At 38.1% G+C, this 72,089-nt stretch overlaps 2 protein-coding genes across 2 annotated transcripts; both read left to right on the top strand.

Moving 5' to 3' along the window:
• Positions 1 to 23,390: 23,390 nt before the first annotated feature.
• Positions 23,391 to 30,263, top strand: spata4 (spermatogenesis associated 4). The gene is made up of 6 exons (XM_053506430.1): positions 23,391 to 23,559; positions 24,731 to 24,860; positions 25,264 to 25,382; positions 26,336 to 26,556; positions 28,243 to 28,328; positions 29,968 to 30,263. The coding sequence occupies exons 1-5, from the start codon at positions 23,459 to 23,461 to the stop codon at positions 28,311 to 28,313; spliced, it is 642 nt and encodes a 213-aa protein (XP_053362405.1). The 5' UTR covers positions 23,391 to 23,458; the 3' UTR covers positions 28,314 to 28,328; positions 29,968 to 30,263.
• A 5,789-nt stretch (positions 30,264 to 36,052) lies between these two features.
• Positions 36,053 to 54,712, top strand: gpm6aa (glycoprotein M6Aa). The gene is made up of 7 exons (XM_053506428.1): positions 36,053 to 36,204; positions 46,956 to 47,148; positions 47,765 to 47,921; positions 48,679 to 48,835; positions 49,586 to 49,662; positions 49,751 to 49,816; positions 53,876 to 54,712. The coding sequence occupies exons 1-7, from the start codon at positions 36,168 to 36,170 to the stop codon at positions 54,026 to 54,028; spliced, it is 840 nt and encodes a 279-aa protein (XP_053362403.1). The 5' UTR covers positions 36,053 to 36,167; the 3' UTR covers positions 54,029 to 54,712.
• The last annotated feature ends 17,377 nt before the right edge of the window (positions 54,713 to 72,089 follow it).

The following is a 72,089-nucleotide window of genomic DNA, read 5'->3' as shown; positions in this document are numbered from 1 at the left end:
GAGAGAGAGAGAGAGTGGGGTTGATTACGATGATTACAGGTGTGTGACCAGCAGGAGTGGGTTAAATCCCCCAGAGCTCGGGTAAGAGAGGGCACTTTGGCTTGGTTTGCTATTTAATTGTAATTTGTTTTCATGGTGCAAAATAATTAAACCAACCACAAAGCAGAAATGAATTAATTAACTAATTTAGATAATTAAAGGCATGTGGGAAGAAATGGTGATGAAAACACTCCAAAACGCCTGAAACAAACAAACAAAAAGAAACAAACAAACAAACAGTTAAAATACAGGGGATGAATTTTTTGATTGAAAAAATTAACTTGTTTTATATGCAGTGTCAAAGAAAAATATATATACACACTCATTTTATTACACACATTCAGGAAAGGAAAAAAATAATACTACATTATTATGTATATATGTTTTATATTAATATATATGATATTATGATAATAATAATAATAATAATAATAATAATAATAATAATTATTATTATTATTATTATTATTATATAATTGGATAAATAAATAAATAAATAGGAGAAGGATAGTAAATAATTTTTAATTATTGTATTTGTTGGATTAATTAAAACGTAATAGATCATAACCCACATAAATACCTTTACAGTATTCAGTGTATAAAAAGGTATATAGTGTACACACTAATAACCACCTTTATTATCACACAGTATATTAAAGTTTATATAAGTGGAGCCTCCATGGATCAGACGCGTCATCTCCATCAATCGTATTGAGATCTGGAGAATTTGGAGGCGGAGTCAACACCCTCAAACCCTCAACACATGTTCCTCAAACTGTTCCTGGACAGTGTGTGTGTGTGTGTGTGTGTGTGCGTTGTGTCAGGCCTCATTATCCTGCTGAAAGGGGAAACTGATATGAGGGAACAGCGTCTCCATGAAGGGGTGTAACCCGGTCTCTACCAGGGTTTAGGCAGGTGGTGTGTGTCGAGGTTTCCCAGAAGAACATCACCCAGGTTTAATGATCAGCGTATTTATAGAAATGTACATACTGTACTGTATATAAAGGTAGATAGTGTGTGTACTGTGTATAAGTGTGTGTGTGTCGTGTGTGTCAGTCTAAGATGTTATTTCTGGGAAACTGTACCCGAGAGAATGAATAACTCTGACTGTACATTTGTCTAAAAGTGAGTTTTCTGTTGTTTATACTGTATTATTAATCCTTAATTCGGTATCATCTTTAAATAACTCGCCAGCGATCAGGCTGTCCTCGCTCCTTCAGGAGTCTGTGAGCAAGCCTGAATGAGACGCTATTGTGAACAGAGGCGGTGGGGGATAAAATAGCACGGAGGATGTGTCGTCATGGAAACAGCATCAGCGATGCGCGGGGGAACAGCACGGAACTCGGAAAAAGTACGACTTGGCAAAGATGTTCTGTGTCATTTTATCATTCACACGCCGCGCTCGCAGACCGTCAGCACATTTTCGGTTTGCACGGTCGTGTAATAAAGCTGTTAGATGAAGAGAAAGGGGAAAAAAAAACAGTGAAGAAGTGATCATTAAATGAGAAGTTCAAGTCAGCAGCGCAGCATCACACAGAGCGTTGCCATGGCAACCACGTCTCCCGTTAGTCAGCGCGTGCATAAGAGGTTTCACAACCATGTGACCGCCTGTAAGTCCATGTGGTTACAACTGATAAAGCCATGAATTTGACCTGCTTCAGATTTATTTAGGATGATAAAGTCACATGGTAACGTTGAACGTAAACACCGATATTTGCTAATGTTAAAGTGAGCTGGTGTAGTGGTTAGCACCGTCGCCTTGCACCTCCAGGGTCCGGGTTCGATACCCGTCTCTGTGTGCATGGAGGTTGCATGTTCTCCCAGTGCTTGGTGGGTTTCCTCCGGGTACTCCGGTTTCCCCCCACAGTCCAAAGACATGTAGGTGAGGCTAATTGCTGATCTGTGTTAGACGAAATAAACTGAGGTTAAAGGTTAAGGTGAGGTTTACGCTTGAGAAAAAAAAACCTTTAGAGTTTGCTTTAAATTACAAAGATTAGTCTTTAGTAATATTTGGCTCTGAAAACAATAAAAAAATCAGGAAGTAAAAAAAATCCTTGACAATCGCGCAAACATCCGCGCTGAGTTTATCTTCCAGCCGAAGTGTGTGTGAAAAGTGTGAGTGATTTCTACACCAACACCTCCTGAGAACACACAGCACATTAAAACATCAGAGTGTCGAAGTGGGCGAAGTGTAGTGCAGCTGTATTCGTGTTCTCACACACACACACACACACACACACACACACAGAGCGTTAAGTGGCAGGCCTCAGTGTGATTCGTGCCTGTCTCAAGTTTTAAGTGCAGCATTTTGTTCTCGTCAGAAAAATGTGAAAGCACCGAGTAAAGAAGTGACATTCTACATTCTATTAAATCCTTTTGCACAGCGTTAAAAGGTCCAGTGTGTGTGAGTGTGTGTGTGTGTGTGTGAGAGAGAGAGAGGTAGAGAGAGAAGGAGAAAAGGAAGCCAGGCATAGAGGTGGTCTTTCACTCTCCACCCCATCCTCTGATTAAAAATACCAGGAGGTATAAATATGCAAAAATATGCAAATCAATAAGGCTTCCAATATCCATAATGTGCATTACGTCATTTCTTAAAGTGGTGTCACTAACAATTGATTTGTTCCGTCAAAATGCTGTCCACACCTTCTTCATTATTTTTGGTGATACACAGGCCACGCCTCCTTTTTTGGTTTTAATATTTCACAGGCCACACCTTATTTATTGTGATAGGTGTCACATAAACCACGCCTCCTTCACTATGATGGGTGACACACTGGCCACACCTCCTTCACTGTGATTGGTAACCTACAAGCCACGCCCCTTCACTGTGATCAGTGACACACAAACCACACAGACTTTACTGTGATTGGTCATGCAAAGGCCACGCCTCCTTCACTGTGATTGGTTACACACAAACCACACCTCCTTCACTGTGATTGATTACACACAAACCACACATCCTTCACTGTGATTGGTGATGCAAAGGCCACGCCTCCTTCACTGTGATTAGTTACACAAGCCACGCCTTCTTTACAATGATGTGTATGGCAAAGGCCACGCCTCATGTATTGCTACAATTTCATAGAATCTAAAAGGCCACACCTTTTTTTGATGGATTTAAAGGCCACACCTACTTTAGGGGATCTGATGAATACAAGGCTCACACCTACTCCACACCAGTGTAAATGACACGTTCAGAAACGCAACTCTCCTTTACTGAAACTAACAAGGAAAGAAAACACGTTACTGGAGCTCATCAATACAACGGCCCTGTCTGTTTTATTGTAATTTATAGTAACAGGGAGGCCACGCCTTCTTTAATGTGATTGACAGATTCAAAGTTCATGCTTCTATTTAAATCAGCACTGATTTGCACCCGTAATAAAATAAAATATGAATAGTATTAGCTAAGGAACATAAACTACCGCTACTATTCAAACAAGCTAAGCGTTAAACACTCGTTGAATCTTCGGAAATCATTAACAAATCTGTACTGATTAAACTATTGATTGTTTTTCCCAGTCATAGTGAGCTCACTTTTGTTTTGGCTGAAGGACTTTTGGCTAAATTAATCTCTGCTAACAAGACGTCCCTGCTAGCAATCAGAACATGATGAAAGATCTTAAAGTACCCAATGACACACACACACACAAACACACAAACACAGATGTGCAACATATCTCTAAAACAAGCTCCAGGATAAAAGTGTGTGTGTGTGTGTGTGTGTGTGTGTGTGTGTGTGTGTGTGAAAGAACCCACATTCTCCTCAGGCTGAGAGAATAATGGAACAGGTGTTCCACACTGGGTCGCACTATCGCGTAGCAGCCGGCTGCCAAACAGCGCCTTACACACCCCGTGCTACACAAGCGGACGCACAAAAATGCACAAAGAGAGCCAGGGGATCTGCATAAATGAAGCAGTTTATTTCACACAACTCCTACACAATTATTCTTCACTCTCAGTGTGAATCCAGGAGATCTCCTGCAGCTCGGAGATAATGACGCTAAGCAGTTTAGCGGTTCCTCACTAATACACAAAGAACACAATATTAGCACATTTACACAGGTGTATCACTTCGGCTCCGTCCCAAACTCTCCATATCATGTCAGAGATTATTTTAAGCACTCTAATAGTGTTAGTCTTGTTATTTAAGGGATTGGGTGTATTACCCACAATGCATTAAGAGGGTAATTTTGTTAATGCTAGTCAATTTGCTAGTAACTGTACAGGGAAATTATGTGAAAAATAGGTCCAAAGCAACGATAATTAGTGTGATTATAGAGTCCAGTCTCTCATTTGAAGCTCATGTAGATAATATTACCAGGATAGCATTCTTTCATCTCAGAAATATTGCCAGGATAAGAAATATATTGTCGCTAAACAATGCAAAAAAACTAGTTCATGCTTTTATCACCTCTAGGTTGGACTATTGTAATGCCTTACTGTCTGGTTGTTCAACTAGGTGCATAAACAAGCTTCAGCTAGTCCAGAATGCAGCAGCGAGAGTCCTCACTAGAACCAGAAGATATGAGCACATCACCCCTATCTTATCTTCACTCCATTGGCTCCCTGTGAAATTCCACATTGATTTTAAAATACTACTCTTGACATATAAAGCATTAAATGGTCTTGCGCCGCACTACCTGAGCGAACTGCTAGTGTCTTACGATCCGCCACGCCTACTTCGATCAAAGGATGCAGGCTACTTATCAGTACCGCGTATTATGAAAACTACAGAAGGGGCGGAGCTTTTTCTTACAAAGCCCCAAAGTTATGTCTTCTAATTAGTGTTCGGGACTCAGACACAGTCTCAGTGTTTAAGTCCAGGCTAAAAACCTATTTATTTAGCCAAGCATTTTTATAAATAGAATTGCCTTAGGTAAAGGAGCAGATCTGGGGGACTCATGGACGTAGAGTATTATGGTGAACTGGTATGTTTGAATGCTGTCTTCCTCACTCTCATTGATCACTCAGGTTTGTTGACGGTGAAGTGATTGGTTACTTAACATCCCAGGTCCCCCTGAGCTGATTTTCATGACTTTTTGAGCCCAAAAAGCCCCAAAATTCTTAAAAACACAGTTGGGCCCTTCACACACAGTGAAGTCATAGGGCTGTTGTTTTACTGCTTGGGCCCTAAAAATGAAACATTAATCTGTAGCATATGGCGAAATGTCACGTTTGGTCATGTCTCCTTTGTAAAAGACGAAGCAGTAAATATATGTTTTAAAAACCGCTGATCTCCGGCCGGATACAGATGAGTTTGGTCACATGACCGTTCAATTTCGTCCCGTGTCTGCTGTATGTGTAAAAGAAAATTGGTTTTTCAGTGTCAAGGCTAAAGCGAGATTAAAGCTCTCATCTGTAATGGAAAGATTTTATTTATGGATGAAGACCTCTGGGATTTTTGCACAAACACGCACACACAGACAGACACACACACACACACACACACCCTTTAGACAGGACTGATGTGGCTATTGTTTACACTGAATTAAAACACTTGAATATTTGCTTATATGAATGATTCACTTTATTTGAACAAATCACTAAGGTAAAGCAAACACTCGACGTAAATCATTTAGTCATGAACAATTATTAATTAATGAGTCGTTCAATCATAAATGAGATTCACTCTTATGTCATTCAGATGTTTAATGTCTGAATTAGTGAATCATTTAGTCATGACCAACATTCACTTTTCTTGCATTTAAATAAGTTAGTATTTAAATGATCAAATATTTTGGCCATGACTCTCACCGTGAGGACACCAGTGCCAGTGACTGAATCAGTGAGTCATTTGTTCCTGACTCAGATTCACTCCTCTGCTCTTTAGTGGGTCCGTGTTCTGGGTCAATGAATCACTTGTTCATTACAGACATTCGCTCCTTTTACATTCAGGAGTCACTCTTTGAATTAGTGAAACTTTTCTTTATGATTAAGATTCACTTTTGATTTCTTTAGCGAAATGCACACGTTTATAATTAATATTTTGTGTGCACTTTATAACTGTGCTGCTGTTTTGAATCTTCGGACCACGGCGTATTCCAGTGTGTATGTAGCTGCACTGGTCTAATAAAATGATAGCCACGCTTCATACTGATGTCATTTTGCTGTTTATTTAACTCTGACTCTATCTCCCTCTCTTCAGCGGACACCGTGAAAACTACAAAAAGCAAACATAAGCATATTTAAACATGCATCTCTTTTCACAGTCTCTCAATTTGAATGTCCACTGACATACAAGTACACGTGTGTCCAAAAACTTGATTCAATGTACACAATTTTCAAACACTGTTACATAAATAGATATGAACACAAAATTAAACACACAATGTAACAGAGTTAAACATAAATTACTGTGTGCGCCCTTAGACCATGCAGATAAAACGTCTCTCTTTTCAGGCTGTAGAGCATGTGCGTTTCTGCCTTCATATATGTACTACCCATAATGCCATGGTTTCCATGCACAACATGTAACCTGTTACTTCAAGTATGGATTTTCTTAAAAAAAAAACATCAATCCTTTTTATGACAATAAATATCATATTAATGAATCAAGCATTTTACAAACAAATGAACTCAAATATAAATGAATTTTTGCATAAATATGAACACACACATCTCTGACATTTACACTCCCACCAAATTACTAATTTATGATGAACGTTGTCAATGTTTAAATAAATTTAGTAATTTCACAAACCAAAATTTGAACCATACAGTATAACTCTTGGTTCAAAAACTTCTAGTTTAACTTGTGACACTTAACACTCTAAAGAACAGCCTTTTCAATCAGATTGACTCTAGGTTTTCTCTACAAGTACCACTAGTTTATGAACAGGACGTTCCAGAATTGATGGATTGGTCAGTCGTTGACCTTTTTTCCCTAACTTCCTACTTCCCATTTGAATTTTGGCCTTTCGCACCAGTCCGTCTTCATCTGCACAAACAGCAATCACTCGTCCAAGTCTCCATTCATTGCGGGGAACCTCTTCCTCCTTGAGAATCACAACATCTCCAACCTTGACATTTCGTCTTGGAGAGTGCCATCGTTGTCTGAGAGTGATGTTTGTCAGGTATTCCTTCTTCCATCTACTCCAAAATTGCTGTGTCAGATATTGTACCCTTCGCCACCTTTTCCTCACATACAGGTCTTCTGGCACAAATTTCCCAGGTGGAGGTAGAGGGACAGAGGATTTCATGGTGAGTAAATGGTTTGGTGTAAGTGGCTCTAGCCCCTTGGGATCATTGATGGTATCTGTGGTGAGTGGGCGACTGTTTATGATTGACATGGCTTCGTAGAAGAAAGTTCTCAAGGATGCATCATCCAATCTTCCAGTGCTCTGAGAAAGGGCCCAACTTAAAACGTTTCTAATTGTTCTGATCTGCCTTTCCCAAACCCCTCCCATGTGACTGGCATCAGGTACATTCAAAATGAAGTCACATTGTTTCTGGGATAGGTAAGCGGTCAATCTCTCATGGTCTAATTCTTCCAAAGCCTTTGTCAGCTCATTTTTCGCCCCAACAAAATTTGTCCCTTGATCCGATCTTATTTCTCTTACAGCTCCACGGATAGCTATAAAGCATCGCAAGGCATTTATGAAGGCATCAGTTGTTAGATCTTCCAGCATCTCTATGTGGATTGCTCTTGAGAAGAAACAGGTGAATATAAGCCCATATCTCTTATGCTCCTTCCGCCCTTGCTTACAGAGAAATGGCCCAAAGCAATCCATCCCGCAGTATGAGAACGGTGGAGAGGGGTCAACACGGTTAGCAGGAAGATCTGCCATCTTCTGTGTCTCTAATGGCCTACGAGCTCTCCTGCATGTCACACATTGCTTAAGGTGGTTTGCCACAACTTTACTGCCTCCGATAACCCAGTAACCACTTGCTCTCAATTCATTAAGCGTCTGTCCTCTGCCTTGGTGTTGAGTCTTTTCATGGCAGTAATCAACAATGAGAAAAGTAATCACACTATCTCTTGGGAGGATTGCTGGGTGCTTCAAGTCAAGAGGTAAGGAAGCTTTCTTCAAACGTCCTCCCACCCTGAGAACACCATCTTGCAGTACTGGGTCTAGTTGGAACAACGGATTACCATGTGGTAATTTGCCATGTCTCAGTATTTGTATCTCATCCTTGAAGGCGTCTGCCATGAATTTGACATAATCATCCTTAAATTTTTGGTCTTTCTCAAATTTTCCTTTCAAGCGCTTCAAACGCACCAGAGCCAGCTGCTTATTTTCAGGTAACTGTGGCCGTGTCTTAAAGGGGAGGGGCATCTCAAGGTGTCCCTCCGAGTTCTTGTGAATTTTGTCATTCAAAAGTTGTGTGAATTGTATGTCATCTTGTGAAATGCTTCTATCCCTTGGACTTGTTTCTCTAAAGTCTGACTCAAGAGCTCTGATGATGGAAGCTGGTGTCAGTATTGGGACTTCCTTGACACATACACGATGACACAGGCCTGTGACTTCAGTTGACTTTGCAATGTGGTGCGAAGAGCCAACTATGCTCCAACCCAAATCTGTCCTGATGGCATACGGTTCGTCATTGCCTCCTGTGATGACTTGACGTGGTGCCAAGGCTCTTGAGCAATCGTAACCTATCAGGAGTCCTACTTTACAATCCAGCAGCATTGGGATTTCCTGAGCAATTTCTTTCAGATGATTCCACCTTCTAGCGGTTTCTGAGGTAGGGATATGAGAGCGTTCAAGTGGAATGAAGTCTCTGGTATAGACAGGTGGCAAACTTATTAAGCCATGGGAGGTAAACCCTCTAACTCTGAGCCCACTTACTCTTTTACTTTGAACTATAGAATCCCTTCCCATCATTGTGGTAAGTTTTAACTTGACTGGCTCTGAAATTGCACCCATCCTCTCACATAATTCTTGATCCACGAAGGTGTTGCTGCTCTGTGTATCCAGAAGGGCATAAACTAAGGTCTCCCTTTCAGGAGTGGAAGTTGAAGAAATCCATACAGGCACTATCATCGATGTACTCCCACCATCACCACTCTCAACGCTACAAGAAAGAGAAGACGTGTTCTGTTCTACTTGCATAGCATGCTGAAATGTGACAGCTGCAGGAGATGGGCGGTCTTCGTGAAGTATTGTAGGATGACGTTTCTTGCATATACTACAAGTTGCTTTGCTCCTGCAATCCTTTGAGTTGTGTCCTCTCCTAAGACAGCCAAAGCACAGGTTATTGTCTAATATGAACTTTCTTTTGTCTTCCACAGACTTGCTGTCAAACGTTTGACATTTGTGAATGGAGTGACTTTCCCCACAGCACCTGCAAGTGACTGGGTTTGAAACTGAAGGGACAGTGTTGATTTTATTGGCACTGTTTGATTCCACTGAGTTTCTTACTCCTACATTGTATGTCTTTGTCACTATTTTTGATTTGTCTGATGCCTTCACATTAGTGAAGAATGCATTAGCCTTTGAGCGCTTAAGTTCTCTAGATGACTTGTCTTCAGTGAGCTTAAGGGCATTAAAAGATGTTACAGGATTACATGCTATTTCCGCTTCTTGTGCCACGAAATCAGCAAACTCCTTGAAAGTAGGGTATTCCTCTAATTGTCGCAGCTGTACTGTGACATGCCGATTCCAACGAGATGTCAGCCAATCGGGGAGTTTTTGTAGCATTTTCTGATTTTCTTCACAGTCGTTTAACACCTGAAGGCCTTTGATATGTGGTATGGCATTACTGCAGGCTGTTAGAAAATCACTGAATTGTCTCAGTTTGACAGACTCTCTCGAACCAATCTTTGGCCAGTTGTTTAGTTTTTCTCTAAACGCACGCTGGATTACGAATGAATGGCCATATCGGGAATTCAGTGCTTCCCACGCTTGATCATACGCTTCATCATCCTTTCTGTAGAAGCTTCCTTCCAAAACAGATTGTGCCTCACCACTAACATATTTCTGTAGGTAGAACAACTTATCAGCTGGATTTGTGCATCGCCGCTCTATTAATGCCTTGAAACTTGTTCTCCACTCTAAGAACTTGAGTGGGTCCCCTGAGAAAACTGAGGGCTCTGGTGCAGGCAGTCTACTGAGAACCATTGTGTCATGTAAGGCTTGTACTACTGATGCTTCACTGCTAGCATGGTTTGTCTGTCTCTCATTGTCTGTCTTACATGCTTGTTCTTTTTTTATTTCCTTAGAAGCTGCTAAAGGACAATTTGGTACCTCGCGGCTTGCTGCTACACTATCCTTACTGGACTCAGCTGAATCAACTTCAGAGTACACTTTGAGTTTTGCAGCTATTACTTGAAGATCTCTCTGATTCTCCAGTCTTTTAAGTTCTAGCCTTTGATTTGCGATAGCCTCCTCCATCTCTATTTCTGCCTGCTTTGCAGCCAACTGGGCGGCACACTCTGCTCTTTTTGCAGTGATGCTTTGCTGGTCTACTGAGCTGTTTGAACGGTGACTACGAATAGACCTAGGGCCCGTGGATGAGTACACTGACTGAGCATATTCTTTGTCAAGCACCATACGAATTCTTGCATCTTCTGCATCAGCATCAAATTCGTCTAGGCCCACTTCACTCATTCGCACCTTCATTAAACCCATTATATCTGATGTTACTGCTGTACAAGAATCCATTTTTCTTCGTATCTCAGTAGAAGGAACTGATTGAGATCTTATAAGCTCATACATATCTTTAACTTGAGTTTCCATTCCTTCTACACTATCCATCAGGTCACTTAAGTCTTGGTCAGAGCACTCACACTTAATTTTGGCGCGTGCAGCTTTAATTTGTTCTTTCCAGCTCATATACAACTTGATAAATTTGTTCTCCTTTTGAGAAACATCTTGCTGTTTAAGCTCCTGCATTTTTGGAGTCAACTTTCTCTCTCGTGAAGACTTCCTGGGTTCATCTCTTCCTGAAGTAGCAGCAGTAGATTCGATCATTACTGTTTTAAGTGACTGTATCTTAGAGTGCATATTACCTATGAGGGACTCTAATCTTTTCCTTTCTATGTCATTAGTTTGAGATTCTAATAATTCAGTTAGTCTAATCAACTCTGCTTGAATATTCGCAGTTTGCTCTTTTGATTCACCACACTGTGATTTTCTACCATGGAATGACATTGTAAACGCTTACCAAAGCACTTTAAAGTAATTACTCATAGATCAAAAGTACTCTTAGCACATTTCACAATAATATTACTGCTAAAGTATAAACATTAGAAAGGTTGTAATAGTAAACCAATTAAAGCAGTAAACAGTCTTCTCTTTTTTTTTTTAAGAAAAGGTGTAGATGTGAAGATGGTACAGTCCAACCTGGAGTTGATTGCGGAGTTGATCTCTTCCAAACTCTAAGATGGAATAAACACTGTTCTCTGAAGCTTTTGGAAAAGGATACCTGAAAGGCTGTAATCTCCGCGGAAGAATGTCGCCCTCTACTGGTTGCGATGCAGTACTTTTGACCTTAGCTGTAAAATGGCCTCTTCTCCGACGTGATGCGTCTGCTCGTGTCTCCGTCTTTCTCCGACGTCTTTTTCAACGTGATGCACCCGCGATCTTGCCGTGCCTTCTCCGACGCGATGCCGTTCAATACCTCAAGCCGTGGACTGTGATGGCGTTACGTTTTCACTGTAGCTGCACTGGTCTAATAAAATGATAGCCACGCTTCATACTGATGTCATTTTGCTGTTTATTTAACTCTGACTCTATCTCCCTCTCTTCAGCGGACACCGTGAAAACTACAAAAAGCAAACATAAGCATATTTAAACATGCATCTCTTTTCACAGTCTCTCAATTTGAATGTCCACTGACATACAAGTACACGTGTGTCCAAAAACTTGATTCAATGTACACAATTTTCAAACACTGTTACATAAATAGATATGAACACAAAATTAAACACACAATGTAACAGAGTTAAACATAAATTACTGTGTGCGCCCTTAGACCATGCAGATAAAACGTCTCTCTTTTCAGGCTGTAGAGCATGTGCGTTTCTGCCTTCATATATGTACTACCCATAATGCCATGGTTTCCATGCACAACATGTAACCTGTTACTTCAAGTATGGATTTTCTTAAAAAAAAAACATCAATCCTTTTTATGACAATAAATATCATATTAATGAATCAAGCATTTTACAAACAAATGAACTCAAATATAAATGAATTTTTGCATAAATATGAACACACACATCTCTGACATTTACAGTGTACTTCTCTATTTACAGCAACACACTTTTCTCCCAGCATTCCTTTCCCATCTGTAAACCTTCGGGGTAGGACACACTGCTGTTCACTCATTACAGTAAGGATGTAAAACATTCTGACGTAAACTGATTACTGTGAAACCTGAAAACAACAACAACAAAAAAGGAAAAGAAGAAGGGGAAAGAAAAGGAAGCTCTTCCTCCATCATGTGTGGAAACCCAGGATAACACTGGGGCATATGGAGGGTCTGGATCGAGAACTGTGCCAGGATTGAACAGGAGGTGTGTGTGTGTGTGTGTGTGTGTGCGTGTGTGTGTGTGTGTGTGTGTGTGTGTGTGTGAGAGCGAGAGAGCACCTGGCCTGACCATCTATAAATCTTGATAATTAAGCTTCATGGCTGAATTAATCCTCATTCTAACACAAGTCTGGGTAATCATTCATTAAAAAAAGAAAAATAGATAGATAGATAGATAGATAGATAGATAGATAGATAGATAGATAGATAGATAGATAGATAGATAGACATTTTTAGAATAGCACAATATAGCACTCACAGATTCAAAATAATTATAAAAATAATAATAATAATGAAGTACAAATATGCAACAACATAGCAAACAGAGCACAGATTAAGTCACACATATTAATATTTATGATTTATTTATTTGATCCTTGCTTGCAAAAAATCTAATATGTTTACCCAGTAAAAAAAAATCCAGTTATTTAATATATTAAATAAATAAATAAATAAATAAATAAATATTTTTATATAGAATATAATTTTTTATTTTTTACAAATCACAATGGGATCATGACAATAATAATTTATTAGTTATAACTATTGTACATTAATACTTATTAATTTCACTTTTATATTTAAAATAAAACATTAAAAAATTTCATTGCATTTTTAAGGACGTAATGCAGCGTCAGCCTCCGACATCAGTGTTACAGAAACTCTTCTGTTAAACAGGTGATTAGGTTCAACCTTCAAACTACACCACACAGTGAGAGCTCTAAAGTGTGTGTGTGTGTGTTTGTGCACTCATTAAAATCACATGATGATCTGAATACCTGCAGGGCAGAGTGTGGAACGGCCTCGCTCCAATTTCAATCTGTGTGTGCAGATTAAAAATAAATTTCATGTGAAATATTCAGTGTCTCGTGGTTTAATGTAAGAGAACCATGTGGACTCACCCACGTTGGATCCAACATGGAGGGAGAGGGTGGAGTTGGTGTCTGTGAAGCTGACACGAGGACACGGTGTGGTATGATGTGGTGCGATGTGATACATTCATGTCCAAAGCAGGAAACCCAGTATGATGTCACTGTCCACCTCAAATTGAAAAAAAAAAATGGACACCTCCATCTCCATCTTTTTTTTTAGCAAGACTTCATTTAGCTAAGCATTATGTGTGCTCTATATATATTTTCTCAGAACTGTACGGTGAACTATTCCTTCAGGATACATTAAACATACAATAAAGTCTGAAGCTTTGGAAGCAAAGTACAGTGGAAACCTCAGCTGTGAGTGTTTTGCAAGACGAGCAAAATCTTTAATTAAATTTGAACTCACTAAACGAGCAAAGTCTTAAAATATAAGCAGCATTGTGGTAATCGTCTCCCAGGCTCGGTCTCACTGTGAGTGCGTCACTCGTTTAGTCAACACCATGTGGTGTGCATGGTGCTGTTTATTTTGTGTTTTTATGTGTGTGTGTGTCCTACACAGACATCCTACAGTACAGAGTAGCCCAACCTTCCTCATCAGAGTTTTCGTTACTTATTATGTTATTATGTGTTTTGATATACAAGCATTATATATATTTGATATACAAGAATTATGCTCACAATCCAAGGTTCCACTGATGAAATAACAGGTTTCAAGCCTTTTACGCAGTAGTGTTTATACGGTGTATATATATATATATACATATATATATATATATATATATATATACGTATATATATATAGGAACTCCTACATTGGTTTGGAGTGAGGTCAGGACTGTGTGTAACTCCTAGTTGAGTTCCTGTAATGTGGTGTTGGTGAACGATCATGCGTACGATTCACACAGACAGATGTGTCTCTTCTGCAAAAAGTTATCCATCAATTTGTACTTGATTCAGCAGGAATTTCATTATAAGCAGTTGAAATTGTTTTCAGTACTGGGCGTGATGTACTTTAGTGTGACTAAAGTGACTAAAGAATTAAGTCTTGTTTTCAGTGCAAGAAATTTTTGATAAAAAACCTACGAATACGTCAGCTGTGAGGATGGAGGAACATGAACTAAACACACAGTTAGTGCCTTAAATTGAGTTTGTGTGTGTGTGTGTGTGTGTGTGTGTGTGAGAGGCTGCTTTCTGAACGAAGTCATTTTGATATTGTGTTCATTTATTGAAAATTATGATAATAAAAGGTATAATAATACATAACTGTCCACAATGTCCACAAAGAACAAGAAGAAATGAAACGAGACATATTCAAAAGTGGTTGCAGCTCTTGTGTTTTTGTTGTTTTTTTCTCTTTAATTTATCAGCAGGAATATAAACGGACTCTATCACGGCATCTCATGGGGACAAAACTGAGTAAATTTCAAGGAATTATCGAGGAACTGCCTCTCAGGGCGGTGTAAATAAATCTGTGCTGCTACATTATCTATACTTTTTCTCCCTGATGTCTACGTAAAATCAATCCACGCTCGGGTGCGCTTCCTCTTCCACACTGAAGCATTTGTTTTTGTTAAATCTGTGTCTAACTGAGGAACGATAAACTAAAGGTTTAAGGAAATCGATGCTGAGCTTCTGAGGGAACGATCTCAGGAGGAAATGCATCAGAAATGCCAGAATATTCAGTTCAATATAAAAACGACACTGAAAAGGTCACACGCTCGTCCTGTTGTCGCTCTGAGGAGTGTGTAAAATCTCATTTCAGACCTGTGATTGATTAATCCGTCTCTCGTCGCTGTAAACCATTAAACCTATAGAGACTCGTGGCGAAGATGCTCATCTGCTGCCTGACATTTCATCGACGGCGATGTCTGATGAGGCCACAGCGCTGTGATTAAAAGCAGATGGCTCGGTGGGTTTCTGTCTGTTTCTGCAAAAACATCGTTAAAGGGGCCATGTGGAATTTTTAAAGTGTCCATATGCATGTAAGGATCACAGAATTTCAAAGACAAAAAAAAAATCTATGATGAATCTTAAAATCTGTGATAAACTATAACAAAGTGCAAGTGGTTATGACAGTTATATATATATATGTATATATATATATATATATATATATATATATATAGTGGTGTGAAAAACTATTTGCCCCCTTCCTGATTTCTTATTCTTTTGCATGTTTGTCACACAAAATGTTTTTGATCATCAAACACATTTAACTATTAGTCAAAGATAACACAAGTAAACACAAAATGCAGTTTTTAAATGATGGTTTTTATTATTTAGGGAGAAAAAAAAATCCAAACCTACATGGCCCTGTGAGAAAAAGTAATTGCCCCCTGAACCTAATAACTGGTTGGGCCACCCTTAGCAGCAATAACTGCAATCAAGCGTTTGCGATAACTTGCAACGAGTCTTTTACAGCACTCTGGAGGAATTTTGGCCCACTCATCTTTGCAGAATTGTTGTAATTCAGCTTTATTTGAGGGTTTTCTAGCATGAACTGCCTTTTTAAGGTCATGCCACAACATCTCAATAGGATTCAGGTCAGGACTTTGACTAGGCCACTCCAAAGTCTTCATTTTGTTTTTCTTCAGCCATTCAGAGGTGGATTTGCTGGTGTGTTTTGGGTCATTGTCCTGCTGCAGCACCCAATATCGCTTCAGCTTGAGTTGACGAACAGATGGCCGGACATTCTCCTTCAGGATTTTTTGGTAGACAGTAGAATTCATGGTTCCATCTGTCACAGCAAACCTTCCAGGTCTTGAAGCAGCAAAACAACCCCAGACCATCACACTACCACCACCATATTTTACTGTTGCTATGATGTTCTTTTTCTGAAATGCTGTGTTACTTTTACGCCAGATGTAACGGGACACACACCTTCCAAAAAGTTCAACTTTTGTCTCGTCGGTCCACAAGGTATTTTCCCAAAAGTCTTGGCAATCATTGAGATGTTTTTTAGCAAAATTGAGACGAGCCTTAATGTTCTTTTTGCTTAAGTGGTTTGCGCCTTGGAAATCTGCCATGCAGGCCGTTTTTGCCCAGTCTCTTTCTTATGGTGGAGTCATGAACACTGACCTTAATTAAGGCAAGTGAGGCCTGCAGTTCTTTAGATGTTGTCCTGGGGTCTTTTGTGGCCTCAGGGATGAGTTGTCTCTGCGCTCTTGGGGTAATTTTGGTCGGCTGGCCACTTCTGAAAAGGTTCACCACTGTTCTATCTTTTTGCCATTTGTGGATAAAAGCTTTAGAAACCTTTATAACCTTTACCAGACTGATAGAACTCAATTACTTTTGTTCTCATTTGTTCCTGAATTTCGTTGGATCTTGGCATGATGTCTAGCTTTTGAGGTGCTTTTGGTCTACTTCTCTGTGTCAGGTAGCTCCTATTTAAGTGATTTCTTGATTGAAACAGGTGTGGCAGTAATCAGGCCTGGGGGTGACTACAGAAATTGAACTCAGGTGTGATAAACCACAGTTAAGTTATTTTTTAACAAGGGGGGCAATCACTTTTTCACACAGGGCCATGTAGGTTTGGATTTTTTTTCTCCCTAAATAATAAAAAACATCATTTAAAAACTGCATTTTTTTGTTCAATTATATTATCTTTGACTAATAGTTAAATGTGTTTGATGATCAGAAACATTTTGTGTGACAAACATGCAAAAGAATAAGAAATCAGAAAGGGGGCAAATAGTTTTTCACACCACTGTGTATATATATATATATATATATATTTCAGGCCTTTGTTTATTTATCAATTTATTTACAGCCCTGAAATGAGCTTCATTATAACAGAATATTAATCTGTGGCTTTAATAGAGGGGGTCTGATTGTTTTTTTGTGGACAACAAACTGAAACTCACCTCACAGTCAGCAAGGGAGGGCTAAAATGGATTTCAGCATCGAATTTAGATCACTTACTGTACGCTATATGGCTGAAAGTATGTGCACCCTGATCATGTATGTTGAACGGTAGATTGTGGATGTTCAGTAGTCTCTGCTAGCGATGTCGCCTTGCACCTCCAGGGACCAGGCTTGATTGTTTGGAAGTTTGCCATGTTCTCAGTGTGATTGGCGGGTTTTCTCCTAGTACTCCGGGTTCCTCCCACAGTCCAAACACATGCAGGTTAGGCTAATCAGCGTTCCCAAATTGCCCGTAGTGTGTGAATGAATATGTGAGTGTTGACCAGAGGTTCTACCACGGTTGTAAGAACCATTGGCCTCCACGGTTCCTAGCTGGACTACAGAGGTTCCAAGATGGATGGATAGAGTGGTCTCTGTTACAATACATTTCATTCTTATCTTCTGGGAAGACTTTCCACTAGATTTTGGACTGAGGTTTCAGCTACGGTCTCATTAGTGGACTCTGGTGAAGCTCCAAGTTCTCCTAAAGGTCTGGTTATGATCCTCATCAATTTGTCCCTGTTTTTTCTGTCTTTGGCTGTTGTGTTCTGTCAAGACTCTAATGTTAAACCCTGTCCCAGACTCCATTTCCCAGCATGCATGACACCACAGTAACATTGTCTAACTTGTCCTCATATGCTCCTCGTTAAGGTTGTTTCATTAATTACAATGTCGTCTTAGTTATATCTTAGTCAGAGTTGTTGTTAATATTAGCATTAGCCTTGGCCTTAGCCTAATTTTTTTTTTTATTATATTAAAACTCCACTTGAATAAACAACCGTCTACACCTTCTACTCCAACACACCATGTCTTCATGGAGCATTGTCATGCTGAATAAAAGTTTAAGTTCCAGTAAAAGGGAACTGTAGCACTACAGCATACAGAGACATTCTGTACAAGTGTGTGCTGCAGACTCCGTTGTAACAGTTTGAGATGGTTGGGGGTGCACATTCTTTTGGGCATATAGTGTAAATATAATTTAGTTACACACAAATTTCATAAACGTTCTGTGAAATGCCAAATTTCGTTCCATGTTTTGAATTTTTTATGAAAATATCGAAAATTAATCCATAAATTAAGACAAAAAAGGTCAGCCTTTCAAAGTAATGGCACCCTACAAAAGGAGGAGGAGTTAGTGTGTGCCTAATGTAGCTGCATTATTAGAAGATTCCGCGCACACAACGCCGAGGAGTCGCTCTTCTGCCATGTCTCCAGCACTCTTTGGCTTTTATGGAGTTTTGTGGGTGTGGCTAAATTAAAATATGAAAATAAGATACACCTTAAATATGTTTGTTAATAACAGACTTCTGGTTTGTATCATACTGTATGCACGTGAGTTTAGAGAAAATCAGATACCCCTCGGTAAATATAAGGGATTTTTATTTTGTTTTGGCTACTGAAATATTTATGCACAACTTTATCCTAAATGTTTCATAAAAAAATTAAAAATTATATGCCCTTCAGTTTTTATCACAGTTCCTTAATTAGTCTGGCACTTACACTGTACGCGTGGTGCAGTCCACAGAAAATAGACAATCTTTTAAACATCTCCGGAGGAAAGTTTAGCTTTTTAACACGTTTCCTCCAGACTGATGTCCAAAACCACTGTTGTGTGAAAGCAGCTCTGATTTTACAGCATTACATCATAAACTCTCCTCATGTGGTCCTGTTGATGAGTTGAAGTGAGTGATGATGCCTTACAGCCTGACAGTTTTATGAACATAGAGATGAGAAGAAAAAAAAAAACCAATCAGGTGCTGAACGCTGGTGAGAACTGTAAAACGGTTACGCGTATGATGCAATGAGGTTTAAGGAATGAAATTTGACGTACAGCTCGGAAACACGTCAAGTAAAATCAAGTAATGAATTTAGATTCTGTATAATAAATCACAGTTTCTGACTGTATTTACTGCAGTGACAACAACAAAATATTGTTTTTTGTAAACAGAATTATGAACAAAATTTACAAAAGGGGAAAATTATTCAATCAAACATCAGACCTATATTCATTTTTTTTGGGGGGGGCGGGGTGATGGGGTTTTTTTCCCGATTTTCTCCCTAATTTAGTTGTGGCCAATTCCTCCCCGTCCCACATTAAGGCTACTACTACCATTCACCTGGGAGGGCCGAAACCTATCACTTGTTTCCTCCGAACCACGTGACGTCAGCCGACCGCATCTTTTCGAACTGCTTGCTCACGCACCGTTAGGGGCGGAGTCACACACATTTGAGGGAAAGCACTAGCCACTTTTTTCGCGTGCACAAGCTCGGCCAATCAGCTCTCTCTAGACCCCCGGCTGTGAGAGGTAATAGCATCACCCGGGGATCGAACCAGCGATTATAAAGCGAGAACTTTACCACTGCGCCACTCAGAGTTTTTTTTAACGTGCATTAATTTCTTAACACAGCTGTTGAGTTCTGCACTCTGATTAGTCAGAAAAGAAGGTGTTGATTATCCTATATACAGTATAAAAAAGATAATTTCAATGATATCTTAATGATGTATGTCTGTCTGTCTGTATGTCTGTCCAGGCAGATTTTGTCACAGCATCATGCAAAACTGGCTGAACAGAATTGAATAAAACTTTCTCAGTCATCTTTGTTTCTGCCTGAAGTTAAATCTGTGCCATAAACTCAATCAAAATGTTGAGTAGAAGTGAAGTTATAAGAAGTTATGTGACAGATTAGAAACTGTAAGTTCTGGCAGCGTACTGCGTATGCGTCAAACTGTGGGCGTGTCTTAAATCGCTTGCTGGACAGAATTACTTATAGAACTTAGATATATTTAATAGAACTTATTCAGAACTTATTCTTCTACTGTCCACACGTAGCCGGATATTTTTGAAAACAGAGATCTTTCTGTGCGATTTTCGCCTTTCGTCCACACTCAAACGCAGTTTTGGTCGATGAAAACTGAACTTTTGGAACCTTGTGCCGATAGTGTAATGGTCTGTGTGCTCGTCTCCTTGATTTGATGTCAGCTTTGTTTATGAGGATATTGTGTGCAATAGTGGACGTACGTACAGTAAACCAGTGACTGTGTTAACGTTGCGTACATGCGTGTACAAACATACACAAGCAGTTATTTACACATTACGTTAATGAATAGAGGGGCCTGAATGTACTACTGCTGCTACATACTGTACAAAACTCACAGACCCCGCAGACAGCGACGGCGGTTTCAGACGAGACCCGTCAGACTTCTACAAAGCGCAACAGGTAATGACGTTTTGTCTAGGCTTCTGATTGGCCCCCTGTTGATTAAGGAGGCTCTTAACAGGGCGTTTTGTCTTTTCATGGGGATAAAGATATTTTTTAAACGCAAGTCGTGTGGACGAAATTATTTTTCTACACAAAGAAGGAAAATCTTGTTTTCTAAAGATACCCGGCTACGTGTGGACATGGCCTTACAGATATCCTGATCAGATATGATGTCTGAAGATCTTTGTTTATTCTCCGCAAAGAGAGCACATTTAAAGCGTGCTGTGTCTGGACATCAAAATAACAATTCATTACCATGTCAGCCATAGAGACACCCGGAGACAGACAGGTGAGAGGAGAGACACTCGCATTCTCCTGGTTAAACAAAAGAGTTCTAGCAGGCAAGAGCCACTTGGACGTATAATATACCTTACACATTCTTTAATAACTAATACCCTGCTGAGTTCTGTAACATCGCATCCTAGTGTCTCCTCTTCCTCACACCATCCTGTCACTGTTTATTTCACTCTAACAGCATTAGACAGAGTGTTTCATCCCCAAGTATAAAGAAATGAACACACAAACACAAAGCACATGTACAGTCTGTAAACATTTTACACGATTTAAAATATTAAACAGAATTACCAGCAAAGCCTTTAGAGTGATTTCGCAGTGCTGATTAAGATACAGTGCCGTTACATTTAACTGGTGATGCAGCAGCTGCATTTATTCTTCTGCAAGCTGTGCAATTATAGACACAGACAAAAAAAAATAATAAAAATGACTCTCGGTTTAAACGATCCGTGCTCTCGTTCCATCCTTAGAGCCCGCGTTCTCCACCTCAGCTTCTCTCGCCCTGACTCTGACAGCACCTTATTACTTGCAAGAAATAGATTTGTAATTTTAATTTATTACAATGTGAACAATGAAGGAGCCATGAAGGGCCTATAGAATTATTGCCCGAGGAAATAAAGTCCAATTACAGTGGCTCTCCGTCTCCTCCTGAATCAGCTCGATATTAAAGTCGGCATCTGGAGCCGTAAATATGCCGCCGTAAATGACACGCACCGAATCCAATCGCATGGATTTTCAATTCTACCGAATAATTAGGATTGCCTGGATATTGAACAGGCTCTAAAATAGCTGAACAGGCTAACACCAAGGGCTGTATATTTACAATCAGCTGCAAAATTATTGGCACCCTTCATAAAAAAAGTTTTAAAAAATGCTATTAAAAAAATAAAACAGTTACGGAAAAAAAATGCCTCTGGCCAATTAGAATATTCTCATATCACTAATAGTAGAGAAATGATGAGTTACAATATCTGTCTTTTATTAATTAGACAGTTCTTTGTAAAATAAATATCCGCTGACAAAAACACTATTAATCACTTTTAACAGCGTCTCATAGCGTCACTTATCACTGACTGTGTGTGTGTGTGTGTGTGTGTGTGTGTGTGATTACAGCAAGCACACACTGCCATCATGTGGAACTTTCCAGAGTAAAAGGAGGAATTTGGAAAAGGTTTTTGAAGAATCAGTGACATTTTGCTGTTTACAATATCAACTTCAGATTCTAAATCTGCTAAATATTATTATTGATCTTCAAATCATCTTAAATTTTTTAATAATCACAAACTAGAAATTTGACATCATCACTTTTATATTAAACCTGGTACAAAAAAATGAACCTTCTAGTAGAAAGAAAGAAAAAAAGAAAGTTTAGCATTAGACAGGACACTACACTAACACACACACACACACACACACACACACACCCTGAGGCACACTCCGGCAAATGCAGTGTGTAAGTTTGCCACATTATGCAGACTGTTAGCTGGGCCACCATCTTGAAGACTCCGCCCCCACGGCGTCCCCAATCAGTGAGTCTCAGGAACCTTTTGGAAACTTCATTTACTTTTAAACATGTGAATTTCAACTTTTGACAAAATTATAATAATTATATAAATCCACTTTTCTGCAGTTTAAACACAGAAAGAGAGAGAGAGTGTGTGTGTGTGTGTGTGTGTGTGTGTGTGTGTGTGTGTGTGTGTGTGTGTGAAAGAGAGAGAGAGAAACCCAGAATAAAACAAAAACTGAAAATCCTCCACGATCTTCTTCTTCTTTGTTCTTTAATGGCGGTTGGACTCCAGTATGTTACATCACCACCAACTGTCTGTCTAATTGTGCCTCATCTTGTCATCAGTCCAGGCTTCATTAAAGACGTCTAACGCTTCCTTTCCTCATCTTTACTGACTGGTTCTGTGTCTTCTGAGCTTGTCGTTTACCTTATCCCACACTTCCACACACTCTTTCTTCTCGACACGTTCCCTCTCAGTACGGCTGAGCACCTTTAGTTGGAGTTCTGTAAGTTACATCGCCACCACCTATAGATCTCTCAAATTTAAATTCAAATTTTATTCCTCACATAGACAGTCATACACAGCACGAAATGAAGTGAGACACTTATACGACCGCTGACCCTCAAAATTCAAAAGGAGAAGTTTCAGTATGAAATAAGAGAAAAAAGAGTTTTACAAATTAGAAATATAGAGTAATATAAGAAATAAAAATTAGCTGTAAAAAGACATAAAAATGTACATTATGTACAAATAATAAAACTATTAAAATGAAATAGTAGAATAAAAATGGGAATATAGAAATATAATAAAATATAATTTTAAATAATTATATTAATTATAAATGTAATAATAATAATAATAGTAATAATTAATTCTATTGAATTCTCCTTAATCCTGAGTGATCTTTCAGGGTCTGTTTATTTAAAAAGCTATGTAGTGAGGGGAAAAGACCACCAGGTGGCGCCAAGTGCGCTGAGAGTTCTGTCGCCATGGAAACATCACAAACAAAAAGGGAAAGAGAACCGAAACTTCATGCTGAATAAATGTACTTTGTTTTACTGTTTATAATTGAGATTTTAAAGAATAATTAAATAACCCTGTATGGATTATTCACCGCAGAAGAAGAGGAGCGGGCTCCCCCGGGAGGTGTGGAGGTGGCTGCAGAGTCTCGAGCTCACGGTGTCCCCGAAACACATCCGCAGGTCAGGAACACACATTCATATTCAACACCATCCACATCAAGGCATAAGTCCATAATATACCATATATATTTTTACTTATTATGTATACATATAGTATACAGTACATATGCCTATATATACATATACATTATGCATGGGGGAGAAAGAACACAGCATTCCAAGAAAAACACCTGCTACCTACAGTAAAGTAAATCTTGTCCAAGTTGATAGACGCATGGATTCCACTCAATATCAGCAGATTCTGGAGACCAATGTCCAGGGATCAGTGACAAAGCTGAAGCTGCGCCGGGGCCGAATCTTTCAACAAGACAACGACCCTAAACATACAACAAAACAAAATCTACTAAGGCATTCATGCAGAGGAACAAGTACTGGAAGTTCTGGAAAGGCCATCTCGGTGCCCAGACCTGAACATATAAAAAAATCTGTGGTGTGAGTTAGAGAGAGCTGTCCATGTTCGGAAGCCATCACACCTGAATGAACTAGAGATGTTTTGTAAAGAGGGATGGTCCAAAATACCTTCAACCAGAATCCAGACTCTCATTGGAAGCTAAAGGAAACGTTTAGAGGCTGTTATTTCTGCAAAAGGAGGATCGACTAAATTTTGAGTTAATTTCTTTTTTGTGGTGTCCAAATTTGTGCACCTGCCTAATTTTTTTAAACAATTATTGCACACTTACTGTAAATCCTATAAACTTCCTATAAGATATATTTAACTGAAATTTTTTATTGGAACAACCAACGATTAATACAGAAAAATCATGAAGATTAACAAGGGTGCCCAAACTTACGCATCCCAATGTGTATATATATATATATATATATATATATATATATATATATATATATAAAATACCATATAGTATACAAAAGTCTAATTCTTTATATATATATATTTCAAATATGTAAATATGGAGAATGTTTTTTTCACACTACCACATGTAATGCATACGACATTTCAAATAATAAAATGTTGTCACTAATCTAAAGACATTATAACTGAGTTCGGTAAAATTAAAAATGCGCTCAGGATGTCACGTTGCATGGAATAAATAACCAGCTTTCACAATGTCATGGTTTAAAAATTTTTTTTTATGAAAAGGACAAATTTGAAGGCGTCTCACACACTCCCTCTTACGCTCGTGTGTGTCTGTGTCTCGCTGTGTTTCAGAGATTTCTCTAACGGTTATCTGGTGGCTGAGATTTTTTCCTGGTACGTCCCCGAGGAGTTCTCTCTGCACACATACGATAACGGAGCGTCAATCGGCGCCAAGCAGAGCAACTGGTCTAAGATCGAGAAGGTCAGGGTCTGTGTGATTGTCCACGTATTCAAGTGCAGAATAAACCACGTGAGGAACACTGTACACACCCTGAAGATGATTCATTTACTCTGACGGCATGCCCCTGAGTGTTTCTCTTTTACTTTTTTAATCCGTTTAAAATTATGCTTAATATCTGTGAAACAACTTGACATGTGACAGCTTGTCACGTGACCAAGAATAGTGTAAACACCTCTGTCCTGAAAACTCAAGGAACTGACTGTTACAAAGCGCTGACACTGGAGACTCCTTCCATAAGCGTCTGAGAGAAGGCGTTATCAAATCATTAATTTATTCTTATCTGTAGATCTTGTTACATTTGTACACATGGTAATTTGTACAAATATGTGTGTGTGTGTGTGTGTGTGTGTGTGTATGCATGCAGGCGCTGGCCAAGCGACGCATCAGTTTGATTAAGGAGTCCGTTAATGGTACGATTCACTGCAAACCAGGAGCAGCCGAGGCTTTAGTTCAGGAGATTTACACACTGCTGACCAACAGGAGGCAAGACACACACACACACACACACACACACACACACAAATAGTTTCCAGATCCATGCTCTCCTTGTCATTTTACTTTGTCTGCATTGTGAACTGAAATATTTATATCTGTTTAATTCTGTGTCTCCATAAAATCTGTTTTTATTTAAACATATATAATTATTTTACATAAAATATATATCAGATCTGGACTGAACAGTCATTTTAAACAATAATGTCAAATAATAATAAATCTAAAAATTCACGTTTTGTAATTAATCATTATTCTAAGTGTTGGTTATGATTTAAGTGTGATGTAAACTGATCGTGCAAATAAACTGCAAATTTTATTGTCCGTTTTATTTTATGACACAAACATGCTGTAAAGTCACAGCGAGGTGTACGACTCTGTACTGGTCCTCTAACGCCACAGAAGTCTGTTCAGATGTGATAAACAATAAACAAGTTAAGTCGAGTCGGATTTATCGTCTCGGTTCAGTACAAAGTGACACCGAACAGCGTAGACAGGAAGTGCTGGCTCATGCGGCTAAGGTCGTTGTTTTGGGGATCTGAGGATCAGGGTTCGAGTCCCGCCCTCGGTGGGTTGCCATGTCCCATTCCACCCAGCTACTGTACACAGTGTCGGTCCCAAGGTCGGATAAAATGGAAGGGGTCGCGTCAGGAAGGCGTAAAGACCTGTGCCAAGGTGTGTGTGGCCTTGTGTACCCATTTGTGTACGTTATTTTTCAGGATGCAAATAATGACATTAACTCCGAGCATGTGTTTATTTTTAGCTGAACAATGTATCAAATTAATAAAAACATATTTTTTATTATATTTATTTATTTATTTATTTATTTGTTATATTTTTTTCTTTATCAGTACTTCGTGGGTGATATAAAGAGATCTAAATCTAAATTCTGAGCCTGTGGTCCATTTTGGGGGTTAAATCTCAATTCTACTTCGTACCTGCAGGATCCAGAGTGCCCAGGAGGAGGCGCTAGACTTCACTGATCAGAGTTATCAGGAGCAGCTGCCCATGGTGGCTCGATCCACGGCGTCGAAAGCCATTAAAAACAACGTGAGTCTGAGCGAGGAGCTGGCTGAGAAAAACATCAGCACCAAGCAGAGGAACATCCAGAACATCATCCACCGGCACCTCGAGCACCGGAGAGAGGAGAGGAGCCAGAACCCTCGTAAAGAACACACACACACACAATATTTAATTTCCCACAACAGTGTAAACCACAGACTTCCACATGATATGATTTACAAGATGGCGGCTCGATACTGCTGAAGCTGCTACAATACGATACGAACGTGATACGATACGATTCAACATCGTCTGATGGATGTGTGTGCAGAATTTGAGTTAGACTTCTGTTAACTGAGTTATGGACCGATGAGCTTCCTAACCTCCTGATTTATTTACACATCAGTTTAAAAATTATTAATTATATTTTACCCATCAACTTTTTATCCTTTTTTCATAAATGGCTTATTTATGATTGGCGGTTTAATGCATCAGATTTCTGAGTCTAATCACTAGGGATGAGAATCACCATATTCGACCAGCTCACATACAATTAAAAATATTGCCAAACAAAAGAATCATAAATTAAAAAATCATGGAATAGATTTTTCCGCCATTTTTAAGAATCATGGTGTTGGAACAAGTCCACGAGTGTTTAGTGGAGAAAACTCCATAACTACATAATCTACATGTTTTATTGATTTTTGAAAAATCTAGTTTTAATTTTTACAAAATGTTAAAATTTTAATCTATTATTTATAAAATATGCAATTCATGCAAACTATGCAAAGTTTACAGCTTTTCTTTTAACCAGTAGTTTAACATGTTTAACGTGTTGTCATTAATAAAGAAGAAGACACTTCTACGGTTCCAGCCTCACAATCTCTACAAGTAGTTATTTGATACTGTACAAATTATAACAAAATTATTTTAAAAGCGTGTGGTGTAGTAATTATGTGATTTATGGAAAAATATGATGTTTAATGATAAAACATTAAATGAAATATTATAATTTAAAAAAATAAATAAATCTTAACGGCAGTTAAACTACTGATGAATGTTCCTAAACATTCCTAATGTAAACACTAATGCTCATGTAACTACAGTGACATCATGTGATCTCACTACCAGCCAAAAGTTTGGACGCGCCTTCTAATTCAGTAGTCTTTTTTTTTATTTTTATTAATATAATCTTTGTGCATTACATTCTACTTAATTACATTTTGTAACTTTAATGTCTAAAGTGTGGCCGAAGTTTTCACTACTTTATATATGTAGTTATTATTATTATTATTATTATTATTATTATTATTATTATTATCATCATCATGTTTGTATTGTTGACTCTACTGTAGTTTGGTGATATTTAAATACCATTATTTCTTAATATAGTGATGTGACATACAGTACTGTGAAAAAGTCTTGACCCCTCATTTCTTTATATTATATTAAAGAAAGGTGAGCATGAAATGTTTTACTGCAACAGGCTGCAAAATGCCTAAAGATACAATATAAAACCCGTTGTTTATATAACAGCCTCAGCAGCAGCGACCTCATTTCCTCTCTCGTCTGTTCTAACCTCTCAGCATTCAGCATCAGCAGTAACTAATCACCTCATGGCTCGAACAGGAAGCCGTCACACATGTGCATTTTCCCTCTGCATAGAGACATCTCTAGTTATTATTATTATTATTATTATTATTATTTGTAGTGGTAGTATTTGGTGTTTTGTATTTATTTACTGTTGACTTATTTTTCTCTCCTGTGTTTTTTCTCATTTGTTTTATATATTTGTTTTTTCTTTTGCTGAGTTGTGATGTCATGTTTTGTCTTTTTTTCCCCCTAACAGAACGTTTTAACGTGAAGCCCACGCTGGGAGAGCAGGCCGTCCGACTACCACCATCGCACTGGCATAAATGAGAACTGCAGCACAGAGTAATTGCATATGCTAAGACTTTAATAATAACCATAGAAATATAAACCATGAATAAAAACAGGAAGAATCCAAACAGAGATAACAAACCCAGAACACCAACAGACTTAAAGTGAATAACAATAACAGTAGATTTAACTGATCAATATGAGACCCAGAATAATTATTCAGGAGTGCTTACTGTAAATAATACGAAATAAACAAAGTGAGACCCAGTTGTGTAACAGGACTCTGGTGCAGTGCAACCTGGGAAACTAAAGTCACAACATGAAAATCCATGGGCACGTTGCCTCCTCCAGATTGTTAACTCTGACATAAACCCCCAGAGCCACTAGTGCGTCACCAGCAGTCCAGGACAATCCTCTCAAAATCCTTTAACAGCTTTTGCAACCTTGATGTGTGGTGCAGGGCATTGGGACTGGGTGGGGATATTGAAGCTGTGGTTGCATGAACTTGAGACCAGAATTGGAACTTGGCATGGGTACTGAGCTGAAACAAAAGGACAGATCTGGTACTCGTCACGGGGACGGAACTGATGCTCGTTATCCTCAACCCAGTTGTTGGAGCAAACACAATTTCCTTGAAGCCGGGTGGGAGGTCTACCTGTTAACCTCCATCTCAAGCTTCCTCCAGGATGTCCTGCACAAATTCACATGCCTGGTGTACCGGAAGCACGTCTATTTGTATCTCTCATTTGCTCGCTGCTGGATGGCACACAGCCACCGCCGATGGTCTTCACCAACTGCCCTCCATCACAACTCGGTCTGGGAGGGGGGTCCCTCATCCTAGACACCCCTTCCTCGCTGTCGTAACAGGGAGCCGTGTCGCCCTGAACCTCAAGAGAAAGGCCCATGTTTGTATTGTGAACCAGGCGCACTGCTCACTCACCTCTCCCAGTCTCATTCATGTGGGATCTCGCCTTTCTCTCCCCTGTGTGCTCGGCATTACTTCTGACTTGACGCCAGATTGCAAGGTGACCGCCCGCAAAAATCTGGTAGCCTCGCTATAGATGTCAAGCCCCCTCCCCAAAAAAAACATTCCTAAAAGGTCCTGAATGTAGATCTTAATGTAAGTCAGAGCAGACATTAAGACTTTCATATTAACCTTAGAAACATAAACAGGAACAAAATCAGAAACAATCTAAACAGTGATAACAAAACCTCCACGTGCTTCTAGGAGTCTTCCCTGAAACACACACACACACACACACACACACACACACACACACACACACACACACACACACACACACACACCAAAAGGAATGCAGCATCAGGATTTTCCCCTCAAGACAGAGAGACAGCAGCAGTAATGAGACACTAGAAGAAAAACTTTCACGAGACTTCTGAATCAGATTTGGAGAAAAGAAAAGGAAAAAAGAAAATCATAAATTAAGGTTAAGTGAGGTTTAATGTCGAATTATTTCATATTTCACTTTATTTACATTTTACCTTTATTAAATGTTTCCAAGCCAAGGTACCGCTGTGTACTTAAACCTGTGATGTGCAGAGCTGCTCATGTAGGAAATGAATCAACACCTTCTGTCCAATCAAAGAGCAGAATTCTGATTATCTGATTATCTGATTATTGGTAATGCTGATCTCTCTCTCTCTCTCTCTCTCTGTGTGTTTGTTTATCCAGCGTGCTGATTGATGGGAGTCGCAGGACACCCTGCAGGGATCAGATTCCCGCTTCACTTCAGTTCAGTTTTTTTTTTAAACAACATATTTACTGTCTTTATAATCAGACTGATCGTACTTAATCTCACAGCACACTCGCCTCGGGTTCAGCATCATAACGAGTGTGTAATGAGACGTGCACTGAGTGTGATGATTTAAGCTTCCATTACCTCCCAGCCATATTAGACTCATAGCTTCAGGATTAAAACGTTCAGACACTGAGCGACTCGACTGCGTGGAGGAGAAACGGGACTGAAAGAAGGACCTCAGCTTTGTGTTGTATAAAACAACATGTTGCAAGTGTGTGACCGAAAATAAACACAGCTAAACAATCAATTAACATGTGTTTATTTCTTATATCCAATCTTAAAATATGTGATAAAATATTTTTATTTTTAATGGAATATCAAATATAGAACTGGAAAAAAACAAGTAGGTGAATTTTATATGTTATGTTAATTTATAAAGTTAGGAATTAGCTTCTACTTTTATCTTTATTACTTATTCTTTATTATTATTATTGTGGTGGTTGTTGTTGTTTCGAGGGTTTGAAATTATACAACTTGTTCTTGTATTTTTATAATAATACATTTAACATTACTTTGATTTTAGAATTGTAAAAAATTTAATAAATCATCCATAATTTTTTTTTTATTTCCTTTTTTTATATCGTGGTACACAATGCACAGGAAAAATATATGCACCAATATATATAGATATATATTTTACATTTTGTTGTTTCCTTGATTTGTCACACTTTAGTCCTAGCAACTGAAGATTAAGATCGAATGCCTTACACCCTGAGCTACTCCTCCCTCCTTTTTTATATGATTTGTTTGTTTGTTTGTTTGATTTAAAGGAAAACTATCATTTGTCTCCAGATCAGATATGCCCTGCCCCAGGGGTGTGTGTCCTCCTGTACAGTCTCAGCTCTTTAGCAGTAATCATAGATCATCTGTATTTATTTATTTGTTATGTTTGTTTGTTGGCTGTGCATCCGCACACACTCTACTGACCCCTTGCATGTGACATCACACCTGGTCTAGAACCTGGTCTAGATTTGTGTTTATCAGCCACGCAGCAGGGAGACAAGACTAAACATGGTCAAAGATCGGCCCTGTTGGTGTCACTGGCGCTTGTGTTGTTGCATTGAAATAAATGTTCAGTAAATTTAGCACAATACATATTCAATAAAAATATATTGAATATATATTTTTACATGAACAATGTATATGTTTTACATTTATTTTAATATACAGTACTGTGCAAAAGTATTAGACACATGCAAATAAATGATGCAGAGAAAGAAAACATAAAAAAAATGTAAATAGTTTTTTACATAGTAAATAAATAGTAAGTTAGATCCTTTAGTCTCAGTAAATTTGTGTAGTTTTTTAAGGTATTAGCTACTAAGCTTTACTGATCCTGCAGAACCACACACAGTTCCTTCTGAGGACTTTAACTGTTGCACCTCCTTCCATTTTGTTTGAATATAATCATAAAATTATAATAATAATAGGAATACCTAGGAACATTTGAACTAAAAAATAAAAAATTTGCCCAAGACTTTTGCCTGTACTGTCTGTACATGGCATATGTTTGCTTAAAATAAATGCAAGGGTTAAATTGTGTCGGGGTGTCATTAGTTTTTCATTAACATCCTGATGCTTCTCAGTATTTCGTTTATTGGCCTTATTATCTGTAGCAAATGTGACCGTCTGACAAAATGGCTGACATTTTGATTTCGGAGCACGTGACTGCAAGAACACAATTCCATCTAAAAAACAATTACTTGGTGTGAAAGAGGGCGGGGTTTGCCAAAGCAGTCAGTCACATGATGTGACTCAGTAACAATGGTGTTTTATTCAGCACTTAGACACCTGACACAACCCTCACAATCACCATCACACCTATCTAGTGCACTAAATTACAGACTGCTCACAGAATCAACTCACAGCTCTCTAACCTGGCAGGTTTAAATACAGATGCCTGATGTGGGATTTGGAGACCCCTCTGGTCAAAAGATGTCACTACAAGCAATTCAGTGGGGGGAAAAACTTTCAGATCACTTATAAGACCTCTTTTTCTTGTGTTTTCTCTCCTTTAAGATGTTCACTTCTGACTTCTACATGTTTCAGTAAAATCCGAGAACTTCTGCTGCATCGCAGTAAACTGGAAGCTTGTGATTTTTAGTAAAACTCCATAATTGGCAGTGTGACTTCTTTAGGTATCCATGGCAACAAGAGTGAACAATAAGTGAGAAATACAGGATGTGATATAACACAAATCCTCAGCGACCATGTGTGTGTGTCTCTGTGTGTGTGTGTGTGTGTGTGTGTGTGTGTGCGTGTGGTTGTTTATTTCTCTTCCACAGATACTCCAAATTCATTAATTTTACAAAAGTCTGCCGGATCAGATGCATCTGGCCCACATCTGGCTCGAGTCCATACCATGCTCACGGCCACTTCCTGTTTAAGAAACTATTCATAAAACTAATTTGTAAACGACACGACTATTGTCATTACCTCAGGACCTAGTGTGAACACAATTACACACACGTGTCAGTATCGCTGCCTCGTGGCGAGGCAACACATCAGTGCGTTTCCATGGTAACTAAGGAATCAAAGCACGAGAGCGGAGGGGAACCGAGAGGGTCGGGCTCACTAGGGGCTACTCTAAACTCACACACCCTTACTCACACAAACAAGTGTAGTGTAGTGCAGTGTGTGTGTGTGTGTGTGTGTGTGTGTGTGAATGCCAGCTAACTGCATGCAGACGGCTAGCTGCCCTCATAGAGATCTCACGGCCATCTGCTGTGTGCTTTCTCATCTGTGCCTGTAGTGCTGAGTAGGGATACATTCATACATGTGTGTGTGTGTGTGTGTGTGTGTGTGTGTGTGTGTTAGAGCATGAGAATGGGAATTTTACTGCCACATATCACAAAAACACGATTATCAAGAATGGGTGAGATTTTCATTAGTTTTGGAGCCTCAATCACTGCAAACTGAAAGCACACACACACACACACACGCACACACACACACACACACACACACACACACACAGGAGCCAAGTCTCCTACCACTTTTCCTCTCCCACAGATCCTCTAAGCATCACAGGCTGCTCAGGAAACTAGCAGCATCAAAGCCAAGGGTGTGGCCGCTTCATTATTATTATTATTATTATTATTATTATTATTATTATTGCTGTTGTTGTTTGCATGTTTATCTTTAAATATAAAATAACATTTTATTAAAACAATATCCTATTTTGCGCACCAAAATAGTTTTATGATGTGAAATGAGTCGGGTGATTAATTTACATGGTAAAGTCTTTGTAGTGGGTCACGGACATGCACAGGCACAGATGCGGTGTAAGCAGCTGCACGTTTATTTACATAAAGTGGAAACACACTAGTGATGGGTCGATCTTTTTCAACAAATCCTTAAAGTGATTCATTAATTAAAGAGTCACATTAAAGAAAATTAATGTGAAGAACGCGTATCTCGGAGAGTGATTCGTTCATTTTCTACTGGTCACGCATGTGCAAATCATCACAAAACCCCCCGTAGGTTATGTACAGAAAACAGAACGATTCGTTCTTAATGAGTCTAAATTCTTTTGTCACGTGACTCCCATAGACGCTTTGCGGTGCAATAGATTCAAAAGAACGAACGACTCGGACTAGAAGATATAAGAGGTGAGCTGCTCATTCTGTTTATTATAATATGTCCTTAGCTGCATTGTAATATTTTCATTACTGGAACTATAGACAAAATGTGTGTCTGTGGACATATTGGGGGTCTTTTAGTTGAAAAGTCAACATTTAATTTTATTTCTGATTAAAAGAATGAAATTAACTAAATGAAAGATTCATTCGTTTTGATGAACGACATTCAAAGAACCGAGTTCTGATTCAAACGTCCCATCACTAAAACACACTCGTATTTCTGTGATTATTGTGAACAGGTATTTCATATGAAGGAAGGGAGTAGGGAGGAGAAGACCCAGCCAGCAATCCGTGATCGGGCATAGCAAGGAGGCAGGTGCGCGAGAACGCTGGCTTCTTCTTGTCGCCGTCCGCGAACAACAGCTCCCACTGGCGTCGGAATCTAACAAACAACTTAAAGGACAATAATATAAAATAATTCATAATACACCCTTCCCTCAGCACTGGCATGAGCACAAGGCTGAATCCCAAATCACAAAACTACCTGGGGTGTGGAACAAGGGATTGTACACCCTACATAATGCTAGCTTTCCTTTAAATGCTATTTGGGATTCGACCCCAGAACATTTAGTTAACAGTTATTCAGAAAGCTTGAAATGTCCAAAATGGAAAAACGAATCAAAAGCACACACAATAAAAAGTCCATAAACTTACTTTGCTGGGACTTCCGCGAACGCAAACAGGTTTTTAACAGTTCAGTTAATATTAAGGGTGATATCCAGCACAGGGGTTAAAGTGTCGGTAACAGGTGACAGTGAGCTGACGGTGAGCTGACAGGACAGGACAGGGAAAAACAACTCCATGGGCAAAAAGTTGGACTTAACACATTGTAGAAAGTTTCAGAGGATTATTAACAGTTCTTTAATGGTTCTCTGGAATTTTTGGCCAATAGTGAGGTGTCGTATGTAGTGTAAATCCTGAAATCTGTAGTAGAGTGGGTAGAACGACCATCAATGATTCACAAGTACGTCATGACGTTTCATGGCTAAATTTGTTTCTGGATGTAAATTGGCCGGAACACTGTTGCATGAATCACAACAGGCACAACATGTAGCTACAGCATGTAATGTAGTGTGAAAAATGGACAATAATGGATCATGTGACTTTGCAGTTTCTTTGGAAAGCAGTTGTGCCCTCAGTCTTCATGAACAGTGGACACATCCAGTGGGTCAAAGAACTCCAATGGAAGGATTCTACGTATGTCAGATCATTGTCCTCCTTTAATGCAAAATAATATGCAAGCCTCAGTGATGCGTATACTTTTTGTCCTGTTTTCAGTTTTAGAGGGACGCCTGTTTCTAATGATCTAAATGATCTTGTTATTTTGTACCGTGACTGTGTGTAGGATTATTAGTGTATGTATTATTATGTTGTGCATGATTATTATTGTGTATATAGTTATCATTGTTTATTTGTATGATTATCATTATGTGTATGATTAACACTTTTCATGTGTATATAATTCTTATTATGTGTATGATTATAATTGTGTGTAAATATTCATTGTTTATTTGTATAATTAGTATTGTGTGTTATTATTATTATTATTATTATTATTATTATAACACACACAATACTAATCATACAAATGAACAATAATAATTTACACACAATCATAATCAAATATACAATAATAATCATATACACATCCATAATGATAATCATACACACATTAATAATTGTTTACCCAATTATAATCATACACACAATTACAGTATAATACACAAAATACTAAACAACCAAAAAGCAATAATATTCATACACATTATTATTATTATTATTATGCCTTCTAACTAATTTATTAGCATTACCTATAATTATTATCATCATTACACCCAATTATTCCCAGCTTTATAGATGTATTATTTTTTTTTCCTTTTTTATTTTACAGAATTATTTTTCGCTTTGAACATGATTTTTATGCAGTCAGCTTTTTTGGGTGCAGATTGTGATTTCCTGCTGTTGTGACGTTTAGTTTTTCAATGAGTATGTTAGTGGGCACCGGGGTGGTGGGGGGGGGGGGGTTGGGGGATTCAGTTGAAGGGGTGGGGGGGTTTGGCAAATAGTCTGTCTGTCTGTCTGTTTTCTTTCTTTCTTTTTGGCCCTCATTTACATACCTGCCACTATAGAGAGTATTAGACTGTGAGTAGTGTTGCCCTAAAAAGCCTCTCAGTGCTGAAAAGGGAAACAGACTGAAAAGAATCTGCGCTGACAGTCGCGTCCCTGTGCGAGAGAATAAGAGGCAGAGAGGGAGGGGGGGGCGGAGAGAGAGAGAGAGAGAGAGAGAGAGAGAGGGAGGGGGTGAGTTCGGAGCCCCAGTCTCAGTCTCTATTGTGAGAAAGACGAGGGAGAATTTTGCAGAGACACACAAACCATCGCCGGGTCTATTCGAGTCGTACCCAAATCAGGAAAAAAATAATCAAAGAAAAAACATGGAGGAGGACATGGATGAGGGACAGAGCCAGAAAGGTAAAGGAATGCATTGTTCTTTTTTGTTCTTTCTCTCTCTCTCATCTGTCCATCACCCATCTGTCTTGTGTGGTTGTTTACCTTCAGCTCTAATCCCCTCTGCTCCCTCCTCTTTTTTGTCTGATGGATTATAAGTCATGGATAGAGTCATATGATGTTTAATGTAACATTTTTCACCGAATATTGCACTAAGACTTGTGTTTTTTTTAATGATGTGCATTAAAAAATGCTGCAATAATTATAATAATATTTTATTCACATGCATCGTTGATTGTACTAGAAATTGACGTTAAAATCCATAAATACAGTACAGATGGTGTGAATGAACGATGGTTTGGTAAAGAAGTGGGTGTGTGCAGGCACTGTGTGCGTGTGTGCGTGTGTGTGTGTGTGTACATGCATGTTTGTGTGTATGTGATGGCTCCTAGAGGCTTGTCTTTGTTTGCTGCGCATTTCACTCCTCCTATTTTCTCTTCACAGACATCACATGCATAATAATTTTCCAGTTTGTTTTAGTGCACTTGTTTCCATCATGTAATACTCAAAGCTTGATGGTTATAACATGTTTATAACAACAGCATGTCTGCAGACTAAAATTTTCCAAACACAGCCGTGTATGGGCATGTTTACGTCTGGGTGCTCGACTGAGATGTGAAATATTTCCATCCATATTTTTTACACAATTTTTAAAGAAATACTATCTCTTATTAAATATTGGATAGATAGATAGATAGATAGATAGATAGATAGATAGCACTCATTACATATTTCTTTTTTCTTTTGCGCGCTCTCTCTCTCTCTCTCTCTCTCTCTCTCCTTCGCCTCCACCTCCTCCTTTTTCCCTCCATCTCCATGGCAGCTCTTCATGTGTGCTGTTTTTTTTCCCTCTCTCCCGTTGAAAGCAGTGCATGATGGGCAGTGAAACTGCCTGTTGCCATGACAGTGGTCATGTATGTCATCTTCTCTGCAAGAGCTCTACGAGCTTTGGCATTTATCTGAGAAATTATGGAAACAGAATGGCACCACTGATTATAGAGCTCATATTCTGCTGGATTAAAAGCGCACACATTATGTAACACATAATGATGTACTTCTATTATGGCTTGTTTACTGAGTAATAGTGTACTACTCTGAGTAAATCATACTACAGTGCAGTGCAGGTAATAGTGCACTACACACTTACCACAATATGATTATTATAACCGATGTTATATGGAAAAATATTTCTACAATACCGTCCTGTTAATTAGGATTTGTTTACTTATTAGTAACTGTACAGTAGGGTACGAGTAATATATTACTAATATTATGAGGAATTAGATGTGTTTTACGGTGTGAGTGATAGTGTACTAGAGCAGGAGTAATAGTGTACAGTACTACAGTGTTATTGTGTGCTACAGTGTGAGTCATAGTGTGATTAATAGTGTAAATAATAAGGTACTACACTGTGAGTAATAAGGTACCACATTATAAATAGTACTCTACTGTGTGTGATACTGCATTACGGTGTTAATAATAGTGTACTAAAATATACTATACATATTAGTATGATATAGGGTAAGTATTAGTGTACTACAGTGTGAGTAATAACATACTATAGTGTGAGTATTCGTATACTCTAGTATATACTCGTTCGTATACTCTACTACATTCATATACTCTACTACAGTGTGAGTATTAGTGTTCTACAGTGTGAGTATTAGTGTTCTACAGTGTGTGATAGTGTATTACTTTGTGAGCAATATTGTACACTGAGTTATAGTGTACTACTGTGTGAGCAATGGCATACTACAGTGTGAATATTATTGTACTGCATTGTGAGTAGCATTGCACTAAAGTGTTAATAATAGTGTACTACATGAGTGATAGTGTACTACAAGGTGAGTATTAACGTACTACAGTGTGAGTGATATAGTGTACTACTGTGTAAGTAATAGTGAACTACCATGTGTAATAATGTACTACAGAGTGAAGCATACTACAGTGTGATTATTAGTGTGCTATAATATGAGTATAAGTGTACTACATAGTGAGTGATCATGTTCTATAGTGTGAGTGTTTGTGTACTACAGTGATAATAATAGTGTACTACAGTATGAATAACAGTGTACCACAGTCTAAGTTTAAGTGCACTACAATATTAGTGAACAAGATATAGCATACTACAGTGTGACTAGTAGCATACTCCACTGTGAGTGAGCCCCCACTACAGTGTAAGTAATACCGTACAAAGTGTGAGTATTTGTGTACTGCGGGGTAAGTTATAGCACACTACAGTGTGACCAATAGCGTTCTAGAGTATGAATGATATATACTACAGTGTGAGTATTAGTCTACCTCAGTGTGAGTATAACTGTACTACAGTGTGAATATTCGTCTACTACAGTGAGATAGCACACTACACTGTGAGCATTAGTGTACTACACTGTGTGAGTATTAGGGTACTACAGTGTGAGTATTAGTGTACTATAGTGTGAGTATTAGGGTACAACAGTGTAAGTATTAGTGTACTACAGTGTGAGCATTAGTGTACTCCAGTGTGAGTATTAGGGTACTACAGTGTGGGTATTAGGGTACTACAGTGTGAGTATTAGTGTACTACAGTGTGAGTATTAGTGTACTACACTGTGAGTGTTAGTGTACTACAGTGTGAGTGTTAGTGTACTACACTGTAAGTGTTAGTGTACTACACTGTGAGCATTGGTGTACTACAGTGTGAGCATTAGTGTACTACACTTTGAGTATTAGTGTACTACACTGTGAGCATTAGTGTACTACATTGTGAGCATTGGTGTGCTACAGTGTAAGTACTAGTGTACTACACTGTGAGCATTGGTGTGCTACACTGTGAGCATTGGTGTACTACACTGTGAGTATTATTGTACTAAAGTGTGAGTGTGTGTACTACATTGTGAGTATTAGTGTACTACACTGTGAGTATTAGGGTACTACACTGTAAGTATTAGGGTACTACACTGTGAGTATTAGAGTACTACACTGTGAGTATTAGTGTACTACACTGTAAGTATTAGTATACTACAATATGGATAATAGTGTGCAACAGTGTGGATGATAGTATACTCTAGTGCGATTGACAGTGTACTATAGTATGAGTGATAGTGTACTAAAATGTGAGTGTTAGTGTATCGCAGTGTAAGTGATAGGTTACTACAGTTTAGAGTTAAGGCGAAGTAAATACTACCTGCTAGATTCATATTCTTTTTTATTTTTTTACATTACATAGATTCTATATTTTCTTAGAATTCTAAATTACATTAATTTTGCCACTTTTTTCAAAAGCATTTATTGCATTTTTATCAAGTGTTTGTTACATCAACTGTAAACATTTTATATAAAACAAACATAGTCCAGTTTGCCAAAGTGCATCATAAAGTTAATATAGTCATAAGTGTGTGTGTGTGTGTGTGTGTGTGTGTGTGTGTGTGTGTGTGTGTGTGTGTGTGTGTGTGAGAGTGAGTGAGAGAGTGAGAGAGAGAGAGAGAGAGAGAGAGAACATTTACTGATGGTGTTTTAAGGGTAATATATTACCTGAGGTTTTCCAGTCACAGAGGGATGCTCACTGTGTTCAGTACAGAGCAGACGAGTGGAGCGAGGGAGAGAGTGATGAAGGAGAAGGGCCTCATGGGAGAATGAGCATTTCATTAGCACTCATCTTTATTGTGTTAGAGAGCATTAGGCCATTAGAGTTTCACCGCAGAGCCGCCGCTTCTGCCTCATGCAAGGGTTCTGTGTGTAAAGTTCTCCGATCTTATTCAATGCCTGGGGTTTTCCTCTCATCATTATGTAAAATACGGAAGTGTGTTTTCAAAAACAAAGATCATACATAGTTATATAGTGTGTTATACAGCCATGTGTGTCCATTTCAGCCATACAAGAAATAAACACACCCTCATCTATAATAATAACAAAATATTCTCTCATAACAAAAACATCTTCTGATGTCTTCTGATAATTTATTTAGGTGATTTTGATATTTATACTGATTTTTTTTTTATATTAAGATAATAATTACAATAATAATTACAATTTAGTGCACTTGTTTTTGTTTTTTAAAAATTTTTTTTATTTCCAGTGAAAAAAAAGGTATGTTTTCTCATAATCTTGTAATAAGAAGATTTTTTTTTTTATAATGAGAAGCTTTATTCCTTAGGCAGCTATGTTTTTTGTTTGTTTGTTTGTTTGTTTTGTCTGGCTTCCTGGCACTTCTGCTCTAAGGTGCTCCACAAACTACAAACTGCAGAAAGCCAAGTTTGATATAAATTTTTATATTTTATGTTGTTAAAATGTGACCCGGTCACTGGTGGCTCAGTGATAGGTGTTTCGCCTGCCATGCAGAAGGCACGGGTTCGAATCCCAAGCCTTGATAAGATGGAAGGGTTGGGTCAGCAGGCGCATCCGGTGTACAACCTGTGCCAAGCTTGTATGTATGTCCAGGAGCAGCCAAAAGTTGTTAAAATGTGCGCAACCCAACTGACTTTCTGTTCTTCAGTTATAATTTTATAAAAAAAATTTTTTTCAAAATGCCAAATATTTGATCAAAGCACTTATTTGTGCAGGTTGAAAAAGGGGGGGGGGGGGGGGCAGTAACTATAACAAAGAACTTGGCTAGTTTCAGCTAACGAACCAGCCTACAGTAGTCCTCGTGTTAGACGAGATTGATCCTGTTTGTCAGTAATAACGTTTGGAGGAGGTCGTTTTTCTTTGCTGGTCCTTCGAAAGCAGACTTCCAAAAACTTTGTGCTGTTTCTGTGACTCGACTATAAAGTGGTGTATAACATGACGTATTACTGAACATCCCAAACACACACACACACACACTGTGTTTAATCACAGCAGTGTTGGGATACTGGAATACATATTCTCCTACTGAAGCCTTAAAAAGACTCTTTTTCCCCACTCCTCCACGTCTGCTGTATCGTACTTGTGACCAGGTCAGGAGATTCATCTTGACGTTAGTCTTTGTTTTTCTGATTTTTTATTTTATTTTATTTCGGAAGCCGCTTCCTGCGGAACCTCGTGTAGAATGTGAGCTGGCAAGTCATTGATAAGTTACTGTGGACTGATAAGGCCTTCACTTTTTATCGTTATCATGGACACACACACACACACACACTTTGTGCAAACATCTGATTTTCAGACTTGTGTTCCAGATTGTTTCCTCACATATCTCTCCACCCAGGGCCTCAATCCTATTGTTTAGCCTCACTATCTCCCTTCCCCTTTAAACACACATGCACACACACACGTACAGTACACGCACACACGCACATGCATGCACATGAACACACACACACACACAGTTACTGTGGTTCCACCAATTGTCTCATGAGCTCAGTTCAGAACATTATTAGAGTGTGAGGAGAAAAGCTCATTGTTCAGGTTTCTGTTTCACATAGGAAAAATGAACAAAATGTCAGAGGGTGGAACAGGTGCCCACACGGGGGAGAGATCGTTTAAACTCAAAACACAGATGGAGTGTTTATTATTTTAATCTCAACAGACTGACTGCTTTTTCAGAAACTTATTATGCACAGCATTTATTTAAAAAAAATCAGATAAGACAGAAGTGAATCAGATTGGATATAAATAAATAAATGAGATCATTATAACTAAACCAAAATAAGTATAATTAATTTTAATTAGGTATACAGTAAATTAATCAGATCTGAAAAAAAAAACAAATCAGATTAGCCATCAATAAATCAGATCGCAAGTAACCGAAAATATATAAATGAGTAAAATCTGATATAAATTAATCAAATTAAATATTAATGAATCAGATCAGACATACATAAACTAACTCAGATATGTCTTAAACATATTGTATATAAACCAATCAGATAAGATGTAAATGATACAGAACGGATAAAAATTATTTGAATCACATGCATAAATCATATTAGGTACGAATTATATAAATAAGCCAAATAACATCTAAAAGAGTAAGATCAGACAAATATGAATCAGATCAGATTTAAAATACCCAGGATAGCAGGTGCAAATCAATCAATTTGAGAGCAGTGAATCGCATCAGATCAGAACAGATGGAAAAGTATCGGAGTAATTGCTAATCAATATGAGCAGTGAATCAGAAAAACTGTAAATGACTCAGACATACAGTATACAGTATAAATAACATCATATATAATAAAAACAGATGAATGAATCTGATTCAATATCAATGGATTAGACCAGATCTAATCAAACAAATATAAACAAATCAGAACAGATGTAAAATAAATCAGACAAAATGAGAAATTATTCAGTAAAACCATTTGGATCAGATCTGATAGCAGGAAGTCAGATCAGCTACAAATAAATCAAATCATAAAAAGATCAGATCAAGTGTAAATGAACAAGGAGAGTGGTGAGACACAAGGTGTGTTTCTCCTCATATACTTCAAGAATCTGCCAGTAATGTACATCATTTTACGCATTAGAGAATAAAAAAAGATTTTATCAGTTTATAGTTAGTTTTATTGTCTAAGGAAAGATAAAATGAATCAGATATGAGATAAATGAGTCAGATCATATATGAACGAATTAGATTAAATATTAATAAATCAAATCAGACACATATGAATCAGATCAGACATAAGAAAACAGATGTAAATTAATAAGATTGGATATACAGTGAAACCTCGGATTGCGAGTAACACGGTTTGCGAGTGTTCCACAAGACGAGTTTTAATAAATTTTGACTTAAAAAACAAGTCTTGGTTTATGGGTACTAAGTATTATGTATCACGCATGCGCTTCTTGTATTAACGCCGAGCGTCACGTGATCCCAACTGAGCCAACGTTTTTTCTCTCTTGTGCTGCGGAATTGTGGGTAATCGTCTCCCCTGCTGGGTCTTAGTGCAAGTCTCTTACTGTATAATCAACATCCGTGCACGCATGTACTGTTTATTATAACACTGACCATGTGTGTGTGTGTAAAACATATTTTATTTTGTGTGTGTATGTGTGTGTGTACAGCGTGCGTGTAAAGCAAAAGCAAGTCTCATTAGAGAGGTTAAAGATCCATTTTCTCTCTCTGTATCAGCCTGCTCTGTGTCTGTGTGCGCGCACGTCATTAGACACCGCACCACACACACACACACACACACACACACATTCATACAGACCCCTTCTATTTTCGCCTTCACACACACACACACACACAAACACACACACACACACACACTTACTCTCTGCTCTACACAGAAACACTGCTCTGTCGCGATTCTTTTCAAAGGTAAAGTACAGGTTAATTTGTTTTACTTTTACTTTACAGCACTGATTCCTTTAGTGTTTTGCTCAATCGAGTGTCATTAGAGGGATTTCTTTCAATTCAATTCAATTCAATTTTATTTATATAGCGCTTTTAACAATGGTCATTGTATCAAAGCAGCTTCACAAAGATGAAAGAAATTCAATAAAAAAAAAAAAATAATAATAATAATAATAATAATAATAATAAATAAATAAATAAATAAATAAATAAATAAATAATAATAATAATAATAATATAAAATATTATTAATAATAATAAATTGTGTGTGTGTGAGAAAAATGTGTCTAGAATGTGTTCTTGTTATTTTCCCGATAAAACAGGGTTAGGGTTAGGGTTTCCGTTGTGTTAAAAGAGTGGAAGAAGGGTAACTGTGTAAGACGAGAAGAGTGGCTCCTTACTTTAGCTTCATACACACACACACACACACACATGCTTGTGCATACAAACGGAAACACTTATCTGTTGGTTTGATTTGGTTAACGAGTGTTTTGAAATACGAGCCCGCTTCCGGAATGACTTATGCTCGTAATCCAAGGTTCTACTGTAAATAAATTAGATTAAAACATAAATACATCAGAGGGAAAATTTTAATTTAATTAGAATAAATACAAATCAATACAAAAAGTTGATCTGATAAAAGTAAATCAGCAAAACTATAAATGAATCAGATTTATTTGACTCGAATCACATAAACGGTTTGCCTGTACTTCAGATTCTTTTATTGATTAAAGAAAAAAACATACTTTTTATTATTTTATTGCTACATTTAATACTGTTTTTGCAAAATGAGTTAGTTAGAGTTCCTCAATCATGTTGCAGCAGCTATAAACTCCACTGCCATGAAGATGTCAATCTGAATGTTATAAAGCACCGACACTGGAGACTCCCTCCAAAAATGTCACAAACATTTTTTTCCTAAAATTCTTTACACATTTTTTATCCTAATCTTTTTAAAAAACCTCCATATTTTTCTCCTGAGGGACACACAGGGAAACAACGAAGCTAAGTGGTATGCTCTACAGCAGGGTTAAATGCAGCGGGGGTAATTAGGGGCCGAGCGAGGTGTCAGACAGACAGATGGGTTCAAGGGCAGGAGTGAAAAGGGGGAGGGTAGAGGAGGGGTATGTAGGGGGGGTATTTGGGGTTGTACAAGCATCAACACTCTCCCGCGTGGATCTTCTGTTCATGTTGTCCAAAGCTTGGGTTCATTTCCATTTTTCAAGTCTCATGATCTGAGTTCTAATCTTTGTGTGCATTATCGGTTAACATTGAAAATTTCACAAGAAAATTATGTGTTGATGTGAAATAATTTAATTGAACTAATAATTTCATTTAATTAATGATTTTTAATAAATCCAGCTTTTTAGACTGAGCTCATTATTTATTATTCAATAATTATTGATAATATAATAACAGTTAGAGTTAGGATTAATCTAGTTAGTCTTTGTGCTTCTTGGACTTTATAATCAAAGTGTAAGTCAAAACTGAATAAAATCTGGTTACATTATCCTTCAGATGTGTATAAATTATTCATGAGGCCATGAATGATGCATATTTAAAAAAATTTTTTAAAACATTAGAAATATTGTGTTTTTTTATTAATATGTATCTTCATGAACATATTTTTAAAGTGTATTTAAATTATTAATATGTTTTTTCACTTAATTTGCTCTGATTTATTTATTTTAATGTATTTTAAATGAAAATGTACATTTAGTCCAACATACTTGTTTATAAACACATCTTTTCCAAAAATAAAATATGATCAGAAACAACAGGCTTTTATAAGATCCAATAAATGTAAATATAAATAAAATTAAATAAAACAAAACAAAATGCAAATAGGCACAATGTATCGTGTAAAGTCATCTTCTTCTCTGCTACCTACTGCAGTGGATTAGAGATATACGTACAATAAAATTAATTATGGGGCAAATAATTTAAACCAGGTTCGATTCCTGTCTCTGTGTGCATGGAGTTGGCATGTTCTCCTCGTGCTTGGTGGGTTTACTTTGGAGACTCCGGTTTCCTCCCACAGTCCAAAGACATGCAGGTTAGGTTAATTGGTGTTCTCAAATTGCCTGTAGTGTTAGTGTGTGAGTGTGTGTATGTGTGTGTGCCCTGTGATGGATTGGCACCCTGTCCAGGGTGTACCCTTCCTTGTGGCCTAAGTCTCCTGGGATAACTCCAGGTCCCTGTGACCCTGAATACAGGATAAAGCGGTAATAGCGGGTAAGTCAGGGATCATTTAAATAGATTTCAGATCATTTTAAGTGATTTTTACCTGAAAATAGGTTTATTTTGAGATTTAAACAAACACAATCAAGTAAAATAATTCTAATTGAGATGTTTTCTTTTGCCTTTACAAATCTCAATTTTAATTAAAAGTATGAATTTAATAATTGTGATACTCAAGAAATTTCATGGGTTTAAACACATCTCCTGTTATACTGAACTTCGAGCCTCTTAACACACAGTATGAGTGCAGATCAATCCCTGCTATCCGTTATCACCCAGATGAGGATGGGTTCCCTGGTGAGTCTGGTTCTTCTCAAGGTTTCTTCCTATTACCATCTCAGGGAGTTTTTCCCTCAGCACCGTCACCCTCGACTCGTTCATCAGGAACAATCTGACTGTTCTGATTCACACACATTTCCTCACATATTTCAAACTCATTTCCCTAATTTTCTTTTTATTCTGTTCACCTTATTTATACGGATCGTGGTTAAAAACTTAAATTGAATTTGAATTCGTCATGTAATAAAGCAGTTATGTTTGTAAGCAGGTGAGGTACAAAATCCATAATCCCGAGCTGGTTGGAGATCAAACGCTTCCAAGAGTACGTCCTGAATGTGAAATATTTAGTAAATATAAACCAGACGCTGTGTGGAGTTTAAAATCCAAACAGCCCATGACAGTTCTGTCTAAATATAACAGCAGAGCGTCTGTCCCATCACCGCACACTGAACAGGCATTAATAATGTACCATCTCACAGCAGAGAGAGTGTGTGTGTGTGTGTGTGTGTGTGTGTGTGTGTTAGGTTGAAGGTTAATTATGTAGTTATTATCTGTGCTGTTCCCTGTCAGCTGTAACTCAGCACCGCTGTAACACACATCAGGAACAAGTCCAGATTTAATAGACTGAATTACTGTAGAGCAGTACTGCACAGGAAGACAGATACCCAAAGTATAATAGATATTCAAAAGTATGGGGTGATGAATAGATGGATGGAGGGAGGGAGGGATGGATGGATGGATGGATGGATGGAGGGAGAGATGGATGGATGGATGGAATAGTTTGTGGCGATTCCTGCTTGTTTTTGCTCCACAGCCTCCAGCTGAGTCTGATCTCACTTTCTTTGTCCCTCTCCATCTGTCTCTGTCTCCTTCTTGCCTTCTCTCTTTCTCTCTCTCCCTCTGTTTCTCTCTCTCTTGCCATCTGTCTCTTTCTCAGGATGTACAGAGTGCTGTTTGAAGTGTCTGCGTGGGATCCCATACCCGTCTCTGATTGCCACCATCCTGCTGTACGCGGGCGTGGCTCTGTTCTGTGGCTGTGGTCATGAGGCTCTAACCGGCACCGTCACAATCCTACAGAACTACTTTGAAGTGATCAAGACTTCTCCAGACGCATTGGACGTCTTCACCATGTGAGCTCAGTAATACGTTTATCCAAACCGGTTACATCACTGCTGATTTAAATATACAAACAAACATGATATGCTTGTTTTATTAAGTATGATATTTTGGGTAGTGTTTGCCCGAGAGTATTTCACTCCCAGAGTGAATGCTTCGTTCACATTAGCGAGCAATGGTTTTCATCTTACTGTCACATCTTTGTGCATGGCATGTTAATTCTTTATAATGCAAAGTAGCTTTCATGCAGTAAAAATATGGGTTTACACACAGTGTTTGCTGCATTTAACATGAAATTATAACTGTATTTTTTTATTCTTTTATAAATGCACCTAAAACAAAGGAATGTGCAAATTATATACTAGACATATTGACAGGCAACATAAGCTACACCCACAAGGCCACACCCACAATATGGCTATAGTTATCTAACAGTGTTTGCATTTGTAGAAGTTGTTGTTTTTATGCATTACATTATTTCAATTACATGTGGATTGTTGCGACAATTAAATCAAGTAAACTAAAATCATTTCATTGTTAAAATCTAAGCATTATTGCAGATTAGAGTTTAATATCTGTTCTCTAATCTACTGTAGATCACAGTTAGTGTAACACCTCTTCTCTTTCCAGCATCGACATCATCAAATACGTGATCTACGGCATTGCCTCAGCTTTCTTCGTCTACGGGATCCTGCTGATGGTTGAGGGCTTCTTTACCAGTGGAGCAATTAAAGATCTGTATGGCGATTTTAAGATCACCGCCTGCGGTCGATGCGTTAGCGCATGGGTACGGAGTTGTCCACAAATTTACTTAGGTCTAAATGTGTATACAATTAACCTTTAACAATTAACCACCTACAGCACATTGTGTAATGTTTCAAAGAAAAAGAAAAAAAAAGACAGTGGCATGTAATCAGCATAAATACTGTGTTTATGAATAACTGCACCAGAAGTGGCATATACAGGTGTACAAAGAGAAAAAAGATTGGTCCAAAAACAGAACCCTGAGGAACACCATATTTTAATTTTTTATACATAAAGAATGGATCATTTAAGTGAATAGTCAATCGATAAAAACTTTTAAACAACCCCCACTGTGCTTTTTTATAGATAGAAAGACAAAAACAATATCCTACATATCCCTACTAGTGCAGTTGAATAGCATAAAATGCCATTGTGTATAATAGCACTGAATGTGTCATTGCTGTGTGTAGAGGTTGGGTATATAAACCAAGTGTGACAAGTGGGCGGGGGTTTGGGGGGTTATTTTTTGCTTGCCAGATACATTGTTTTAAAAATGCCGACAATTTTAAGTTTTATAACAGTTTGGCATTTTAATTCATCATTATAACATGATATTTGGGGGTTAATCTGGCTGGTAATGATTACTGGGGATTATAAACCCACATCCTTCTTGTAAATTATGCCTATACTTTCAAGATTTCAAAAATAATAGACAAAACACACACACACACACAAATTTACATATTTTAATACATTACACCAATAGATTTAGTTAAAGGTTTGTGATTTTTATTTCGCAGTTCATCATGCTGACGTACATCTTCATGCTCGCCTGGCTGGGAGTGACAGCCTTCACCGCGCTGCCCGTTTTCGTCTACTTCAACATCTGGACTATTTGCCAAAAAAATGCCACTCTACAGCAGGGAACAAGTCTGTGTCTGGACCCACGCCAATTTGGTAAACAGATCTACAAGGACTAGTGCACAATTATTGGCACCTTTGTAAAAATGATTTCTTGTTAATTAACTTAATCTTGTGTAAAAAAATATGGATTTTAAAATCATTAGCAACATGTCAGACATCAGGTCCAGAAACATCGTCATTTTGGGGATTACCCAGAACAAAAATACAAGTGTTAGAAATGGTTCAGGGAAAAGTTTACATGTGCACTTACATGTTAAAGGTATTTCCTTCTTTTGTAGTCACATCTTAAATCTTTTACCTCATGGGAGTATATAAGGCTTTTTATGTGAGAAGAGAGACAGAGAGATTTTATGCTTAAAAAATGTAAAAGTAAAACAGAAGCACAAATTTGTGCATGATCTTATATCTATCTTACATCTATTTTATGATATATTAATATTTTGTTTATATATATTATTTAATTTAAGATTATTTACTTCAAGATATTTTATTTAATATGTTTTTTCTAATAATATTATTAAAATATATATTTTTCAGAATTTTACATGTATTTTATTTACATTTTATTTTCTTCTCTTTTTTTCTTTTTTCACTTTAATTAGATTATTTTATACATGTAAATAAGAATTATTTTTTTTTTTTTTTATAAAAGAAAGTGTTAAAATGCCTGGATAATAAATGAATAAATATTAGCTGACCCAACAAACTTTTTCAGTTGCTCTAGTACAATTAGTTGTTTACTTTTTTCCCCTATTTATTAATGTTATTATTGCGGTGTTTCAGGTGTGGTGACTATCGGACAGGGGAAGTCGGTGTGTACAGGAAGTGAACCATTTTCCCAAATGTGTGCATCTAAAGAGGTGTGTTTCAATCTTGAACTTTCATATAATTTCATTTGTTGAAACAAAACAGTGTTTAATGTGAGTGAAATGCGGGCTGTATCCTCAGCTGGATATGACCTTTCACCTGTTTGTGTGTGCGCTGGCCGGAGCCGGAGCAGCCGTCATCGCCATGGTGAGTTCAGTACAATTTAAAGTCATAACTAAATTAATACATACTGACGTGTAGATAATCTTTAACTAAAAATGTAAATGATGCAAATAATAATAAAAAAGGGCTTCATAATGGACACACCACCAGCATGAACACGAGCCTCTGCATTCCACAAGTGCTGTCGCTTTCTGTATCCTGATTAATTCAGAATGTGTTCCTACTGCACTCATTCTGACATGTTATCGTTTCTATAGTAACAGCTCATTACTCATACTGCACAGGAAGATGTACAAGCAAAAGTATGATATAGTGAAGTCATGTGCAATTTATCTAATGTTGATGGAAGGAGTATCCAGCGTCAGTGCTGCATAACAGTCAGAGGTAAAGATGTAACACCTTCAGGACGGAGGAGTTTATACTTCTTTTATGATAAGCCGTGATTGTTTTTATTTTGAGAGAGAAAAAACAGAGATTGGTCAGGGAGCGAGTGTTTGTAGCTGCTATAATGTACAGTAAATTATAACTGGAAACTACACTTTATGGATAAAGAACTTGGCCAATCCTGCAATTGACATTGTATCCAAGTAAATTTACTTTAATATGGAGTCGGTTCCCCTTTTGCAGCTATAACAGCTTCCACTTTTCTTGGAATTTTATGCCCATTCATTCTGTGTTGAATATCACTGATGTTGGAAGAGAAGGCCTGGCTTGCAATCTCTGTTCCAGTTCATCCCAAAGGTGCTCGAATGGGCTTGAGGTCAAGGCTCTGTGTTCGGGCCGGTCGAGTTCTTTTCCACCAAACTCTTCAAACCATGTCTTTATAGTCCTTGCTTTGTGCATGCAGTCATGTTGGAATAGAACAAACTGGAATTCTTCAACAAACTGCTGCCACAAAGCTGGAAGCATAGAATTGTCCAGGATGTCTCGGTATGATAAGGCATTAATATTGTCCTTCACTGGGAATAAGCAGCCTGATTGATTAAAACACCTGAATTCAATAACTAACAGGTTTGGACAAATACTCTTGTCCACATAATTGAACATTAAATGGTTAAAAATGTGTGAAGGGTACCACATAAAACCAGCAACCTTTGTTAAATTCCTGTGATGTAAGAGGAATATAAGACTCTTCAGGTGTGCGGTTAGAGGACAGGTAGTGAGTTGGACAATAAGGTTGCAGAATAAAGTCTAAAATGCATATTAAGGTTCTAAAGTATCTTTAGGGTTGTAGGTTTGAATCCCACTGATGCTGTCAGGCTATCTGGGCCGTAGTGGCTCAGTCTGTAAGGGATCTGGTTTAAAACCCAACCTCCGTGCTGTTACATTACTCCTGTTGGGCCCTTCAGCAAGGCCCTTAAGACCCTAACTTTTTAACAAGTGAAAAAACAATCGAGATTTTCACTGAACTTTAACGTACATGTGACATAAAGGCTAAGCAGACTCTCCTTTTCTCCCCTCAGTTTTGATTTGTGTATTTACTCGGGTTTGACTGCAGCAAAATGGCTGAATTACATCACTCCCTTCAGCTGCTCTGTGCTGCTCTGCATGTAAATACCAGAACAGAGGGATGAGTCATTCCTGCCTGTACTATGCATCGGAAACCGAGTTCATGCTTGTCAGGGTTGAATAAGCGGAGCTGTTGAAATTGGGCGGGGCCTCGGCGTACAGGTTCCTCTCCATCCTCGGGTCTGCATCTGTTTTTCATCTTTTCCTTTTTTCTCCCTCTCTCTTACTCACTCAGTGAGTCTCGGAGAGATGCGGGGTCTGTCACTGAGTTGCTATGGAAACTAAAAGAAGAAAAAAGGGCCCGTGAGCTTGTTGCAAACATCGCTCAGTCAGTTGTAGTCGACCATTTTCTGAGATCGAGAGCGCAATGATGATGATGATGATGATGATGGTTAGGAAGAGACATCACGTTTAATACTAATACACAATCTGGTTTTTCCTTTATCGTGAGTGTTACAGCACATTTCCATGTATTTGCATATTACTTATTCATTTTTATTAATTGGCTATTATAAATTCAGAAATGCAAACTGTTAAACAAAAAATATGCCTGAGTTTCTTCTCTATGAGGAGGGTGTGTGGGCGTGGTCTCTGTCATAAATCTGCATTCGGTTGCATGTAGTTTATATATATTTCCTACATTTTGTAAAAGAATGCACATTAAGAAAACACATCAGAGACAGGACACAAATCTGTTTAGTTTGGTTGGAAGGAGAAAAAAAAAGGTGTGGCCTTATGCAACCAAGCACAGATCATGTGCACACATTTGCATAATGATGATTAATATATCGCCTAGAGCACGATACAAGAAACGACTACATGAAAAACAAAAGACAACCTGGATTTGCTAATCTGTGGGCATGGCCTTGTTTAAAGACGTAGTTTTTGAATTACATTACTGCTGACAGATATTTTTAAATTACATAAGGTTTGTTTAAACTGTTATTAATGTGCAATTTATTATTAATATACACAGAAAACATGCACAAATACCATTCAATAAATTGCACAATGTTTAGATTTGACTTTATAATAATAATAATAATAATGATAATAATAATAATAATAATAATAATAATAATCAGCCCCATTGCTTTCAGTTTTTAAATAGCATTTCCTTGACGCAATATTGTTACATAAATATGCAAATGTGCTAAACAAAGGAAGCTGCTGATGTGCTAACACCAAGTAATAAATATGCATGAGCAGGATACACACAGGCACACGCAGATAAACACTTACAAAACACACATCAACAAACATGCAAACATGACAAACACTCAAACACAGCACAGACACAAGAAAATATGGAAACACACACACATATAGAGGCCGGTAAGGGTTTTAAAGTGGAAGGTCCTGCTGTGCTACAACACTGCCTCCTGCTGGTGTCGTAGATAAACTTAGCTCAGGATACTATGACATCATCGTGTCCTCACAGAGCGGCGGCGAGACTGAAGCAGGTGGTGAAGAAAACGACAGGAAATAAGCAGGCGTACGACAAATCACACACACCTTCAAAAACAAAAACGTCAAATACAACAAAACACGTCAAGCTATAAATAGGACTGGGCGGGGTTTATTGATCACACGCTCACTGCTGATTGGCTGCATCACATGTCAGTCTGAGAGCCAGGAGGAAGTTTAAAAGGAAAATCAGCTTAAATTAATCTACAGATGTGTTTGTTTTAATAAAGATGTTTGTATGATATCTGTTTAAATGCATATTAATGAACACGAGCAACTCGGCTCACTGAATTTGAAGGAAAATAACTGCGAAGAGAAACGTGTAGGAAAAGGTTGTTCTTGTGAACTGGATGAGAGTTTGTCCGGCTCCATGTGATAAGGATCATCGCTAAGACAATAACTATAATTATTAAATTGATTGTTTTTAAACATGTGTTTCCTCCCACAGTCCAAAGTAGATTAGGCTAATTGGCGTTGCCCGTAGTGTGTATATGGGTGTGTGTCCTGCGATGGATTGACACCCTGTCCAGGATTAGGTTTGTTAAACAGTTTTTGACCAATCCTGAAGTCTGTGTGATTAAAGTCTCACCTGTGATTGGTCAGAACGAGCACAAGGTGGGACATGTTTAGTTTAGTTTAGTGTGGTTTAGCTAGCGCTTTGTTGTGTATCATTTAAAGTTATTTTAAAATTAAATTGATGTTATTAATGAGAATTATTTTCCTATTGTAATCACTTGTCTAAGCAATTAAAGACTTTGTTAATGAAAGTACACAAGTCACTCAGGTTTCCGCGCAATCTCACAATAAAGGGACTTTTTATCACATATTATATTATTTCATATTATTTCTATTATATATTATTAGATATAATTATTATTATTATATTTCTTACATACATTACATATTATTATTTCTTTTTTTTTTAAATCTACATATTTTTCTCCTCCCATAATGCTGTAAATAAAAGACAAAAAAGTGCAATTTGAGATTTCCATGTTTACTGAGAGATCTGATGTGCTTTTAACTCCGTCAGCTTCGTCGCTCTAATGTAATTCTAAAACTTCTGCACGTGATTGGTCGTGACTCCTGACGTGACTCTGATTTCAGATCCACTACCTGATGGTTTTGTCGGCTAACTGGGCCTACGTGAAGGATGCGTGTAAGATGCAGAAATACGAAGACTGCAAGTCCAAAGAGGAGCAGGAGCTGCACGACATCCACTCCACACGCTCCAAAGAGCGACTCAACGCCTACACATAAAGCAGGAAGTAGCAGAGAAAGGGGCGGAGCCTCAGGCACTGGCTGGTGCCGTCCAATGACCAATGGTGTGTCACGTGACCAACCCCATGGCCAACCCTATGATTATGATTAATATTATTACTACAATTATGTTTAACTAGTGGTGGATTTTTTATGTACGCTTACAGGAGATTGTCAAGAGTTATAGGTTGTTTAATTTTGTAATTACTCACACTATAACAAATTTATTTCCCTTTTTTTTAAACATCAGTATTAATATGCGGTGGTATTACCGGGTCGGTCGTAGGGTATAAAGCACAGGTTTTTTATTACAGGTGTTTAATTTTTCACACATGACTGAAAAGATTTTTTTTCAATGAATGCTGATTTGTTTTTTTAATATGTAAACATTTTGGCCCAGAAGCAGCAGATTGCTTGTACATTCTGCATTATTTTCGAAATAAAAAAAGAAAAAAAGAGTTAAAAAACAGAAAAAAGATAGTCAAAATTAGTGAGAAATGATGTAACATAAAGGGTTTATTTATTATTTTTCTACAGATTACAAAACGTATCCAGAAAAAAAGGTTATGAGTTCTTTACTAGCATTTGCAAAGCCTACAGTGTTTTACCCCTCTTTTATTTTCCTACAGACGATAGTTACAGGTGAGTAGATCTTTAATTTTCCATTTACTGAAATTTTTTTTTTTTTTTGTATATAGCCATTCTGTAAATGTACACATGTACTGTAAGGAAGCACTTCGGTTTCAGGTGAATTCATATACAACTACATTCCATGTTACAAAAAAAATAGGATGGATGGATGGAGGGGGAGGGGCTGGTGTTCAAGGAAAAAGAAAGAAGAAAATATCGGGGGAAATAAATCATAAAAATTCATGTTTGTGGAATTGTTAAAGTAATGTTAAACATTAGAACAAATGCCCCCTCTTTTTTGATTTTTTAAAAAAGAATGAATGTTTTCCACAGCGCTAATGAAAAATTAAAAAATTATAATTTTAAAGATCTGTAAGCGGATGCAGAGGAATTTGTTGCAGATAAAACTTTTCTTTTTTTTTTTCTTCTCCTGCATTTGGTTAAAAAAAAAAAGTAAAACTTGCCCCATGTTACAGTGTACGAAATTGACATCGTGAATATTTGATTGATGTCTAAAAGGAAAAAGGGAAAATTTCTGTCTGAATGAATTACAGGAACTAAAGTTTGGACACACCTTCCAATCCAGGGTTTTCTTTTTATCGTAATTAATTTTTTACATTTACAATTCTGGACAATTCGTAACTATGAAATAACACATATGGCATTAGGAAATTAATTAACGACAACAACAATCAACTGTAACTTAAAGACATGAAGCTCAGCTGTTCTGGAACAGTTCTCACAAGAACATTATTGTCAAGCGCATTTGAACCCATCAAGCACCATGAAACTGTCTCTCATGAAGACCTCTGCTGCAGAGGAGAAGTTTATTTAAAGTCACCAGCCTCGGCTCAGCCTTAGGTGATCTTAATTAGCCTCAGCTAATTAAAACCACCAATTAACAACCAGCACCTGAGATTAGAGCCGTTATGAAGCTTCACAGAGCAGAAGGAGCAGATAAACATCTCAATATCAAGTCTATTTGGGATAAACGCCTCCAGCATTGCTTTACAGTTTAGAAAGACAATGGAGTTAGACGGTCTGTCCAAACTTTTGACCGGTAGTGTATATCCGAACTGCATTTTGTTGAATAAATTGTCTAATCTAGAATGCTAATGCTAATGTCGATAGGTCATGTTTGTGGATGAATTGTGAAGGAGATCACAGTCATGTTTTCCTGCTAGTGATTCATTTGAAAAGATTCTTTGGGTAACACTAAAGACTCACATGTTTAAAACAAACAAACAAACATGAAAGAATATCACAAACACAGTTGAAAAATTATCATGTAGGCCTATAATATGGAAATAAGTATTTAGAAAAAAAAATGACATCATCACCTACCCAAGGGTCTAATATGTATACATTTGTGATAACACTACTATTCCCCCGAGAGTCACATGACAGTGGTCCCGCTTAAAGTCGTTACCGTATGGGACAACGGAGGTGTGTGGTCATCCTTTCATCCGCTCTGTTGGTGTTAAAGAGTTTTTCGTGCACTTATTCACCCATTATCGTAAGCTCTTTCTCAGTGTAAGTGCATTGGGATCTGTATCCGGATCCACATAATGATGTTAGGTGAAGACTGTGAACCTCGGTGTTAATTGTGGCATGGTTCATGCATTAATGGTTACTTGTTTTTAACGGATCAAAAAAAAAAAAAGTAAAAAAAAAAAATCTTTTCTTTTTGAGTTGGTAAAGTTGCGAGTGTGTCGCTGGCTCATTCTCTTCTCTCCTGACGTGCAGTGATTTAATCCTCTTCTTCTTCTTCTCGCCGCTTTGCTCTTGATGGTGGTATTTGATTTGTTTGTAAGTGTGTTTAGTTCGTGGTGAAGTCCTACCCCTCCTCCCCCTCTCTCTTTTTCTCGCTCTTTCTTCCTGCATTCGTCTTTTGTACACTTCCTGAAGAATGCGTAGTAGCACACGCTGTACCATGACTCTGTTCTGTAAATAAATGTGCCGCCCGCTTGACAGTGGCTTTTCTGATATGCTTGCGTGAAATGAAATAAATACACTGGTGTAATTGGTAATAAACTCTGTCCTGTGCTCATTGTGTTTACAACGTAAACGTGTTGGGGATCAAACACTCGCATTAGCCTTAAACATTAGCATCTAAAACCAAACCTGTTTCTCCTCCAATGATCAACTTAGTACACCATTTTTAAAATATTTTATCATTCCTCTCTCCCTCTCTCACACTCACACACACACACACACACAAACACACACACATATTATCTCAGTCCCTCCTGCATCACTGAAATAGAAAGAACGAGTGAGAGAATGAACAAGTACTGAGAAACAGACAGAAAGAGACCAAAAAAAGAGTGCAAAATCAAAAGAGAGAGAGAGAGACCGGCATATGAGAGACAGGAAATATCTCTTTTTCAGTTTTCTCTCTCTCTCTCTCTCTCTCTCTCTGTGTAGCTCTGTCTCTTCTGTCCCTCTCTCTTCATCTCCATCTGTTCTTATAGGAGTAAAGAGGGCGATCATGAGAGATTTATGGTAGGAGAGAGAAATCAAGAGAAATAGAAAGAATAAAAGAGAGAAGGAGATACAGAAAAAATGATAGACAAGTACAAAGAGAAATACAGAGAGAGAGAAACAGGAATAACAAAAATGGTGAGAGAAAAAGGAGACAGTGACAGAGGAAGAGAGAAAAAAGCAAAGAGAGAGAGAGAGAGAGAGGCCATAACAGTCAAAAGAAGAGAGAGACTGATTTTCAACATTTTCTCTTTCTCTTCCTCCCCTGCAGGCATCGCTCATTTTTACTGTTATATCATTAACTCTAAAGGCTGTACATGGCATAATTATTTAATTTTAAATCTAAGACAAAAGTTAAAGATTAAACCCAGGGAAAGAAGATAAAGAAACCAATAGTGTGGGTGCATTTGATCACATGATCTTTCCCATTTTTTTTTTATTTTTTTTTCACACTCAAATGTAGCAGGATTATTTCTGACCCAACTAAAATGAATTTTCACATTCTTGGTTAAGGTCTAAAATCGTCAGACAATTTTCCGTCTATTATTAATCTTATAAATACATAAAGTTGTCATGTTGCTTTAAAGTCACAAAACTGAATCAGTTAATCAGTAAATATGGTCATGTTACTTGTTTTTTTATTTTTATTATCATTATTTTATTGATAAATGTCAATATGTGTTAATGATTCGTTTATAGACTATGATGTCGGTTGCCACCTGTTCATATAAGGAATACATCTGTGACAGAAAGACAAGGTGAACTAAAACAATCTGGCTAAAATCTAAAAGCAATTTTTGGTTGTTGAAATGTTATGGTTACACTGGACGTTGGAATCCTGTTGGTATTAGTTTGTTTTTGAAAGTTAGAATTGCTTTGATGAAATGATGTCGGACCGACATTGACATTTAGGCATTCGGCAAGTGCTTTTATCCAGATCGGCTTTCTGAACTGGTCAAGTTATTCGGACAGACCCTTACACTGGGATACCAGTTTATTAGTTTTTCTTCAGGGGCGATGAACCCGAGTATTGAAGAAACAGTTATGTCTTAAGTCGTCGATTAAAGATTGCCAGAGACTCAGCCATATGGACATCTTACGAAGTTCATTCCACCACCTACAGTAGGTGCCAGAAGAGAAAACAGTCCTGATTAATGTCTTCCTCGATCCCTGAGCGACAGTGGGACCAGCCGAGCAGTGCTGGGGGATCTTAGGGAACAGAGTGTGGTGTGGGTGTGATTAGAATTAGCTAAGAGGTAAGTGGGTGCCAGGCCGTTTTTAACTTTGTAGGCAAGCATCAGGGTTTTGATTTTGATGCAGCAGCTACACAAGACCAGTGCAGGGAGTGGAGAAGTGGGGTCTGTGGGAGAACTTGGAAAGTTAAAAAACAGATGTGCAGCTGTGGCTGTAGGAATGATCTGACTGTTGTCCAGAGAGATCACAAGGTCTTGACAGGTGCGTGAATCACCTGGGATGAACAGCAGTTCGCTTTTACTGAGATTGAGTTTCATCTGATGAGCTGCCATCCTGGATGAGATCGAAAATAGTGGAAGTTGTCCACCACCAGTTGTATATCTACGTATTTACAACAAAAGCATGGGTGAAGAGTGAGAAGACCACGGGTGGAGAAGACCACGGGTGGAGAAGACCATGGGTGGAGAAGACCACGGGTGGAGAAGACCACGGGTGGAGAAGACCACGGGTGGAGAAGACCATGGGTGGTAGCACTTTCTTGATAAATTATACATTTCCTACAAGCTCTTTACAAAAGTACAGAAGCAGGACAGGACTAAAGAAGCGATGTCACAAACCGGTCTTTCCTATGATGGACATTCCAGTGGTGGGAGCTCAAATAAATAGCAACTGCACCCGTACCATCATCCCCTGAGGGAGGTGTAAATACCCTGCATGTAAGGCAGTGATGAGAATTAATTGTAAACCTTTTAACATTTCCCCTTTCTCTCTCTTTCTCTCTCTCTCTTTAGAAGGAAAAACCGCAGGTGTGACTCTATACTACTACTACTCTATACTTCAATAAGCATTAAGCTGTAATCAAATTTATTTTTCTATTTATTATCATTATTACTGTACTGTACATACTATTGCCCAAAAGTAACACACTTAAGTGAACCTGCCCGCCATTACATAAAAAACTTTTCATTACATAAAAAAAGTGTTTAAGTCAAACTGGGACTTGAGATGAAATTTGACATAAAATTGATTGACATTTACAGGAACTTCTACAAGAACAGTACGGTGATGAGACTCCTAGCCGCAGTAAAACATTTGAACGGTGCAAACATTTAAATTTTTTGCTGGATGTTTATGAATGACGATCCGGGCCGAGGTGGCTCGGACTTTACTGCACGCTGATTTGTCTGTGTGAACTGTACACACACTCATTCACCAACACCACTCACATGTTATAGGAACTCGGCCGGGAGTTATTGCCACATCCCTGTACAGTCCTGACCTTTCAAACGTGAAGCAGGCAGTCTGATCGTGTCTCCGTCGTGCTGAGAAACCTTTCTCTCTTGATGGTGTCCAAGCTCTAGTGAAACACTGGGACAAGTTTATTACTGTATCAGGGAGTTATATAGAGAAATAAAGGGAGTGTTTACTCTCAGGACTGTGTTCTGTTATTCTGTACAATCAAAAGTCCTGCTTTGACTTGAACAGCCCTTGTAGATGGATAGATAGATAGATAGATAGATAGATAGATAGATAGATAGATAGATAGATAGATAGATAGATAGCATAAATTAAAGAAAAGTGGTCATATACTGTATTTTTTCTCCATGCTCTGTTAAATACTTTTTTTTTATTGCTCTATTTCTCCAACTCTACTGTAGCAGTTGTGTTTAATTTATATGTCTCTTTGTTAAGTGTTAACAGTTTTATCACTGTGTGTGCATGGGTGTGTGCGTGTGTGTGTGTGTGTGTGTGTGTGTGTGTGTGTGTGTGTGTGTGTGTGAGAGAGAGAGAGAGAGAGAGAGAGGTTTGAGGTTTAACTTAACTTTAATAAATACTGATCATTAAACTGATCAATAAATATAGTTTTGCAACAGCATCAATTAATAAGAGAAAACTTAATAAATAAATAAATAAAAAAATAAAAATAAAGGAAAATTAGTGTAAAGGAGTGCTAAAAGACAGTTCACATTTATCAATAAAACAGATTATGTTTTTATAACACCACTTTAGCATAAAGGTATCCAAATCATTTATTTAATCTAAAATTTAATTTAAAATCTATTTTAACCCGAGCTTTCACTAGAGCTCTGAACACAGAAATGGGGCTGGCCAATCCTTTTTTCTCTATTTTATTTTTTTGACTTATGTATATCGCTATTTTTGCTTCTCCTACAACAAAGTTGATCAGTTCCCATTTCTGCTTTTCAGCCTTTTTATAGCCAGCTCCAAAGATCAAAGAAACCTGAGACCATTTTTCGCCAAAAGAATTAAAAAGTGTTTTTCAGCAGCTCGAACAGAGGGTTAAGCCTTTTACATTTCAAATAACAATGAAAAATTGGTTTAGTATCAGCACAGAAGGGACACGTCTTTAAAACATTTGGATTTATCTTGGACTCCACAGCTCCGTGTAAAATTCTCCACTGTAAATCACCCGCTCGGTTCCTAAGTGGCACTTTATAAAACACTCTCCAAGCTGGTTTAATTTCATCAAGCGTTTTCCTCCACACTGTATCTGTATCTGTCCTCCCATCCAATCCTGCTGTGTCTACTAGTCTCTTCAGTGTTGTGAACTTTTTTTGTTGTAGAATTTGTGTGAGACTTGGAGAACTGTCTTTAATGTCCATTCGTCCTCCTCCCAGTAGTGGCTCTTTCAAAAGCCAAAACAGCGAGACAGCAGGACCTCACACTTGAACAGAGTCCATGTTTTAAAAATACTTTTGTAAAAATTGGACATGTTAAAAACATTAAAAACTGCTGAATCCATTAAAATCAAGGTACGATCACATCCAAAACCATTGATTTTTTTTAAATATAAAACTCATTACATTACTCCATATCAGACCCGATCAGGTATTTTTGTATAGTTTGAAAGCAAAATGCTGTGATTCTGCTCCTAATGTCTATCAAACCTTGTCCTCCTTCTTCTTTAGGAACGGAGAGGACACTTTGAGGAACCCAGTGTAATTTGTCCCATACAAAATTGACTAGGCATGACTGTATTATTCCAACGAGGCCCATAGGGGGCTCTAGGCAGGCTACACGATGCCACAGTGTTGAGGCTACTAAGTTGTTTGCCACAAGTACCCTCCCCCTGAGTGACATATTTGGTTTTAGCAACTCCCATTTCTTGAGTCTGCCTTCTATTTTCTCTAAAACCCCCTCCCAATTTTTCTTTTCATCATTTAAGTAAATTCCTAAATACTTAAAACCTCCTTTTATCCATTTTAGTGTACCTGGAAGTTTAGGTAGGCCTTGAGACCAGCTCCCTATTGCAATGGCTTCACTCTTATTCCAATTGATTCTAGATGAAGATACTAGACTAAAATCGGAGACTATCTTTTCCAAAATCTTGATTTCGCTCTGATTTGGTACTAAAACCATGATGTCGTCGGCGTAGGCAGATAAAACATGCGGGACAGTAAAACGTGGTAAAATAAACCCCTTTATGGAATTTCATAATCTGTGCAAGAATGGTTCAACTGCTAAGGTGTACAACATACCTGATAATGAACAGCCTTGTCTGATTCCCCGTTTTACTTTAAAAGGAGCGCTTAACTTTGATCTTCAGTACACTTTCAACGTCTTGGTACATCACTTTCACCATTGCTAAAAGATTAGGGCTGAGGCCAAGGGCCTCCAGAGTTTTCCAGAGGTATTGGTGCTCAACCCTGTCAAAAGCTTTTTCTTGGTCCAGTGAAATCAGACCAAGGTCGACTGTCAAAGAACTGGAGATGTCCAGAATGTCCCGAATCAAAGAAACATTATCAATGATGGAACTATTAGGCACACAGTACGTCTGTTCAGTTTGAATTACTGTGTCTCTGTTGTCCCTGAGCTGATTAGCTAGTGCTTTTGACATTATTTTATAGTCTGTGCAGAGCAGTGACACTGGACGCCAGTTTTTAATGTCCTGCAAATCCCCTTTTTTGGGGAGGAGGGTGATCACCGCTCGCCGGCTACTCAGAGGTAGACACATTTCTCTGCAGCTTTCGTTAAGGACTTCTAGCAGATCCTCTCCGAGCTCTCGCCAGAAGAACTTGTAGAATTCTACTGTTAGGCCGTCAATTTCAGGTGCTTTTCCTCCCGCCATTGAATTAAAAGTGGCCTGCAGCTCCTCCAGAACCAGCAGTCCTTCTAGTGCGGCATTGTCCTCTGGAAAGACCTTCAGAAGTCCTTGATGGAAATCATCCAGCAGCTCATTGTTTTCGCTGTAGTCACTCTTGTACAGGTTCTTGTAAAAGTTTGTAGCATACCGTCTGATGTCTTTGCTGTTTGTTATGTATTGTCCATCCTCTGTGTGTAGTGTGTGCATGATTCTGCTCTGTCCATTCTTTTTTTCTAGCCCAAAAGAGAACTGTGATGAAGCGTCCATTTTGTTGGCCCCTTTCAAACGTGATCTTACAAGGGCACCCTGTGTTTTTGTTTCCAATAGATCCATCATTAATGCTTTTTTTGTTTTGATGTTCTCAGAAAGTTCTTTGTTTCCTGTGGACTCAGTCAAGGTCTGGAGTTCCACTATTTCTATCTCCAGTTTCTTTAATGATTCGGTGATGTCCTTTGTAACGTTGGTAGTGTACTGTTGTTGACAGAGCTGCTGCATTAAAACCTTCCCATGGTCCCACCATTGTCTACAGGAGGAGAAATCTCTCCTTTCTTCTCATTTCTAAAGGAAGTCCAGAAGAATCTGAAGGACTCAGTAAAGTTAGCATCATTCAGTAAGGAAACATTAAAATGCCAGTATGCACTTTTGGTTTTGAGATTTGCAATAAAAACTTTACATCTGACTAAAGAATGATCTGAGAAACTGACAGGCATTATTTCACTAGTTTTAAAAACATTTAAATTATGTTTATCGCAATAAAACCTATCTAAATCTAGTTAGTGAAATAAACTGATCTCTAGAATGTGCCCATGTGTATTGTCTCTCAGTTCCATGCAGTCTTCTCCACACATCTACCAGATTATGAGTTTTTATAACACGTGTTAAAGCATGTTTAGATGCTGCATGGGGTTCCATATGATTCCTATCTATTGAATCATTTTGCGTAAAGTTAAAATCTCCTCCTAAGAACAGAAAGTCTTTAGAATCACTGCTGGTTAAGAGTTCATTCACTTTGTTTAAAAATAAGACTCTTTCAGAACCGCTGGTTGGGGCGTATGCATTGATTAATACTAGATTAAAATGTTCGTATTTTGCTGTAACTATTATTAATCTACCAGCAATCGCTTCTTGTATGGTGTAGGATTCAGGTCAGAATGGCCACTCCTGCACTCACTGAGCTTGCTGAGCTCAGCACTACCCCTCCATCCCACTCCATCATCCATTTAGACTCATCATTCTTTTCACTATGTGTTTCCTGTATGAAAGTCACATCTGTATGTTTTAATCTAATTAATTCGTATAATGCGTTTCCTTGTATCCCTCCCCCCCGTATGTTTAAGGAAGCGATGTTAAAATCAGTCATGAATAAAAAAAAAATAAGGAAAGGAAGAAAGGAACATTCATTCTACAGGGTTTGTTTTACGCACTCGCTTCATCTTCACACTGCAAATCTTGCCTGGTTCTGGTTACAAACTTTTTAAGTCTAAATATTGCCTGGTGAGTGAAGTCCCTGTGTTTTTCTCTTATTATGGCCGTTGCTAAGTTGATAAAGTTTGGTTTATTGGGGAAGAATTGGTCTACTTGAACTCCTTTCAAATGTTTTGTTTTTGAAGCAAATGTTTTATCTCTTGTTCTTTCTATCCACTATTCGTCCCTGTTTTGGCTGTCTCAATTACTTTCTGATTCTGTATTTGTATCTTGTTTGCTGCTGGAATTTGCTTCTGTTTCCTGACTCTTTATGATTTTTTTTTTTTTTTCCTTTTTCAACTAGCCCTCTGTTTCTGGTCTGCGGCCCACTGTTCCCCGCTCTAGATTTTCTTTTAGGCCTAACCAGAGTAAAACCAACATCATCTGTGTTCATGCCCGTGTTTTCTGAACCTATGCATTTCTCATTGCTTTGACTGTTGGTCAGTTGTGTGTTCTGAAAAGCATTCTCACTCACGGTACCTTGGAGGTTTTCTTTTTCTGTCTCCATCTGCTTCTTTTCCTGCTCAGTAGTTTTTCCTTCTTCTTGGCTCTCAGTGTTTCCTTCTTGTTGTTTAGTTTCTTCCTGCACAGTTGATTGCACACTATTTGCTCCATTGTCTTGCTTATCATTTATTTGCTTGTTTATTTCTGTCTCCTGGTTGGCTGTAGCTTCTTTCTCAGGACAGTTCCGGATTAAGTGACCCTCTCGACCACAGCCAAAACATTTCAAGTTTCCCGAAGTTGCAAAAATGGCAAATTCTTCCCCGTGTGCATTTACTTTGAACATGATGTTCAGATCTTTATCTCTGCTGTTTAAGATCATGCACACGTGTCTTCTATAAGAGACGATATGTCTGAGCTCAGGGTCTTTGCAGCCTGCTGGTATCATTTTAATGGGCGACACTAATTTTTCTAATCTGGAAACATCAATATATGGGGGAACATTAGAGATCATCACTTTTTTTGCTTTCGGGTCAGGTTTGTAAACGCCATACTGCCGGTGACGGCACGGCGTTTCACACACACACACACACACACACACACACACACACACACACACACACACACACACACACACACAAAACGACACTCACTATCCACTCAATTCATACAACCATACAAAAAGTAGAAAGAAAGAAAGATTTTTCAGCTCAATCGCACAATCACACGCTCCGTCCACGCTCACACACACTCACTCACTCGCACATGCGCACAGAGAGAGAGAGAGAGAGAGAGAGAGAGAGAGAGAAGGTGATAACCTTTCAGGACATACTAATCGGCTAATGAAGTTGCCTCATGTGACCTGGTTCTGTTTATCATTCTGTCTCCTCGCTTATTTCTTTATATATATTTTTTTCTTTTTGTCCTGTCTGTCTTTCTCTGTCTCTCTCCCTTAATCTGTCTCTCTATTTCTGTATGTTTCACTCTGTCTCTATATTTTCCTGTCCCTTTTTTCTCTTTGTTTTACTCTTTATGCTCCTCCCTCTCTCTCTCTCTCTCTCTCTCTCTCTCTCTCTCTCTCTGTCCCTGTGCAGACTGTTGCATGTTTAAGACAGAGTGACACCCAATTCTGAGCTGTCGTCTGGGCTATGATAACAACACTAACTGAGAGACAGAGAATTTGAATTTTAACCAAAAATTTTATTTAACAAATTATACTCTAAGCACAATTCTAGACACACCAATGGCCACAGAACTCAATAATCATTGTAACAAACAAGAAAAAAATAAAAGTTAATCTACAACAAAGCAAATTGCATCATTATAACACCACTGAGTTGAAAATAAGTTTAAATCTTTCATCATCTTATAAAATTTGAAGTCAACCCACACTCTTGCTTTTATCCGATTTTTTTAAATCGATACATTACATTCTTCTGCCCCTTCAATTTTGTTTCTCCTACTTATATATATTGCCATTTTTGCTTCACCTACAATAAAATTTTAAAGTTGACATTTTATCTTGTTTTTTTCTGTATAATGATACCCAAGAATAAAACTCTGAACAGTAAAACATTCATTAACCTTACCCAACAACAATGTAAGAAAATTAATTAAATCACACAATCTTTTACATTCCATAAAACAATGAAAAATTGTTTCCTTCTTTTCACAAAAAGGGCATCGATTACAAACATAATAACACTCGGATTAATAACACTCACAAAAGAATTTACAGCAATTGCACCATGTAAAATTCTCCATTGGAGATCCCCCACCCTCTTTTCTAAAGGAGGTTTATAAAAAACTCTCCACACCGGTTTTATACTCTCATCTAGGCCTAATTTGTTTCTCCAAACAGTATCAGCTCTTTCTTTTAAATTTTTCTAATTGAAAACTTTAACACAACTTTTATACATTTTTTTTACTGTTACTTTCATTCATTCTTTTGTAAACGAAAAGCAGCTCCTCTGATGGCTAAGTGTACTAGTCCATGTCCTCCTTCCTCCCTAGGGAGATAAAGCACACTCTGCACTACCCAGTGAAACGTGGTCCAAAACAAGTCAACAATGAGAGCTTGTAGTCTCGCAAGAAGACCACTTGTTGGCTCAATACATGCCAAGCGATGCCAGAGAGTTGAAGCCACCAAATTATTGATGACTATAACACGTCCTCTAAATGACATTTTAGACCACAGCCATTTCCATTTGTCCAGTCTTCCTTCTGTTTTTTCTAAAACACCTTCCCAGTTTTTTCGCAAAACTGAATCTTCTCCAAGGTATACACCTAAATATTTGAAGCCTTTTTTCTTCCATTCAAGACCAGAAGGCAGATTAGGAAGGTGTTTAGCTTCCCATTCCCCACAAATAATTGCTTCACTTTTAGTCCAATTAATCTTAGCTGAAGACAGCTTTCCAAAATCATCAATTAATAGTCTAAGATTATCAACTTCTTCTTGGTTATTCACAATAACAATAACATGATCCAACCAAGTGCCTCCCTTAATCTGATTGCCAAAGCTTTGGATAAAATTTTCAAATCAGAGCAAAGGAGTGACACAGGTCGCCAGTTCTTTATATCTCTGAGGTCACCTTTTTTTGGCAACAGGGTGATTACTGCTCTCCTGCAGCTCATAGGCAGCAACTCTCTGGTCAAGCTGTCATTGAGCACATCTAGCAGGTCATCCCCTAAAACAGCCCAGAATGACTTATAAAACTCTACAGGGATACCATCAATCCCCGGAGCTTTCCCGCACTCCATTGTCTTTAGGGCATCATACAACTCACCTTTCGTAAAAGGTTTTTCCAGTTCAGTATTTATTCCTTCTGGAACTTTAGGTAGACCCTCATAAAAGTAACTGGCTATTTCTTCCACCTCCTCGTGTTCACTCCTATACAGCTCTGAATAAAACTCCACTGCTCTTTTCCTAATTTCCTTAGCCTCTGTAATTTCTGAGCCAGATTCCAATAACAGTGAATGCATAATTCTATTTAGGCCATTTTTTTTTTAAGTCCAAAGAAAAACTTCATTGGACCATCCATCTGTACTATACTTTGGAACCTTGATCGTACCAGAGCACCCTGTGTCCCTGTGTGTATTTTGAAAAAACCTTTTAATCTTCTCAAGAGTATTAGCATTCCTTCCAGATCTCCTTAGAGAGGCTGAACCAACCGAACTCACAGATTCACTCTCACTCTCCGTTAACGAATCATCAGAACTACTATTAGCTTTCTCTATCTCTGTTCTATCACGTGATAGAAAGCCCAAGGCCTTCTTAAGCCGTACAGCTGACCCATCTAATCTTTGACCTGTTATACATCAAACTAAGATTACTGTGGGGACAAAAAGTAATGCCATCAAGTTAGCGTTTTTAAATATTCGCTCGCTTAAAAAATAAATCATTTCTAATCAATGATTTGATCACCACGAGCAAATTGGATTTTATGTTTTTTAATGAAACTTGGTTAGATGATATCTGCAGTGCAACAGTTTAAAGATGTCTATCAATGCAAGCAAATGTCATTTGGTCAGTATTTGTCTTTTGAATATCTAGGTATATTGCTGAAAGATGCCCCACGCATTCTGTTTATCATTATTTACAGACCTCCAAAATATTCTCCAGATTTTATTGAAGAGTTTACAGAACTGCTATCAATGATTTCCTCAGAGTTTGACTGTTTTGCCATAGCAGGGGACTTTAATATTCACATTGATAATGTAGAAATCAATATTACAAAAGAAATGATAAGTGTTTGAAACACTTTTGACCTGATTCAGCATGTGCGCGGGCCCACACATAATCGTGGACACACTCTAGACTTACTCATCAGTAAGGGTCTAAACATCTCATCCATTATTATAAAGGACATAGAACTATCTGATCATTTCTGTATTTTCTTTGATATACAGTATTGATCTCTGTTACCACCGAATCTAGATCATGTGTCTATCAGAAAAAGATGCATTAATGAGAACACAAGTGCACTATTTATGAAGGCTATATCTTTAACATCAAGCATTTCTGCAGACTCTGTTGATGTTCTCCTTGATTCCTTTAACTCAAAAGTTAAAAATGTTATTGACGATATTGCTCCAGAAAAGGTCCAAAAGGCGGGCAGACAGAAATCACCATGGAGAAAATCAACAGCAGTTCAGAATATGAAAAGACAATGTCGAAAAGCTGAACGGATGTGGTGGAAGACGAAACTTGAAATCCACTATAGCATCTATAAAGATAGCCTTTGTGCTTTCAGTGTGGAACTAGCCAAAGCTAGACAGACCTTCTTCTCAAACATTATAAACAGCAATATAAACAACACTCGCACTCTTTTTGCTACTGTTGAGAGGCTGATAAACCCACCAAGTCAGATTCCTATTGAAATGCTCTCTGACAGCAAATGCAATGAGTTTGCTTTCTTTTTCTCTGAGAAAATCAGTAATATTAGGAGGGCTATTAACACATCAAGTTGTGCAGAGATCAGAAAAACTCAAACACAACCTGACAAAACAGTTACTATGTCTGTCTTTCAAACAATTGATAGCAAAATCTTGAAAGAAACAGTGCAGCACCTCAAATCGTCAACCTGCGACCTTGACACACTTCCTACATCTTTTCTCAAAAGTGTGTTAAACTGTTTGGAAACAGATTTATTAGAAGTGGTGAACACCTCACTTCTTTCTGGGACTTTTCCAAACTCTCTGAAAACTGCAGTTGTTAAGCCACTTTTAAAAAAGAATAATCTTGATAACTCCGTATTAAATAACAACAGACCAATATCAAATCTTCCTTTTACAGGTAAGACTATTGAAAAGGTTGTCTTTCATCAGGTGACCACCCATTTAAACTCAAATGAATACCTAAACAGTTTTCAATCTGGTTTCCGAGCGCATCACAGTACAGAGACAGCGCCCCTAAAGATAATAAATGATATTCGTTTAAATTCTGACTCCGGCAAAATATAAGTGTTGGTACTGCTAGATCTTAGCGCTGCGTTTGACACTGTTGATCATAACATACTAATAGAAAGACTGGAAAACTGGGTCGGGCTTTCTGGGATGGTACTCAAATGGTTCAGGTCATACTTAGAAGGGAGAGGTTATTATGTGAGTATAGGAGAGCACAAGTCCAAATCGGACGTCCATGACATGCGGAATTTCACAAGGCTCAATTCTTGCACCGCTCCTGTTTAGCCTGTATATGCTCCCTCTAAGTAAGATAATGAGAAAGAAGCAAATTGCCTATCACGGCTATGCTGATGATACCCAGCTTTACCTAGCCTTATCTCCAAATGATTTTAGCCCCATAGACTCCCTCTGCCAAGGCATTGATGAAATTAACAGTTGGATGTGCCAGAATTTCCTTCAATTAAACAAGGAGAAAACTAAAGTCATTGCATTTGGAAACAAAGATGAAGCTCTGAAGGTGAATGTATACCTTCACTCTAGGGGTCAGATAACTAAAAATCAAGTCAAGAATCTTGGGGTGATTCTGGAGACAGACCTTAGTTTCAGTAGTCATGTCAAAGCAGTAACTAAATCAGCATACTATCATCTCAAAAACATTGCAAGAATTAGATGTTTTGTCTCAAATCAAGACTTGGAGAAACTAGTCCATGCCTTTATCACCAGCAGGGTGGATTATTGTAATGGTCTCCTCACCGGCCTTCCCAAGAAGACCATTAGACAGCTGCAGCTCAACCAGAACGCTGCTGTCAGGATTCTGACTAGAACCAGAAAATCTGAGCACATCACACCAGTCCTCAGGTCCTTACACTGGCTTCCTGTAACATTTAGGATAGATTTTAAAGTACTTTTACTTGTTTATAAATCACTTAATGGCCTAGGACCTAAATACATTACAGATATGTTCACTGAATATAAACCTAACAGACCACTCAGATCGTTAGGATCGAGTCAGTTAGAAATACCAAGGGTTCACACAAAACAAGGGGAGTCGCCTTTAGCCATTATGCTGCCCGCAGTTGGAACCAGCTTCCAGAAGAGATCAGATGTGCTAAAACATTAGTCACATTTAAATCTAGACTCCAAACTCATCTGTTCAGCTGTGCATTTATTCAATGAGCACTGTGCTACGTCCGAACTGACTGTACTATTTTTATGTTTATCTAATCTCTTAAACTGTTTATTTTTATTTTAAATTATGTTTTTATTAGTTTTAATTAGTCTTTTATTTTTATTTTTAATTAAATTTTAATTAGTTTAAAGTTTTGTTGCAAACTGCATTTATTTTTATTTTAAATGAAATTTAAAAGTTTTTGTTAAAATGTCTTATTGCTATTATCTTTTATTTCATTTCATGTTTATTTTCTTTTCTTCTACAGTATGTAAAGCACTTTGAATTACCACTGTGTATGAAATGTGCTATACAAATAAACTTGCCTTGCCTTGCCTATTATCCGATATACCTCCATGGTCCATCTTCTCCTTTATCTGCTTTTCCTGACACTGTTCTTTCCTAATGTTTTTCCCCCTTCTCTTCCCAGTAGTTTTTCTTTTTAGTGTCGGTGTCTTAAAAAGACTATCATCATGTGTCATACTAAAGTCCTTGGACACTTCTACTTCCACAACACTACCACCAACAGCCTTATTCACCTCAGTTTCCTCCTGTCCCACTTCCAATCTTGCGAGGGGGTGCCCAGCTCAAAAACACTCTCCTTGTGTGTTTCACGCCTCGCAACAGTCAGACCCGGTCGAGACTGGGTGGCCGACAGACCCGACTCTTGAGCACGGCGGGAAAGAATTCTTGCGAAGGCTTGTTATATAACTTTGCCTCATGAACCTAGTGGCGACAGAGTTAACGACATCGCCAAGTAGGCCGGGAGGCGAGATGGGGCATCAAGGAGGAATACACGATCCTTCTCCTTGATGCCCCTGAGATTCAACCACAAGTGCCTCTCCGCAGAAACCATGGTAGCCATAAAACGGCCGATAGCACGAGCCGTCTGCTTTGTTCCACGAAGAGACAAGTCTGTGGCTCGGCGTAAGTCCAATACACCTTACCTTGCAGAGCCCCGCCAGTACTCAAGTCTCTTAGCAGGTCAGTCTGGTAGGCGTGCAAAACCGCCATGGTGTGCAATGGAGCACCAACCTGACCTGCTGCCTGAAAAGCTTTTCCCTCCAGGGAAGACAAAAAATCTACACAGTTTGAAAGAAAGTAATAGCTTTTCAGGAAGGATGATGTCCCAGGAGAGAGATAGCCTGGAAGCGTCTCTTCTATCTGGGTGTCATCATATAACTCCGCGTTTCTACCTCAAATATATATAAATAAATAAATAAGTTGATGGCAGGAAAACACGGGATGAATACAGCTTACTCCATGAAAGGGTTAACTCATATGGAGATTGCTAAGAAAAGGGGAGAGAGTGTCGTTGAGCCGGCCTAAATCACCTGTTATCATTGGGAAAACACTCTGTTCAAAAAGCAAAACTGATCTGGCAATTGTACACACTTAGATACACACCTGAAATCACTTTCACAGAAAACAGAACACCAATCTGTCTGAGCCTTAGCACTACAAATAGACCTCAGGTGAGACATTTAGAGAACTTTGCAAGCATGGAGGCAATGAGAGTGAGAGGAAGAGGAGGACAAAGACAGAGAGGAGTCGGACGTGGAAGAGGACGAGGACAAAGACGAGGACCGGTGCGGAGACATGTGTCAGATGACATCAGGGCTACTCTGGTGGACCACGTGATCAATCATGGCCTGTCCATGAGGGAGGCT

The sequence above is a fragment of the Clarias gariepinus genome, chromosome 10, assembly GCF_024256425.1.
Source record: "Clarias gariepinus isolate MV-2021 ecotype Netherlands chromosome 10, CGAR_prim_01v2, whole genome shotgun sequence".
Classification (NCBI taxonomy): Eukaryota; Metazoa; Chordata; class Actinopteri; order Siluriformes; family Clariidae; genus Clarias; species Clarias gariepinus.
This window is presented reverse-complemented; position numbering and strand designations above follow the sequence as displayed.

Coding starts and splice junctions, on each gene's coding strand:
- spata4 (XM_053506430.1), top strand. CDS start 23,459: ATGGATTATTCACCGCAGAAGAAGAGGAGCGGGCTCCCCCGGGAGGTG. Junction 23,560..24,730: donor TCCCCGAAACACATCCGCAG/GTCAGGAACACA, acceptor GCTGTGTTTCAG/AGATTTCTCTAACGGTTATC. Junction 26,557..28,242: donor GGAGAGGAGCCAGAACCCTC/GTAAAGAACACA, acceptor TCCCCCTAACAG/AACGTTTTAACGTGAAGCCC.
- gpm6aa (XM_053506428.1), top strand. CDS start 36,168: ATGGAGGAGGACATGGATGAGGGACAGAGCCAGAAAG. Junction 47,922..48,678: donor GTCGATGCGTTAGCGCATGG/GTACGGAGTTGT, acceptor TTTATTTCGCAG/TTCATCATGCTGACGTACAT. Junction 48,836..49,585: donor TCTGGACCCACGCCAATTTG/GTAAACAGATCT, acceptor GCGGTGTTTCAG/GTGTGGTGACTATCGGACAG.